The sequence below is a fragment of the Pyrus communis genome, chromosome 12, assembly GCF_041283825.1.
Source record: "Pyrus communis isolate YQ-2024b chromosome 12, ASM4128382v1, whole genome shotgun sequence".
Classification (NCBI taxonomy): Eukaryota; Viridiplantae; Streptophyta; class Magnoliopsida; order Rosales; family Rosaceae; genus Pyrus; species Pyrus communis.
Window position 1 is genome coordinate 1,873,264 of NC_142576.1, and position 70,174 is coordinate 1,943,437.

General features: G+C 37.3%; 5 protein-coding genes, 3 long non-coding RNA genes and 1 pseudogene across 10 annotated transcripts; 8 read left to right on the forward strand and 1 right to left on the reverse strand.

Moving 5' to 3' along the window:
• The first annotated feature begins 12,171 nt into the window (after positions 1-12,171).
• Positions 12,172-18,309, forward strand: LOC137744886 (phytyl ester synthase 1, chloroplastic). Of its 2 annotated transcripts, XM_068484697.2 has the most exons (13): positions 12,172-13,123; positions 13,329-13,380; positions 13,621-13,676; positions 13,786-13,944; positions 14,057-14,161; positions 15,318-15,424; positions 15,527-15,648; positions 15,747-15,855; positions 16,452-16,585; positions 16,799-17,156; positions 17,353-17,466; positions 17,713-17,798; positions 17,898-18,309. In XM_068484697.2, the coding sequence occupies exons 1-13, from the start codon at positions 12,700-12,702 to the stop codon at positions 18,196-18,198; spliced, it is 2,127 nt and encodes a 708-aa protein (XP_068340798.2). In that variant the 5' UTR covers positions 12,172-12,699; the 3' UTR covers positions 18,199-18,309. The 2 variants fall into 2 exon arrangements, with proteins under 2 accessions (XP_068340798.2, XP_088537189.1); XM_088681063.1 differs by lacking the exon at positions 14,057-14,161 and having other exon boundaries at positions 12,308-13,123.
• Positions 18,310-25,973: 7,664 nt separating this feature from the next.
• Positions 25,974-27,684, forward strand: LOC148692137 (uncharacterized; annotated as a pseudogene). The gene has a single exon (XR_015954307.1). The product of XR_015954307.1 is annotated as an uncharacterized LOC148692137 (transcript).
• Positions 27,685-29,671: 1,987 nt separating this feature from the next.
• Positions 29,672-33,842, forward strand: LOC137745743 (double-stranded RNA-binding protein 6). Its single transcript, XM_068485746.2, has 4 exons — positions 29,672-30,048; positions 31,009-31,259; positions 31,974-32,193; positions 32,400-33,842. The coding sequence occupies exons 2-4, from the start codon at positions 31,011-31,013 to the stop codon at positions 33,581-33,583; spliced, it is 1,653 nt and encodes a 550-aa protein (XP_068341847.2). The 5' UTR covers positions 29,672-30,048; positions 31,009-31,010; the 3' UTR covers positions 33,584-33,842.
• Positions 33,843-34,961: 1,119 nt separating this feature from the next.
• On the forward strand, positions 34,962-38,827 carry LOC137744894 (putative nucleolar protein 5-2). Its single transcript, XM_068484707.2, has 9 exons — positions 34,962-35,091; positions 35,427-35,527; positions 35,716-35,757; positions 35,970-36,149; positions 36,264-36,428; positions 37,005-37,205; positions 37,468-37,965; positions 38,037-38,171; positions 38,245-38,827. The coding sequence occupies exons 2-9, from the start codon at positions 35,450-35,452 to the stop codon at positions 38,602-38,604; spliced, it is 1,659 nt and encodes a 552-aa protein (XP_068340808.2). The 5' UTR covers positions 34,962-35,091; positions 35,427-35,449; the 3' UTR covers positions 38,605-38,827.
• A 688-nt stretch (positions 38,828-39,515) lies between these two features.
• Positions 39,516-44,587, forward strand: LOC137744795 (putative serine/threonine-protein kinase At1g54610). Its single transcript, XM_068484594.2, has 8 exons — positions 39,516-39,717; positions 40,169-40,604; positions 40,969-41,253; positions 41,366-41,683; positions 42,010-42,237; positions 42,700-42,800; positions 43,376-43,493; positions 43,849-44,587. The coding sequence occupies exons 2-8, from the start codon at positions 40,233-40,235 to the stop codon at positions 44,185-44,187; spliced, it is 1,761 nt and encodes a 586-aa protein (XP_068340695.2). The 5' UTR covers positions 39,516-39,717; positions 40,169-40,232; the 3' UTR covers positions 44,188-44,587.
• Positions 44,588-46,739: 2,152 nt separating this feature from the next.
• LOC148692138 (protein HASTY 1-like) lies at positions 46,740-48,723 on the forward strand. The gene is made up of 7 exons (XM_088681607.1): positions 46,740-46,910; positions 47,016-47,078; positions 47,178-47,441; positions 48,071-48,197; positions 48,280-48,332; positions 48,435-48,539; positions 48,706-48,723. The coding sequence occupies exons 1-7, from the start codon at positions 46,740-46,742 to the stop codon at positions 48,721-48,723; spliced, it is 801 nt and encodes a 266-aa protein (XP_088537733.1).
• A 64-nt stretch (positions 48,724-48,787) lies between these two features.
• On the forward strand, positions 48,788-51,553 carry LOC137744625 (uncharacterized). The gene is made up of 2 exons (XR_011069609.2): positions 48,788-49,327; positions 51,257-51,553. It is a non-coding gene; the product is annotated as an uncharacterized LOC137744625 (long non-coding RNA).
• A 1,994-nt stretch (positions 51,554-53,547) lies between these two features.
• LOC137722259 (uncharacterized) lies at positions 53,548-55,605 on the reverse strand. Its single transcript, XR_015954048.1, has 3 exons — positions 55,210-55,605; positions 54,428-54,489; positions 53,548-53,737 (listed from the first exon to the last, which is right to left on the reverse strand). It is a non-coding gene; the product is annotated as an uncharacterized LOC137722259 (long non-coding RNA).
• A 3,429-nt stretch (positions 55,606-59,034) lies between these two features.
• LOC148692139 (uncharacterized) lies at positions 59,035-60,888 on the forward strand. Its single transcript, XR_015954498.1, has 2 exons — positions 59,035-59,175; positions 60,563-60,888. It is a non-coding gene; the product is annotated as an uncharacterized LOC148692139 (long non-coding RNA).
• The last annotated feature ends 9,286 nt before the right edge of the window (positions 60,889-70,174 follow it).

Genomic DNA, 70,174 nt, shown 5'->3' on the forward strand with positions numbered 1-70,174 from the left:
TGTATCCTTGGTGATAACCCAAAAATACACACATCACTGATCTTGGTTGTAATTTGTTACTATTGTATGGTCTGAGACATGGAAATACAGCAGAACCAAAGATCTTAAGGACTTGGATATCTGGTAGCTTCTTATATAATGACAAGTATGGAGAACTAAAACACAAGCTTTTGCAAGGCATGTTATTAATGAGCCTAACTGAATGAGCACAAGCAAGATACCAGAACACAGAAGGCAAGCCAGAAGCACTAAGAAGAGTAATTGTAGTGTCCAAAATATGCCTATGTTTCCTCTCAGCAACTCCATTCTGCTGAGGAGTATAAGGACAGGAAATAAGTTGTATAATTCCTTTGGCAGCAAGAAAGGAAGCAAACCTCTTGCTTGTATATTCACCTCCCCCATCTGTTTGCAAGGACTTAATTGGAATGCGAAACTGAGTCAGGACAAACTGATAGAACTGAACAAAAATTGTAAACACATCAGATTTATTGCTCATGGGGAATATCCAAACAAATCTCGTATATTCATCAACAAATGTTACATAATACCTATAGCCCTCTATAGATCTTACAGGTGCTGGTCCCCAGACATCAGTATGTACTTTCTGAAAAGGAGATGTACACCTATCAGTTCTAACAGGAAATGGAAGCCTAGACATTTTGCCTTGAATACAAGAGATACAAGTATGATGATTATCATCTGTTTGAACTGGAATATTCGATTGTTTCAACATGAAAGTCATTACATCATGAGCTGGATGTCCTAATCTCTGATGCCAGACATTATTCTTCACTGCTTTTCCCAGATAAGCTGCTGGACACCTGGTGATATGCTGAGAACCCTTTGCACTTGTGACCACTGGAATCTGGAACAATTCATCAGGCCTACTCTTTCCCTGGTACACTATCTCCCTTGTCCTCTTGTCCTGCACAAAGAATGCAGACTCATCACATATAAACCAGCTGTTATTATCTGCACATAACTGTTTCACAGAAAGTAAACTCCTAGCAATAGTAGGCACATGTAAAACTTTGTTAAGAATCAGGGAATGAGTAGGAGTCTGAAGCTTAGTAGATCCAATATGTTTAATTGAGAGACCAGTACCATTCACAATTGTTATTTTTTCAGAACCCTCAAAGGGTTTTACTTGAGAAAGAGCACTAATGTCAGAGGTTATATGATGGGACGCACCAGAATCAACAATCCAGGTATCTTGAGGAAAAGAGTGAGGTGACTGCTGTGCATTCATGGCAGACAAAGATGAAGGTGGAGGATGACCTTGATAAGCATAGTTTCCCCTGTGATAGCAATCCAAGGCTGAGTGACCTCTCTTCCCACAGATCTGACACTCAACTGCAACACCTGTAAGAGGCATATTGGTATTCCTTTGAAAACAGTTAACTGCAGTGTGACCTCTCTTGTTACAGATCTGACACTCAATCACCACTGTAGTCCTATTATCAACAATGCCTGACCAGGGAGTAGGATTCCCAGATTGTCTAGATCCCCCCAAGTACCCTGAGGAATTCCCTCTTCCTCTAAAACCATTATTATGCCTGTAATTGTTACCACCCCTGTAGTTGTTATTACCCCTGTAATTATTTCCAAATGATCCAGAGGGTACATTTGAGGACTGTGATATAGAGACAGGTGGACCACTAGAATTTGCAGAAAAACCATAGCCATATGCCTCATTTGGAAACACACCAGGTGGTGGAAAATAAAATGGCTGCTGGAATTGAGATTGTGAAGACAAATATGGCTGGGAACTTAGATGTGGTGGTAAGGATGCCAAAGAATCACATGGTACTGCTGTGACAATACCAGCAGTGACAGCTGGAATATGAGCATGACTGTGAGAATTTGAAGATGAAGCAGACGAATGAGACCCAGTGTTTGAACTAGAAGCAGTAGCTGGACCAGAACTGGACCCTTGCACATACAAAGCAGACATATTCTGAGTAACTATGTTCATATCCCCCTCAATTTCCCTCTCAGTACCGAGTAACAATGCTCGGAACTCCTTCAACGTGAGTGTGGACTCCCTAGCCAATATAACAGTACGAATAACCCCAAATTCCTTTGGTAAACCAGCAAGACCAGCAATCATAACATCATTATCTGAAATAGTCTCACCTGCAGCACTTAGTTGTTCTCTAATATGCTTGAGCCTCAACAAATATTTATCAATTGTATCAGACCCTTTTTGAATCGTGTGTAGTTCAGTTTTCAAATGATTGATTCTAGATTTAGACACAGTGGCATATCGATCAACAAGATTATTCCAAGCCTCATATGCAGTGCGACATCCAATCACATATTCCATAGCCTCATCAGTTAAAGTAGCAAGCAATAAACTCAATAATGCCATATCAACAATTTCCCATGCAGTATATGCACCTGTGACCTCTCTTGTAACCCCATGTTCTGAATCAACAACAAACTTTGATGGACAAGGAGTGGTACCATCAAAATGACCAAACAACTTATACCCCCTTAGCACCGACTGAAACTGAAATGCCCATTTAGCAAAATTATCATCCCTAAGCTTAATAGTAAGCATTCCCAAAACACCTTCAACCTTAAATGAAGACACATCCATGACAGAAAGATTGATAGTTCCACAGATCAAGACAACTATACGATCAAACCAAAACTAGCTCCAGAGAATGACACTCTAAAGAAATCAAGAAAGACAAACACTTGCTTGTAACAAAGCAACCAAATTATAGTACTGCAGTCAACTAACAGACAATTTCACAATTCATACACCAGAATCCATTCATCAAATCAGGAGAAAACATGACAGAATCCCCAATTCACCAATTCACCAATTCAGCAATACAGGAGAAAACATAATAGAATCCCCAATTCACGAGAAACATGACAGAATCTCAAACGCCATTGTTTTTGTACAGAACGCAATCAACATTCAAGAAAACCCAGATAAAGAAACATGAACAATCTCACCAGATCAGCGACAGAAAACCCTTGCAAGAACCACCAAGAATCTGCATCAGAGTAGCGGAAGAAACCCCAGGGATCAAACACGGCCGTCAACCTTCACCGGCTCTGATACTATATTAACCCCTGAATGTATAATGCCCTAAGTGTATTGAACAGAGATATGTAACCAGAAAATGAAGAAAGAGAAGAAGTCGAGAGATTTTGTATTTCACAGAGTAGAGAAAGTAGAGTTTTTCAGAATACCAAACATCCCTACAATATCAGCTATTTATACTAGCTAAATATCACATTACACAATGACTCTATTACCCTTTTCTAACAACTCCATTCTAACTAACTCAAACTAAGTAACTAACCAATGACACACTGCCATATGTCAACATGACTATGGTTATTAGGATGCCCATAGAAACCAAAAGAAAGAAAGAGATCCTGATCAAGGACAAAGAAAAGGTGAAAGAATTGTACTTGCAGATACAATCCGACCTTGAAAACAGTTTAGCATACTTAATTAAGCAGGAGGATGATCCTTGTAGGAATGTTTTTGACAGAATAGTGCAGCGGATGACATATTCCGCTATGTCATCCGCTATACATGAAGTTCCAACATTTAAGCCTTGAAAATATGGTTTTGTTGGACGATCACTCCAAGATCAATCCACGTTGGAAGGTGTGTAGAGTTTTGGCTAAGGTGCTTGCACCGCCTCCTACCATGTGTTTGTCTCTGTTGGTTCTATTAGTTGTAGTTTGGTCATTCCCACCGGTTTCCCCTGATTTGTGGTTGCAGTATCGTTGGTGCGATTTTGGAATTGATAAGTGTGAAGTGGCCCGTCGACCTCTTTGGAGGATTTTGGTTTTCCTCTTTTTTTGCAATTTTAGGGTTTTGTTCTGGTTGATTTGAAGCTTTTGCACGAGGTGTTGTGTTGGTTGTTTTGTTTGCCCTTTTTTCTTGTGGATTCCTGCTGCTGTTATACGCTCTTTGCTTGGATTTTGGTGATGGCGGCTACGGCGTTCTCGAGTGCTTCGAGCTGACAGCTAGTGTTTCTTGTTTTTCAGTTTTGGTTCATGTTCCAAGTTTGTTGGACCTTACTATGTTTCTCTTCCTATGTACATTGTCTTTTGTTCATATTGAATGAAACTTGTGTTGCAAGAAAACTTGAAATTTGGGGTCTGAGACTTGGAGAAGAAACCTAAGGAAATTTATCATTCTCTGTTTTCCGTCGGAAATCATAATTTGCTTGGCTAACAAGATCGGTCATATTAGGTTTCGTTATAATGAAATAACATATTTGATTCCTTCTGTGTGAAAAACCAGACCCATAATTGAAGATTTTTTGAGAAATTTTCGATGGATTTTGGCATATGGAATGAGATCGAAAATATGGACTTGATGCAACCGAGTCATCAAGTTAACCCGTATCTCAAGTTCATCACGCATTATCATATGTTTTATCTTGCCTACATTATATTGCATGATTGTTTTGTGATACTATCACCTTGGCATCCTGCTTACATGATATTACACTTACTTTAACTATTACTGAGGAAGGATTTTTTCTGAGTATCCAATATTCAAGCTGATATTTTAATTGTATTATGACACTTAAAGTACTGACTTGAATGCCAGGTACTTCAAAAAGTTTCTCGTTATTAAGCATTAGATAGTAGTTATTGGCAAGGTGTCCATAATTCATTTATTATTACGTTTGCAATAAAAATAACAGGGTAGTGCTATTAATACACTCATTTTTACCTTTTACACGCTCCTCTTAATTTTTGGTTGTCAACTACTGAGACGGAGTTCAAAGCTTTTTGTGTGATTGATATGTGCAGGTGATATCTTTTTTTCTTTTTTGTTTCTAATCAAACGACATATTTACGATAACGGAATAGGGAATAAAATTGGTTGCAAACTCGTTATTCCCGATTTTGATTTCTAAGATCATTCACTTACAAGTGATCGTGTTCAAGATAATGGGAAACATTGATTCTTCTAGGGTTCCTCGTGGTAATCAGAAATACACTCGTGAAGTTCGAAAAACCAATTGATTACTGAATCCATTGGAGAGGCATCCCCCGAAACTTGCCGAGAAGGCTCTGGTTAGCCTGGTCCTTGTTGGGCAGGTGCCTTTTTGCTTATATGGAAGCTTTGCTGGACGCTGTAGATTTGTCAATTGGTCTTCTGCATGGCGGTAGATAGAGTTTTCGACGGTGGATGAGAAATTAACTGCAATTTTCTTTGAACTTCTGAACGGCCGGATTAATTTAGGCGCATGATGATGAAAGATTTGTAGATTTGCATTCTCGTTTAGAGGAATAAAGTAGCATCCGAATCCGTTATCCATGAGATTCAAACCAAATACCTCTCACTTACAAGCGAAGAAAAATATCACAAGATTGTAGTATTCAATTTATTAACACTATGAATTAAGCTTTACAAATCTATGAAGAATCATAAAACCTAAAAGTAGAAGCTTGAGGCAGAAGAAGGAAGAGAAAAGCTTTGTGTATTTGATAACTGTTTTCTTACAATACAACTGACTTTTTCTAAAAAATACAATGACAGGGAAAACTACTTTTATACTACATCTCAATTACACTGACTTAGATCTTAAGCAACTATTGCCTAGGTGGCACTGCTGACATGGCCAATACCCCCCTCTCAATCTTAACTTGGGTAATCGAGCTTAAGATTGAAGCAATGTCGTAGAAAATCGGGTCCATGAAGTTCTTTGGTTAAGACATCAACAACTTGATCCATAGTGCAGATGTATTGAACTGACAATTTACCAATTTGCACTCATTCACGGACAAACGGAAATCAGTCTCCAAGTGTTTGATGCGAGAATGATGAACATGATTCAAACTGAGAGCAATAGTAGACTGATTATCACAGAATATAACAGGTGGAAAAGGCAAGCATTCATGTAAATCCTTGAGAAGAAGTCTGATCCAAGCAATATCTGCAGTGGTATGAGCTAATGCACGATATTCAGCTTCTGTAGAACTACGTGAAACATGATTGTTTCTTCGACTGCAAGGAAATTGGATTTTCTCCCAAAAACACTACATAACCAGTAATAGACCGCCTAGTGTTCAAATCAGCAGCCTAATCAGAATCACTATAAGCATTTAGCTGCAAGGAACCTCCTGAAATGTAAGTTAAACCACATTGCATAGTCCCTTTGAGAAAACGCAAAATCATCTTAACCATTCCCAAATGAAGATATGTAGGAGCATGCATATACTGACACACGGTGTTCATAGCAAATGCTATGTCAAGCCGTGTGAAAGTTAGATGCTGAAGAGCCCCGACAAGACTCATATATAAAGTAAGATCATGCAGCAACGTTCCTTCTGATGTCAAAATCTGGTTATGAGGTTTACATGGTGTAAAACAGGACTTACAATCATCCATGCCTGCCTTGTGAAGAAGATCCTTCACATATTTAGCCTAATTGATAAACAAATCACCATTAGACTTATAGGTAACTTGAAGACCAAGAAAATAGGCCAATTTCCCCATGTCTTTAAGATCAAATACTTCACTAAGAGTATTAATCACAGATTGTATTAATTGAGAACTAGACCCAGTGATGATAATATCATCCACATATAGAAGAAGAATAACAACCTGAGTGTCAAACACCTTGACAAAGAGACTTGAATCAGAAACAGAGACTTGGAAACCAATGGCTTGTAAATAACTAGTGAATTTAGCATTCCAAGCCCGAGGAGCTTGCTTCAAACCATACAAGGACTTCACTAGTTTACATACATGAGTATGAAACAAAGGATTGATAAACCCTTGAGGTTGCTTTATATAAACCTCTTCTTGCAACTCACCATGCAAGAAAGCATTCTTAACATCCAATTGTCGAAGATCCCACTTATGTGTTGCAGCTAAGGACAAGATTAGTCTCACGGTCGTATGTCGAACAACGGGATTAAATGTTTCGGTATAATCAAGCCCTTGTTCTTGACTAAAAGCTTGTGCTACTAATCGAGCTTTATATCTTGAAACCGAACCATCATTGTTTCTCTTTATTTTATACACCCATTTACTTCCTATAACATTCTTAGCACCAGAATAAGGGACAAGAACCCAAGTACCTTGAATTTGAAGAGCATCACATTCTTCCTGCATTGCCATTTGCCATTGAGGTATTTTAGATGCTTGTCTAAAAGTTGATGGTTCTAAAGCATCAACAATATCTGCAAGAAAAGTGAAGCCTCATGAGAAATGATCATCATCATCAAAAGTTAATGACTAAACTTCAGGAAACAGTGCATTGAGAGCTGAATAATCTTGTCTAGTGATTGTTCTTGTGCACAATCTTGTCTGAATGCCTGAATGAGGAATAACTCTTTCTGAACTTGAAGAAGATAAGGAACTGAGACTTGGCAAAACAACCTGAAGTTGAGGAGGCTGGAGCATAGGCAATAGGGGCATTAGCATCGGAAAGAGTAGCATTAGAACTGGATTCCTGTGCATTACTAGCAGAAGTGTCAACATCACGGTGACCAGATTGTACCAAAGGGCTAAGAGATTGACTAGAAGACACTCGAGAATTCACAGGCTAAACTACCTCGGTAGAAGACTAAACAGAAGAATCAGAAAACCTAAAAGCAGAAGCTTGAGGAAAAAGAAGGAAGAGAAAAACTTTGTGTATTTGATAACTGTTTTCTTACAATACTACCGACTTTTTCTAAAATATACAATGAGAGGGAAAACTACTTTTATACCGAATCTCAATTATATCGACTTAGATCTTAAACAACTATTGCCTAGGTGGCACTGCTGACATGGCCAATACAATTAACCTCTGTTTTGTATCCATAAGCTGGTGGCCCAGTAGTAAATGGCGGATTGTGAGACTTCCTTCAAACAAAAAACTGGAGATCTCCGGTTCAGAACTCGCTGCTGGTGTGGAAGTTAGACTTGTGGCCAGGGAAGGATGAAATGCCTCTGTGAGATTTCCAGGCTCCCAGAAGGCCCCCGAAAGGGGTGAATAACCGTGACAAGCCACCAGTTGTCCCTTTAAAAATAAAATTAAAAAACCTCTGTTTTGTTGCTGGGACAATGTAATTGTTTGCCAAAAAAACCGAAACTTCTCATATACTTCCAACTCGTGTCGATTCCTTGGCCGGTGATGTGGGGACTTGGAAAGTTGGAAGTGGTCCCATTAGGTCTGGCTTATGGTCATTTTCTCATTGAAGAGGGTAATAGTTGTAGTGGACGAAAACACCTTTTGGTTTTCTTTGATCCGTCTACTTCATGAATGAGTGATTGGATTGGGACACTCATAATTGGGAAACTATATGCATGAATCGAGTTTATCGTTATGTAATGTTCTAGCCAAATAATACAATATCATATTGAAAAAGATGTACGTATGAGATTGTATTATTTAACGGAAGCATCATAATGATGATGAACGCATTCTATTTAAACCTTCTCTAAGTTTTTATTGAGGAATACTCACATCCAAATAACATTTTAGAGGTAAAGAAAAGGAAGGAAATCTTTATATTTGACCATATTTATTCTTGAAAGTTCAAAAAAGAATTGTTATTAACAATTATGTAATCTTTTTCTCATATTTTGATAACCACTCTAAAATTGTTATTCAATATTGTTCTGGTTTATTTTAATCAGAAAGAAGTGCAAGATGACTATTATCATTGAGAAAATGTATAATAAGGTAGACTCGAACATCACTAAAAAATGCTATGGCAAAGTGACAAGTTACGAGGATAGGAAGACATAATTTTTTTGGTGTGATAGCTAAACTACCACGTAATGGTTTCAATCTACTGATGTAATAATGCATATTTATATGAAAAATCAAAATTATTGAGGTTGATAATTTTAGGGATCACTTATATCAATTTTAAATATCAAAGTGAGGTATGCTAATTGACCATTTTGGCTAAAAAGGCTATCCTAAATTCATGAAAAATTTAGACTTAATTGGATTAATAGTCTCTGTGGTAATAGGGTAATTGGAAGATAGCTTATGTGATAAAAAAAAATTAGGATTTAAGCTCTGTTAGGATTTAGCCTAAAATTGAAAATTCCGTCAATTTTATGTTAATTATTAGCACGTGAACCAGCCCCACGCCTTAATAATTAACGGAAAGGTCGGTTTTAGCCTAATATGTGTATGGAGAGTTCTGTTTCAACCTAATATGTACGGCTCATGTGCTAATATTAACATAAAATTGACAAAATTTTCAGTTTTAGGCATAAATCCTAACAGATTTTACCACCGGAGCTTAAATCCTATTTTTTCACAACATAAGCTATCTTCTAACTATCATATTATCACATGAACTAATAATCTAATTAGGCGAAAGGTTAATACTTCTGTGCTCATTAATAATCTTTAATATTAGAAAACCAGAATGAGAGTCTGCTGTCTCAAAGCTTCACCAAAAAAAAGAAAAGTAAAAGACTATAAAGCCCCTCAAACAAAAAAATCCACAACTATCTGAATATAATAGAAACAAAATAGCAGAGATACTTTTGTGAAAAACAAAAAAGAAAAATATGTTAAACAAAAAAAAAAAAAAAAAAAAAAATTAGAAAAAAGAAAAAGAAAAAGAAAAGAGAAGATAGAAACCCAGGACCCCCTTCTTCTCCGTTTTCCTTAATACAACTGCTCCATTTACTTCAATTTTTTTTTTGTTTTTTTATTTTTTATTTTTATCACGGACAGTTTCATTAAAACCAGCCATATATAAACAAATTAAGAGGGAAAAACAGGATTGAAAAAAAGAAGATAAAATAAGTGAAGCGACCAAATAGTTCATTTGAATCTTCCGCAGAAACGACGAAGAAAAAGAGAAAGAAAAAAAAATCAATAATTCCTCTTCTTCATTCTGTTCAGTGCTCTTTGGGACTAGGGTATTCCGATCATCGGATAAATGGCTCCGGTGGCCGGACCTTTTGCAGAAAAACCCACAAATTCTCTTTAATTTATGCGATATACCAAGCTTAGTGGATTCTGAGGAGGCCTCTACGAAGGGCAACGTGGCCAATTTAATACTCCGGTGGTCTCTGGGTCTCCATCTCCCTATCCTTGCTTTCTTTTCACTATCGTTTTTGCTACTTTATTTATAAGAGTGCGTGCATGAAAGCTAGTTTGTCATTTAGGTTTGCTCTATCTTCAACTCTGCGGAGCTTTGTCGAAAAAATCATCCTGACAAGTACACATACTTATAAGATAATTATTGATTTATTTTAAGAGAATTATCAACAGCAAAGTTCAAGCACACACCTATAAGAGAATTATCAACAAGCCCTGAATTGGCTTCAATCTTCTTACGGCCTGTGATGTTGGTGCAATGCAACTAATCAGGTATGACTCTTTAATTATTTTGGGTTGTCAATTTATTGCTATATTTTAGTTCCGTTTGTTCTTCATGGAGTTTGGAAATATATTCTTACTATTGGATGGTCTAAGTATTGGTTTGGTATTGAGGTGTTTTTATAAATGGTATAAAAAAAAGTTAAGCTCAAAAAAGTGTTTGGTAAACACTTAAAAACAGTTTATTTTCACAGTTTTAGGAGAAAAAAAAGCTGAAAACGTGAAGTAGAAAAAATGAGCTTATTCTCACAGCATAGCAGAAACAGTTTTTTTTTTCAAAGCACAGCAATACCAAACTAGCACTAAGGCGTGTGTGCAAATCCGATGCTCTTGAGAATGGAATCTATAAGAAACAAAGGAACAATAGCTTTTTGGAGTATCCCCTAACTTTTGAATACATGTTTTACGTTTATATGCCACGAAGATCTTGATTGTGAATCACTCAATGATTCGACTTCTGGTTGCATAAATTTAAGATTTCTAATATGATTTTCTGTCATCCTCCTCCTTACGCTAGAGTGTCTCAACCAACTGGATGGATTTGAGGCAACAAACACAATAAAATTACTTTAGAAAATGTGGATTCATTGATATCGAAACACTGACTTCTAAACATTTCGTTTAATTGACAGCCACCCTCTTCAAATGCACCTTATATAGGTTTTAATGCCCACAAATCGTGTTGATACACCAAGATTAATATTACTGGGATTAGATAATAAAAGCAAAATATGAGAACACACAAAAACGATAAGGAAGATGTTGTGGGTAAAAGTAAGATTAAAATTCATGGTATATCAGGTAATGTTGTGGGTAAAAGGTAAGAATAAAATTCATCGTATTTGAAAATTAGCATTTTTTATAAAGATATCATTATTTGGTAATGACACCATCACATTACAAGTAAACTTTATGTTTTTGTACTTAGATATTGTTAATCTTTTGTTTTAGATAAATGTATCAAAACATATCATCATTATTTGATCATGACAACTTGAAAAAATGTGACCTGTGCCCTGTAACTAAAAGTTAAAACAATTTTTGTTTATACATTATCAAACACATTTAAAAAAACATTAGAGGCACGTAGCGTCTATGATAAATAAAAAACGTTTTGCACGTACCAATGCGCATACAGAAAAACTAATATATATTTATGCCATCTGTATTATAATATGTGAATGCGATGTCTCACGGGTCTCGCCCTCATATCCTGTCACACAAGAAAAGTTCTTGATAAAAGTAGGCCACACTCAAGGGCCAAATTTTTCGGTAATCATTTTGTTTTTTTGTAACAATTTTGCAATAATCATTCCGTCTTTGATTACCTATGAAAAGTTATTTTATTTCTGCATTTTTGACAAGAAAACATCCTCCCTTCTCTCTTTGTCTCCAAAGATTTCCCAGTATAACAATTATTCAAGATAGTATATAACGTATCGTTATATAAATGGTGATATATATGTGTTAAAAAATTAATAACATAAAAAATAAAAATTTCTCACTACTTATATGAAAACACGTAATGTATTATTCGTGTTCTAATCACAATTAAAAATATCTCCTTGGTCTCAATAAAGTAAAGATCTTTTCCTGCCAATTCTTCTCATCACAGTACCTTTTCGTATTGTCTGCATTTGGCAATAACAGCGACACTCAGACTCACTGGTAAGAGCCGTAAGACCTTAGATCACCACATTCCCAAAGTTACACTTCCATTTTTGCCCGCCAATTACTTGTAATTCTCCTTTTTCTTCTTCTGGTCACGCACCGTTAACTGTGCAAAGTTACTGGTTTTGTCACTGACAGAGCTTCCCCTTCTTCCAAAACTGCGAACGTCACAGCGTCAGATGACCCATGTGGCCTGATAACAACCATAGCAATAAAGCAATGGACAAAACTCAGCTATTTGGGTCTGCCACTCAGACCCACATCGGGTACAATCTAGATTATCACCCAATAATTTCATTTCCGTATTTTTCTGCACCATAAAAATTTGCTGGAATTTGTTCACATTGCCTTTTGAGCATTTTTTTTTACCATATTTTGTTGCCAGTTATTGTTAAATTAGAGGAAAGTTCAGGACTTTAGGTGTTTTAGAGGCTATGTCTTCCCGTAAGCTATCTGGCTCGGCTTCAAATCTCAATTTTGTGCCCATTTTTTAGTGTGCCGGAAGGTTTGTGTTGTGCTAAATGCATGGTTGTTTCTGCTGGAGTGGTTTATGGGAATGTCCTGAATTCGGCGGTTTTTGTTCATTCTGTTAAGGACCTAAGGTGTTCCCCAAGTGCTGGTTTTTGTTGTGAGTTCCAAAGTTTCTGAATTCTGTGAGTTTTTGGGAAAAGGGTTTATAATCTTTTGCATGTTGCTTGAAGCCATGACATCAGTTATAGGCTTTCCGGGTCCGCATTTTTGTGTGTTGAGTTCGGAGAACAAGCTTCGGTTTCGAGTGCAGGTTAGGAGTTTAGATAGTAAGGATTCACCAGTGTTGTCATCAGAATCATTTGTTTCTAATGGTGCTTCCGTAATCGAGGAGAGGGAGGATAGTAGAGGGAATGGGAGTTTGAGGTTTAAAGTTAAGGAGGAGGAGAAGAGGGTGGAGGATGGTGGTGGTCTTGAAAGTTTGAAACCTTTGTACGATGATGGGTATGGGACTGTCACTGTAAAAGATTATTTTCATGCAAACAAGGAGACGATTAAGCCTGACGGCGGACCTCCCCGGTGGTTTTCTCCCATTGCGTGCGGGCGCCCATTAAACGATTCTCCAATTCTTTTGTTTTTGCCTGGTAATTGTTGGCGTGCCGCAGATGATAAATCATAAGTTGGTCTCTAATGTTGGCACTGTGATTTGCATTCAAAGGATATATCTCTATATGTAGAATAGCTAAACAACATAAATCTGCGTAAAACGTGGTTGTTTTGTCTTTCTTAATGGTTGAAGTTTTATAGTACAGACTGCTGCATAATCCTTTCGGTATTGTGCATATACAGGGCTGGATGGTACTGGCTGGGGCCTCATTTTGCACCACAAAGCTCTTGGGAAGTAAGTTTTTCGATTTATTTATTCGTTTTAGTTTACAAAATTTTGTTAGGATCTTGGGAAGGAAGATAACCATTATCTTCAATTTTAATAAACTGCGTTTTTCTTGGCGAAATGCCACTCAAATAAATGGTTGTTCTTGATAGAGAAATATGGTAGCGCTAAAAATCAGGTTCTTAGCTCTGAAATTGGAGGTAAACTATTTCTAGCAGCTTCTGATATATAATTCGTTGAAAAACGCAGGGCTTTTGAAGTTCGATGCCTGCATATTCCTGTTAATGATCGAACACCATTTGAAGGTCTTAATCTTGAAAATCTTTATATATGTATGAAGTATCATTTTTGTTTTTCTTTGCTTGATAAAATGTTGCTCTCAATCAATAATTTAGTTTGGTTTCATCTGTTAAGGGCTGGTGAAATTTGTCGTAGAAACTATCAGGCTTGAGCATGCTTCATGTCCAAACAAGCCAATTTACTTGGTAGGAGATTCCCTTGGAGGATGCCTGTCACTTGCCGTTGCTGCACATAATCCTACCATTGATTTAGTATTGATACTAGTCAATCCAGGTTGATTATAAATTGCACGGTTCAATTTTCTTCAACATGTATTTTTATTATGCTAACGGCGTGTATTCAACACACCAACTCAGTCTGACATTTTTGGTGTTTTTTATTTTAGCAACATCGGTTGAAAGGTCTCAGCTGCAACCTCTGTTCCCAATCTTGGAGGTTATGCCTGATGAATTACATTTTGTAGTTCCCTATCTACTTGGCTTTGTTATGGGTACGTGATTTGTTGCTCTGGAATCTAATGAACAAAAACGTTTATGGTGAAGTGAGATAAGTCATTTCTAATTTGGCCCTTGACTTTGCTTTCAATCCTGTCTCAATTAACTGTGTTACTTTGACATGTGGAATGCTTATTCTCTTGGGGTGCTGCCAATCCAGGATTACAACCTCCATTATCTCCCTTGACTAAAAAGAATCGTAGTAATGCTTTATTGTTGTCTTCTTGCAAGTCTGGTTCTGAAACTTGACTAGTTTGAGCCCGGCGTCGTAGCCAATGAGTTTTTTGTCTCAATTTTCTTACAGTCTGAAATGCTAATGTGAGTATTTAGACTATAGCTTATCACGGGAACAAATCTGGTCAATACGATCAGGAATTTCTAATTAGGAGCCCAGTAACGAAAATTGAATTTTACTATCAAATTGTTAATCTAGGAATGAAAAAGAATATGATACTTTATATTCGGAATTTGGTGAGGTCAATAAGATTATGTTTTTCAGTTCACAAGAAAAAACTCATTTTTGTTGGTTTCCTAGAGAATTGGGTTATTAGCTATGTCACATCCCGACCCGGGCTCCACCACATCCCGGGCTCAACTTCACCGTAGCACGATATTGTCCGCTTTGGGCCTCGGCCATGCCCTCACGGTTTTGTTTTTGGGAACTCACACGAGAATTTGTCCGCTTTGGGCCTCGGCCATGCCCTCACGGTTTTGTTTCTGGGAACTTACACGAGAACTTCCTAGTGGGTCATCCATCATTGGATTGCTTTCGCGCGAACTCGCTTAACTTCGGAGTTCTGATGAACTCCGAAGCCAGTAAGCTTCCAAAAGGCCTTGTGCTATATGGAGCTGGGCATGTACATATAAGGCATAGGGGATCCACTCCCCTGGACGATGTGGAATCTAACAAGCTATTAGGATCATGTATTAATAGGTTTTATGGTTTGAAATATAAGCTTCTGGATTTTTGAACTAAATAATTGTTTTAGAAGGTTTGGAAGCAGTTGTAAAAAACTTTTGGATCTTAGTTTTCCTGGAAAGTTCCGTGAGCGTGTCATGGTCAGAAACAACTGTTTGCAGTTTCAAGTCCGTATGTTTTCCAATGCCAAATACAAGAACTCTGATGTCACTACGTAAACTTCATTCCACCAGGTGATCCAACAAAAATGGCGATGGTTAACATTAAAAATAGGCTTCCTCCCAGTTTAAAGTTAACACAATTGTCTCGCAACCTGACTGATTTGCTACCATATCTCTCTGTAAGAAGTGCTTTCAATTCCTTTTCTTGAGCTTCATTGAAATGTCTACAGGTGTGGATTCTATCTTATTTTCAATATTTACTTATATCATTTCCATCTCAGTCTTTGGCTGATATTGTACCGAGGGACACTCTTCTTTGGAAGCTGAAGCTGCTCAAATCAGCTGCTGCTTATGCAAATTCCCGTCTCCATGCTGTTAAAGCTGAAGTGCTAGTGTTGGCTAGGTTAATATTCACTATACCTATTGTGGTTCTCTCTCACTCGCAATAAAAAATGATTATTGTAAAGTTGTGTATATATTTTATTTTTATTCTTTTTTCAGTGGCAAAGATTATATGGTTCCAAGTCGAAATGAAGCAGAACGACTAGCACGTTCGTTACAGAATTGTACAGTACGACACTTCAATGACAATGGACATACTCTATTACTAGTAAGTTAAAATATGTCTGTATATTACTAGTCTGGTGCGATGCTACTGAATTTTCTGTAAGCTGTCATCGTTGATAACAAGTTTAACGACGTGTTTAGCATACATTGTGGAATCGATGCCCTTAATGATTTTGTTTAAACTGCATGGACGTAAGTATGCAACACGTTGGACTGATCATGGTGAATTCTATCTTTTAAGTTAGCTTCAATTCGTCTGTTGGATAATAACATTAACTTTAAATTAATAACCAAGGTGCATTTCTAGATATGATTTTAGTAAACAGTTTTATTTCATTTCTTGAATATTGTTGAATCTGTTCTTTGAACTCAACATCCTTGTATTAATTCCCAAGTCGGATAAAATCTCTGGTTAAAGAATAAAGATTTGAGTTTTGGCTTGAAGAACTCTCTCGGGATATCAATTGCACATTTGACAATGGACACTAGACACTATTTCTGTGACAACAATTTTGTTTGCTTTGATGCAAATTTCGCTATACTTTGCTGTTCCTGTGTAATATAAGCTTTACTTTTCGGGTGCCATTGACTTGTGAAGACGCTAATGTGATTGAATGTGCTCTACTGTCATGTTAAAAGGAAGATGGCGTTAATTTGATGTCAGTTATAAAAGGCACTTACAAATACCGTCGTTCAAGGAAGCATGATTATGTCTCAGATTTTCTTCCTCCTAGTATGTGGGAATTTAAAAATGCATCTGATAAACAATTCAGGTAAGTCAGTTCAACACTTCCACTTTTCTTTTATTTGTTAGTTTCGTCTTCTGTGATGCAGATTTCCAGGCATGTTAGTTCCAAAATGTACTTGTAGTATAGATACATCATGTTGGGTTTCACTTGCACCTAACCTGAACCCCGCTAAGTTGCATCCATTAACATATTTATTGGTTTGGGGCCAGAGCTGATACTGAAATACATGAATGTCAGATTATTAAGCCTAGCTACTGCTTCCGTAATGCTCTCAACGTTGGAAGATGGGAAAATAGTGAGAGGTCTTGCTGGAGTTCCTAATGAAGGACCTGTCTTACTTGTTGGTTATCACAATTTATTGGGATTGGAACTGAATTCTTTAGTTGAAGAATTTTTAAGAGAGAAGAGCATAATCGTTAGGGGAGTAGCACATCCAGAGCTGTTTTGGGGGAAGAACGGGACCTCGGCCCAACTTGACTTTCTCAAACTATTCGGTGCAGTACCTGTCACAGCAAAAAACCTTTTCAAATTGCTTAAAACAAAATCACATGTTCTGCTTTATCCTGGTGGTGCACGTGAGGCTCTCCATAAGAAGGTGCGCGCCAGGTTCCTCATTTCATCTTAAACCAATTTTCCATTGGCTTAAGAATGTTAATTTTTGTTTTGATCCGGCATTTTGCATGTTTTAAATGTGTGTGCAATGGATTTTACACACACACTTCATCTTGTTGGTAATTCATCTGTTATGGTTTTGGTTTCCCATGCCTATATGGTGTTTCTATATTTGGCAGGGTGAAGAATACAAGTTATTCTGGCCTGACCAACCGGAATTTGTGAGAATGGCTGCATGCTTTGGGGCCACAATTGTACCATTTGCGGCTGTAGGAGAAGATGACATACTAGAAGTAAGCTTGTGTTACTGTTCTTCCCAAAAGTTTTCTTAGCAAGATATGGGCCTCTTTCTCATAGCGTACAATAAGTTTATGAAATCTTGATCATCTATAGTTTTTAATACGTACGTTATTTTCCCCCGATACCACTCTTTATTCTTTTCGGAAAACAGATAACGTTACAATACCATGCCTTCTTTTTACTTCTGAGCTAAATCTTCGGTTAAAATTATATTTTGGTTCTTATATTGGATCCGGCAGTTGGTTCTTGACTACAATGACCTAATGAATATACCAGTGGTGAGTGACTATCTCAAAGACGCTAATCGCGATGCTATAAAACTAAGGTAATTATTCTCCGTGTTATTGTTTGTGTGTTCTCCCAACTCTAATCTTTAATGGTCGCACATGGTTAAACAGAATTTGAATGTTCTCTGGTTTTGTAGGGATGAGTCAAGTGGGGAGGTTGCCAACACACAACTCTTTTTTCCAGGGGTTGTACCGAAGATACCAGGACGGTATTACTATTTGTTTGGGAAGCCCATAGAAACAAAGGGAAAGAAAGAGATCCTGAAAGACAAAGAAAACGCGAACGAATTGTACTTGCAGATACAATCTGACATTGAAAACAGTTTAGCATACTTAATTAAGAAGCGGGAGGAGGATCCTTATAGGAATATTTTTGACAGAACAGCATATCGGGTAGCGTATTCCTCTGTAGAGGAAGTTCCAACGTTTGAGCCTTGAAAATTTGATTTTGTTGGATATGTTCTTGTTTGTGGTGTATAATTATTTTTCCATGGAAGAGGTTTGTGTACTCCACTAGTTAATACAAGGTTCACATTCGTCCAAAGAAAACCATCTTTCTGTCTTTCTGCTCTTGATCTTGCGCCGCAAGTAAACTTGAAATCCGAGTCTGAAACTCCAACAAGAAACCTGAGGAATTTGATGAGTGATGTTACCGGCGGAGTTCATAAATCGTGTGACCTACAAGTTCGTACAGGTTTAGTGACCAACAAGTTCTGCCGAGGTGAAAAATCAGTCCCATAATCGAAGATTGTTTGAGAAATTTGGGATGGAATTTTGGCATATGGAATTTGCAGTACCATGCTAGGCTTCTGTGTGAGATCGAAGATAGGGATTTACATACAACCGGAACACTAAAATAGCACCATTCTAAGGCTATCAAACGCCACCATGTGCGCTACCTTGCCCACATCCACACGACATTGTGTGATTGGCTTCAGATTTTGTCATTTTAACGTTTGGATTGCATGTAAGTTCTTGTCCGTACGGAAACATTGGCTATTTTTCTTTTTTGAGTGTCATTGTCATATTTGTATTCCCAACATGAAATGAAAGTGCTGAATAATATCTTTAAAGGATGTAAAGTAGTTGTCTCTTTTTCCATGTTCTCCTAACAAAAACTTTATCGTAGACTTAAAAATGAGGGAAGAAAGTTGGTTGCCTTTGGAACTCAGAACATGATTCTTCAGATATTTTGATAACGCAGAGAATCTGCATTTGGGCAAAAGCGGTAAGCTTTGATCTTGATGTTTCTCTTCAGGAGAAGAGTTTTAAGGTCAAAAGTTCCAACTTTCGAGTGTGATGATATCGAGAGAAACTTACATGTAACTAAGACGCAAATGTGTCAACATTTCAAGTCTGACGCGTGTTACCATGTGTTTTCAACTTGTCTAAATCGTGTTGTGTGATTAGTTTGAATTTGTCACATTGGTGTCCCCGAAACGTGTAAGTTCTTATTGGTGATATGGATTGCCAACTAAGTGTTTCTATACCCCTCTCTCAAGGGAAGTTAATGGGGATAACAACTTGGGGATCCACAGAATATGGATTCTTGGAAGTGTTTGTTCAATAGATATGTATACATACATGTATCTACACACACACACACACACACAGACGCTTCAACAATCCAATATGTATCTATATATATACACATGTTTCAACAATCCAATATGTATCTATATATATATAATATTCAACAATCCAAGTAATCAGAAAAAAAATGTCATACCGCTACTTCCATACTTGGAGCAATGACCAGCTACGGTTAGGGAGCAGGCTACATCAGAGGAAGCAGTGGGCTAGGTGTTGAGAATGAATCTCACATTGATAAGAGACTTGCATGTGCTTACAAATAGATAGGCCACTTTCTATATTGCCAATTGGTTTTATGGTGGAACTTTGACTTTTTTCATAGTATCAGAGCAAGTTGTCTCACATATTAAGCTCAATTGCCACACGTGCTCCACTCACCCGAGTTGTGTTCTCAACATGTTACGAACAAACACTTCTCCCGTTACAATTTTGTAAGGGAACCTCAACTTTTTTTACTAAAACCGTACGCCAACTAGTGGGGCCAAACAAGGTATGTTGTCGACGCGGATGAGTTTCGACCTATCATCGTTGATGCTGACAGAACTTGAAGAACAATCATTGCTGGCGCACAACCTGGGAGGTACTTTATAAAACATGAGACGATCATTACTGACACGCCCCGACCCCGATATTCCCCGAATACCAGGATAGACACGTGCTGGCCGACACCCGAGGGTGACAAAAGCCATTTATTGAGTGCAAATGCTGAAAACAAGAGATATATAAGGCTTATAAATATAAAAGAATAATTAATATTTAAATAAGGACCGTGTTCAGAGCACACCTCTAATCTATAACACTAACATAAAATAATATAAAATTGAATGAAACGAAGGAGTGGGTCCTACACCGAGAGGACTCGAAGATGCCGATGCTGAAGTGCCTGGACGTCGGGATTGTATGCCTCGATTCTAAGTCCTGAAAGGGGGCGCAAAACAAACATGAGTGGACCAAGTTGATATATATAAAATAAAACAGTTAACAACATACTAAACCCTAGGTTTTATGAAAACACATATATAATTATAAACATAGGTTTTCCGAAACCTAGCATGTCGTGCAATATCTGAAATCATAACTTGTATATATAATAATCACTAGTGACTGTCCGATATAACTTTCCAGGCCCCATGCCGGCTCCTCGTCTCTGAGCAGACAATCAGAGGAAAACACACTCCAGGCCCTATGCCAACACCAAACCGTCGCCTGGGACGGACCAGATCTATCCCTACGTCCCGTAGCGGAAAGGACCACTAGGTAAGTACAAAACTAGTGAACATACATATATTGAAAATCAACTTCATAGTATAAAATCATGCATCATCTATACTATAAAGAGGTGTTCTAAACATGTTCTAAATATCATATCGTCATCCATCAGATATTCTATAAGAACATGGGTTATAGGAAAAATAGTAGTAATTCAAACTAGCCTCAGTAAGCATGTTATCTCGTAAAACGTTTCATAAAACATAATCATCAAATCATGCTTTTCATGTATGCATTTATACTATCAAAACATGCATTTTTAGAAGGGGTCCACTCACAGTACTTCGCCGTCGAAAAGCCACGCCATCTAGCGAAGAAGGAAACGCCACAAATAAACGCCCCTAAGCACATAAATGGTACATTCAGTCAAACTCTACTCAAACGACTGAATTTGGGAAAACGGACATTGGAAACGGGTTCAGGACGCCGAAATTAGCCTATGAGGGGTCCCGCACGAAAACCCAAAAAGTCAATGGTCAAAGTCAAATTTGACCGTTGACGTCAAAGTCAACGCTGACCGTTGACCGGGTCCGGATCAACAGGTCAAACGGGTCTGGGCCTGGATCCGGATTGGGTTAAAGGGTTTGGACTTGGGTTGGATCCGGGTTTGGGCTTAAGGGTTTGAGTCTAATGGGTTTAGGGTTAATGGGCCGAAGGCCCTAAAGGAAACGGCCAAAGGCCATTAAATTAACAAAACAAAATAAAATAAATAAAAAGGTTGGGTTGGGCTGCCCAGGGTTTTGGGCTTGGCAGGAAAGGCCCAAAGGCCTTGGGTTTGGTGGTTCACCGGATTCCAAGGAGGGAGAAGGCCGAATTTCGGCCGGAGAATTCCCAAGCTCCGATGGAGCTCAAAACTCAACCAAAACATGTCATTCAATATACCAAATTGAAGCCCCGAAGGTAAGGAATCGAAATATACCCTTGGTTCCCGTCATCGTGGCTGGAGTTGGCCGGAAAACAGCCTGGAAGCCACGGGTGTCTGCCGGAAACTGGGTAAGATTCAAATGAGTATAACTTCTTCAATAATCAATGAAATTGGCTGAAACAAAAAGGAAAGTTGTAGTACTCAGCGAGACGAAGAGATTAATACCTTGCATGCCGGCCAAATCACCGTGGTTCGGCCGGAAATTTCCTCGAAAAGGGCGGTGCTCGTCGGAAAACTGGGGAAGTGTCTCCGAGGTGGTTTCTTCATGGTTTGACGTCCAAAACACAACCACAGGGTTAGAAAAGAACTATAGGTGTGGGCATGGGTGTGTGTGTGTGTGTTCTTGTCGGAGAAAAGAGCACCGAGAGGGGGGGAAAGGAGAGAGCACGGGTAGAGAAGAGAGAGTGAGGGAGAAGAGAGACTTTTCAGAAAAAAAAATAAAAGAAAAGGGAAAGGGAAAGGAACCGGGAACAAAACAGGGGGTGGGCCCCTTGGGCTCACCAATTAAGGCTCAAAAACAATTTTAAAAAGGAAAGTATCCCCCAAACTTAGTGAAAATACAAAAATACTCATTTTCTTCCGTAAATTCCGGGACGGATTGTTACAATTACTGAACATGTTAGACCCACCTTTGTTAACTTCATACTGATGAAATATCTTCACTCGAATGTATCTATGAGAAAAGAAGATATTAAATATCCTAATTTTATTCCAACTAATACTGATGTTTTTTGATAAAATTCCACTTCAACTAATACCAATGTTTTTTTGATAAAACTCTATACTTGACGGATTGTGCCACCGACAACAACTGGCGTAATAGGCCGTCAAGCCCTCCATGACAGGACTTGAGCCGGCGAGAACTTATGTCGGCTACCTTAATCAAAGTGATACAATGGGTTGCACGTTTAGAATGACAACTATGATTACTACACGCACAAAGCAAACATAACAGTGGTGCCATGGGAGCCAGCAGTTAACGTGATAGCGAATGGTAGTGGCCACGGCACTAAGCCAAATTCGTGGCTCACTAATGGTAGCAGGGACGGAGTTACAAATTTCTTTTAATGGGGGCATCCTAACAATTAACTAAGAAAATTTTATTATAGTGTGGCTTATACTCAATATGATAATAGGAATGCTTTCAAATGATGATGTATCATAATTTTATGTTGCAAAAATTTCAGTATAGTAGTGGAAAGTGGAAAAGTGGTGAGAAAAATATTAATACATGATAGGCGGAAGATGAGTTTTTCAATTTGAATGACAAAGTAAGAGCACTTTTACTTATATAATATTTGATATGGAGTGTAAGTGGTATGAAAGTATGTTGGATATTAGATACATATATTTTCTTCGGAGATAACGTGTGTATATGACATAACTCTAGTCTACAACTTAACAAACGAATTACTTGAGTGGGGGCACTAGAAGTGATTTCTGCACATTATTTTTCTCCTTCTATGCACCCGTTTATTTCTAAAATGCGGAAATCATTTCCCTTATTGAAGATCCTACACACCAACAAATATATGAGTTTGTAACTACACCTCTACTGATGACATATTTCCAAACCAGTCTGCATCAATGCACAACCTTCCTTGTGTACATGCTCACTGCCACCCCGATCAATACGCTTATCTCCCCAAAGAATTTCACTCTCAAAGAGAGCATCACATGGTGGCTGAAATGTCAAGAAACTGAGCTCCTAACCTAACACGAAATCAACCCCAGAACTGAAGATTATTCAAGAAGTGCTCGATGGAATTTGGCATACAGATTTTGCTGGGCCAAGTTGGCACTCCTGTGAGTGAAGGAACGGTTTCTAGACTCAAGTTAGCATTCCTGGATATGAAGTGAAGGAATAAGATTCGACAGAAAGTTTGAGTGCATCTGGAATTCAGAACAGAAGGAATACGATTTGGTTAATGGAGGTCTCAATCCGTTGTATGAGCAGAACACGATTCTTCAACCTTTCTAAAAAGGCGCATAATTCTATACTCGACAGAAAGTTTTGGTAACTGCATATGTTTTTTTGATTTCTCACATTTCAGTTGGAATCACTCACTGCAGCAGTCAATCAAACTATGCTCCCACAATTATTGATATTTCTTCTTTTAATTAATGAAACCGAATGGTCACGCAACTTATCTTGTAACTCAAGTTACCCTAGTCTTAACAGAAGAAAATATTTCGGTCAAGGGAAGGGAAGATGGTGGAGGTCGAAATCCATGGATTGGCAGGAATATGATTCTTTCAACTGTTTTTGCAGTTGAAGAACCTGAAGGGAATCTTAAAATGCATCGGAAAAGAAGAAGCATATGTGATATAAAGGTAAAAAGAATTGTACCTTCTATATAAACAAGGTGAAGCTTCAAATGTTGCAGGTGAGAAAGAAGGCGTAGAGATCCAAGTAAATCATATAGTTTAAAACTTCGGGCTAAACAGGCTAAACAATGGTACGCTTTGAAACGGCATGCCCTAAAGCGGTTTCCTCTGATGGCAAGGGGGGATCACCGCACACCAGTCATGAGCGCCGCATCCCTGCTCGTGATGAAATACAAAGAGTCATTCGTCAAATAAGAAGAGATGATGAGTACCTCTTTAGAGATGATGAGTACCGCCACGTCATCGTTGATCCTGATGGAGGACGAAGAACAGTCATTGGTTACGCTTTCTCGTAAACAGGCTATGAATTATCAACGAGCTGCGGACAAAAATACGAGTTGAATACATCTCACATACAAATTTATAGTGTTGATGAACCCACCCTATTGCCTTATCTTCCCACCCGCTTTTTAATAAATTTGATGTATGGCGTTTCTTTGGCCTTTTTCATCCGTTGGATCGGTATAGCATAGCCATTCCATCTGTCTGTGTTTTCTGCTTCTGTTTGGTTTCATCATGAAGTGTACTCTTTGTAATTTGTATTGATGGCATGTATGCCTTGTGAAATAAGTAATAAATAAGCTTTGTAGTAATTTCGCGAATTCGTGTTTCCTTTTTTTTTTTTTTTTTCCCCTTCGGGTTAGCTCAAGTAATGAGAGTTATTGGGAAATGGCCTAGGATTAGGGTAGGCAACGGGTTCGCTTCCTCTATTGTAAGAAGGAGAAAAATATTATAGATGTTGAAGGCAAGACAAAAGGAATTTCCTCGTAGTAAAAATACATTTATTGCACTAGAAGTGATTTCCGCACACTATTTTTCTTCTTCTACGCACTGGTTTATTTCTGACATGCGGAAATCTTTTCCCTTATTGCAGATCGTACACAACAACAAATATATGAGTTTGTAACTACACCTCTACTGATGACATCTTTCCAAACCAGTCTGTGTCAATACAAAACCTTGTGTATGTTAAGAGTATGAATCACAAATCGGTGAAATGACGGACCTTGCATGTGCTTATAAGTGATAAGCCAAGCCAGTTTGAATTTTCCCTTCCCGCTCTTCTCCACAAGTGTTCTGCGCAGATAGATAACTACCACAGTTAAACTCTATCTACAACTCCTCCACAGTTGATTAACTTTTGTGTATGTTTGAATTATTGATAATTAGAGATAATTTTCTTCTGTAACAACCTGATCACTTGTAATTCTATATATACAAAGTGTAGCCTCAATCATTAATTCATTGATTTTGAGTTTATTAATTCAAGCATTCTTACTATACTGAGTATTGATATTTTTCAATAAGTAGTTGGGCTACTCCTCTCAAACTTTCTTCATGGTCAGAGTAGGTTGTCCCGCTTGTGAAGTCAACGGCCATACGTGCTCCACGTCACCTGATTTGTGTTGTCCATGTGCTAAGCTTGAAAATTCGCCACACGTAAAGAGTTGTGTTGAGAGTATGAATCCTACGTTTGGGAAAGGAGGGACCTTATATGTGCTTATAAGTAGTTGGGCCACTTCCTAACCTCACATGAAATCAACCCCAGAATCGAAGATTATTTGAGAAGTGCTCGATGGAATATGGCATACGGATTTTGCTGGAAGGAATAAGATTTTGTTAATGGAGGTCTCAATCCCTTGAATGAGCAGAACACGATTCTTCAACCTTTCTAAAAAGGTTCACAATCTTATATTAGACAGAAAGTTTTGGTAACTGCATGTTTTTTTGATTTCTCACATTTCATTGCAGCAGTCACTGAAACTATGCTCCCACAATTACTGATTTTTCTGCATTTACTGAAACCGAATGGTCCCGCAACTCATCTTGTAGTTCAAGTTACCCTAGTCTTAACGGAAGAAAATGTTTCAATCAATGGAAGGGAAGATGATGGAGGTCGAAATCCATGGATTCGCGGGAATATGATTCTTTCAACTGTTTTCTCAATGAAAGAACCTGAAGGGAATCTTGGAATGCATCAGAAAGAGAGAAGCATATGTGATATAAAGGTAAAAATAATTGTACCTTCTATATAAACAAAAAGAAGCTTCAAATGTTGCAGGTGAGAAAGAAATCCTAGAGATCCAAGTAAATCATATAGTTTAAAACTTTGGGCTGAATAATGGCCGGTTATGATCACAACTATAGATCTGGTTACTCTAATGGCACGGGAGGAGGACCGCACACCAATAAATGGAACAAGACAAGCTATGCAGATGATGAGTGCCGCACAATCATTGTTGGTGCCGATGGAACACGAAGAACAATCATTGGTTGCGCCCCCTTCCAGCAACAAGGGAGCTATGTTATGAAAACTGAGACAATTATTAGTGAACGTATTCTCTCACCTGCAAAAGAATACGGGTATGCCGATGACTGGAGTAGGCCTTCTAGCCCTGTGAAAGGTTATGGTTATGCAGCTGATGATCACAAGCTTCATAGGCCTTCAAGCCCTGCGAAAGGGTATGGTTATGCTGTTGCTGATCCCAAGCTGCATAGGCCTTCAAGCCCCCCAAAAAATTATGGTTACGCTATTGGTGATCAATACTCACGTAGGCCTCCAAGCCCCCCAAAAAATTATGGTTACACTGTTGGTGATCAATATCCGCGGAGGCCTTCAAGCCCCCCAAAAAGTTATGCTGTTGGTAGGCCTTCAAGCCCCCCCAAAAGCTATGCTGTTGGTAGGCGTTCAAGCCCCCCAAAAAGTTATGCTGTTGGTAGGCCTTCAAGCCCCCCCAAAAGTTATGCTGTTGGTAGGCCTTCAAGCCCTCCCAAAAGCTATGCTGTTGGTAGGCGTTCAAGCCCCCCCAAAAGTTATGCTGTTGGTAGGCCTTCAAGCCCCGCAAAAAGTTATGCTGTTGGTAGGCCTTCAAGCCCCCCAAAAACTTATGCTGTTGGTGATCGCTACCCACGTAAGCCTTCAAGTCCCGTGAAAGGTTATGGCTTCTCAGCTGATCATCAACAGCTGCATAGACCTTCCAGCCCTGAAGATGATTATCCGCAAGAAGTTGGTGATTTCCTGACCAAAGTTCAGACTGAAGCAAGCCATGACCAGCGTGCAAATAGGCATCAACCAGCCCCGAAAGCTGCACATAATGATACTTATGGTGACTATAGTAACTACAACAACAAAACATCCTACAAGCCAAACGGAAACACCATTCGCAATGACAACCATGATGGCTACCCCCCCCAAATATTACAGTGACAAGGGACCAAACACGGTGACAAATGGTGGCCACCAGCCTAGGCCAAGCCGTCCAGCATGGACTCCACCACCAAGCGGTCCAGCATGGACTCCGCCAAGCCGTGAGGGCAGACTCAGCAGTGCAACAGATGACATAGAGACAGCCCTACGGTTCTTGAAGGAAAGTGCAATGTCTTCATCTGCCGCAGCTACTATGCCTCAATACTCTCAATACTCGACAGTGCCAAAACATGGCGAGTATCCCACAGATGCTGCTAAAAGAAATGCCACATTCAATGCGCCACCTTGGCCACGAACAACATAACACATTCACGCAACTATGTGATGCTGCAAAAGGGCTTTATGCTTTCTTCAACTTCCTCTATAGATTTTCTCGGGTTGTTTTCATCTGTTTGTTTGCTCTAATTTAGCTCTTCTACCTGTGTTGTCCGCTTATGTTCGACTACACGATCATAAAAAAAAGCTTTTGTATCGACAAAGCCTGGAATAACTATGTGTGCTTGTTACTTTAGCCATTAATATGTGGATTCTGGTTTCCAAAGCTATGATCTTATAAAGTAATTAAAAGCTAATTTCCATTAAATTACAAGAGAATTCTCTCTTAGTAAAATACATTAACTGCAAATCTAACAGAACAATAGATATACAAGGTCATAAGTAGTAGTACGTCTACTAATTAATCACATACTTCCAAACCAAAAGAAAGCAAAAAAAAAAAAAAAAAAAAGGCTTCAATATTAAGTCTGCAACAATGCCCTACTAGCCTTCCTTGTGTACATTTTCACCGCCACCTTTCCCATCGGAACCTGTTGTTTCAGCATCAAGCTCGCCCCGATGATTCAGTTCTCTTCCCGAAAAATATAACTCTAGAACAAGGGCATCGCATATGGGAGGAGAGATCAAGAAAACGAGTACTTAATCTCATGTCCATGAGGTCAGCTGAGGGTGCCCCTAATGGAATACAGCCTTACATTTCCCGTGCTCTTAGAAATTACAATGCGTCACAAACGTTATCGGCTCAAGACAGTATAAACCTTACTTAATGGTGGATTCCGGCGCTGATGAGACACAGGTTCAATGCGCCAGATGCACCAACTGCCTCCTCGACATTCCATTTTTTACCTTGCAGCCACATTCTTTGTGTTCCGAAAATGTGTAGTAGCAATAAATTGTGTCTCCACAGTTCACCGGAGGCAGCACCACAGGTTGGTTTTAAACTGACATCTTCGGTTTCCCAAGCTCTATTAAAACCAGTCTGAAGTACCCAGTAGCATTTGGTTGTGGCTATGATAACCGGAACATAACTTTCGGTCTAAATGATGGACCTAAAATTTTGATAGCTGGCCATTTTGGCTTGTGGGCAGGGCCGAGGTCTGTCCTAACGCAACAAGCTAATTAGACCAACATGCGCTTCTCTTACTGCCTACCGTCATGTGCTACACGAAAGGGAACGTATACATTTCTTCGATTTGGTAGTGATGCAGTAAGAAGTGGAAGAGTTCAGACAACAAGTACGGCTAGTGCCTGCAGCCAGATACCATGTCAATGTGTTGGTCTAGCCGGAAAGCGCCGTAAAATAAATCATGCATTGTTCAGAATGAGGATTGACAGGAGCGACGGTTTTGTCATTGACACATGTAGTCCTTACAGCTACCGTTCGGGAACAAGAAGGATTCATAAAGACATTTCAGCATCCCCAGCATTTCACCCTTACGTTTACACTTTTCAATCTATGTAATATGATTGTAGACTTTACTGATAAGAAAATGCCAAAGTACTAATAAATAATAAAATTAGCATAAGCAATCTGGTTTAGTTTGGAGCTATTTTTTCAATAGGTCAAATTGAACCAAACATAATTAATTGCAGTTTGGTTCGATTTGGTTCAAGATTTTATGTTTTTTAGTATGAAAACCAACCAAAGTGCTTTAATTGATTTGGTTTGGTCGGCTTGAATGGTTCGGCCGTTTCTTTCCACCACTAATTAACAAAATAATGTACTTAAGTAGATGAAATTTTTTTGTACCTAAAACACTCGTCACGTGATATATTTCTTTATATGTTATGATAGTAGAGATGAAATGATTGATACATCTCTCCTTTATATGACTAGAAAATCTAACTTCTAAATATATTACCGTTTGATATCTATTTCATTTTATGTTTTTATTTTCCCTTTTTTTATAATTAAAATCTTGTTTACTACTACTTTTTTTGTTTTTTTTGGTTGAGCGAAACGATAGTGGAGTAGTTAAATATTAAATGTTAGATTAGTCACTGACGGATTTTGAACCCATACTATCATGCAAGAGCACAACACATTTTCACCATTGTGATAAAGGACCACCTGCTACTACTACGTTTTTTAAATTTGGCCTTGAATGGTTATTTTTTGTATAAAAACTAAAAATAATTACCGGATGTGATTCCAATTTTCAGATTTCATAAAAAACTGATTGAAAATGAAATAATTATCAAACTACTTCTTGAATACACGTTATATTTTGAAAGAAACTGTAACACATGTCGGTTACACCCAAAAATTGCTTATCCAAGTAGGCAGAGCTAGACACCGTAACCAACAAAACGGCGACGCGTCGGATGTCGTCCTTCTCCGGCGTTAAAAATGACAGAGCTCAAAACTGTAGAAGCGTCGCTGTTCGCTCTCTCTCTCTCTCTCTCTACAGCGCCTCTGTAGCTCCTTCCGTCAGCAGATGATGAGAGAGAAAGTAGAGAGAGAAAATCACATAACGTAGTGAGAAAAAAAATAAAAATCCAAAACAAAAGTCCCTCACTTTACCATACCGCCAGTGTTGTATTGCATTGTATCTCACTTTCTTGCTCACCCTTTTATTCCGTCACCTTCTCGGGGAAAACTCTGGGAAAATTGGATTCGGCCGCGAAGGTGAGTGGTTTTCTTCCTCTTTTGGCTCTTACCCTGATCAATTTTCGCATTTGTTTCGATATATTTCGAGTTTTCCGAGCTGGTTATTGTTTATTTTTGAGCTCATTTGATTTTCAATTGGAGTTATTGTGATTATTTTCTGATTACTTGGGTATTAATTGGGTTTGGGATTGATGTGGGATTTGGATATCGTTATTGGGTTAGCTCCGTTTGGTTGCTGAAAAAAATTTGAAAACAGGGATGGAAAAAATACTCCTCTCTGTGTTCCGAATTTTTAATTTCTGAGCTAATTTAGCTCAATGTATATTTCGTCATTTGGATATAATTGTCTGCTGAGAAAGCTTTAGAAGGGAAAGACCTAATTTTTGTGAAAAAAGGGTTTCTTGGGATACTTTTAAGTTAATTTTTTGGTAAAAATTGAGAATTTCCATTAATTTGACGATCAATGAAAAATGGAAAGTGGTTAGCTGCTTGGTTCATTTTGTATTTTGAAGATGCAAAATGCAAGCTGAAAGTGGAATTCAGAATTGACTTCTTATAGTGTTTGGAAAGAGGAAGCTTATAGAGAAACCGGACGAGTTCTTTTCCGGACGCTGGTCTAACTATGAATGCCTACAAACAACTGCTTGTTTGGCTTTAGTTTGCGTGAAAGGCGTGTGTTCGTTCGTGAATTTGCGTTTTTCCATGGTCTTGCTGTGCCACGAGGTTACAGCTCTAAGCCTTTGCATAAAATAGTTAAAATCACAAACTATGGCTATGGAATATGGTTTTAAGAAAGACATGAATTCCGCATTATTCCGTGGTATTTTTAATTGGGATGTTTTTGTTTTTGGGTATGGCTTGCTTTTCCTGGTATGTGGACAGTTTTTGTATAGTTTGAAATTTGAAATCTCTATCTGTCAGTCGTTGAAATCAGAACACATTTATAATTGTTGCCTAAAATGTTACATGTATACACAGGTATGTATAAGAACCAATTGCAGGAGTTGGCACAGAGAAGTTGCTTCAATTTGCCATCTTATTCATGCATTCGGGAAGGACCAGATCATGCTCCTCGATTCAAAGTAACTGTCAACTTCAACGGAGATACTTTTGAAAGTCCTACATTCTGCCCTACTCTTAGACAGGCCGAGCATGCTGCGGCGGAGGTAGCATTGAACACACTCGCAACAACAAGAGGCCCTTCCAGAGCACTGGCTGCAAGAGTATTGGTTAGTAGCATATTATAATGCTTTACTTCTTTTACTTTGGTAACAACAGTTTCTTTATGTGCTCAAAATTTGTTAGTTTCAGGTGGATATGTTTGTGATTCTCTTTTGTTTGTTGGAGTAACGATTAATTTTTTAATACTAATTACCATATGTCTGTTGTGGTTTATACGTGTGATCCAATAGTCAATGAGTGCAGATTCCTCCACTGCCAGAGACAAAACTAAAATCATAACATTGAACTGTTAAGGGAAAAATGTTCCAAGACTTTACTGTATTCTTTTTTCCTGGTAACTACCCTGAGAATTGATGAGGGTGCATCTTGGCATAACAGTACAGTTTGCCTTGTGCTACCAGATGGTAACAAATTCGAATTGCAGAAAAATCCTCTCCCGAAAGAGGGGTATGGCTGTGCGTGTTGAATCATCCTTAGACCTTGCATTAGCGGGAGTTTATTTGTGACAGATGGATTAAGGTTTCTAAGAATTTAGTTTTACAGAAAACCAGGAAGGAAAATAAGAAAACCGGTTAAAACTAACTAGCATTTGCTTCCTCCTCTTGATGGACTCTATATTTAAATGGAATGACTCTTTGATACCTTCTTAATATATTGTTTACTTTTACTGTCCAGAATTTTCCTTTTTTCATCCCTAACTTAATGCAAACTGCCACAGAAAATAGTTGTTGAATAATTATATTGTGTGTTGTGCTGCACAGGATGAAACGGGGGTTTACAAGAACTTGCTTCAAGAGACTGCTCACAGAGCTGGGTTGAACCTTCCTGTTTATACAACTGTTCGATCTGGACCAGGCCATGTGCCTGTGTTCTCATGTACAGTTGAGCTAGCAGGAATGAGCTTTACGGGGCAACCGGCTAGGACAAAGAAACAAGCTCAGAAAAATGCTGCAATGGCTGCTTGGGCAGCCCTGAAAAGATGTATGCATTTTCCCGTTATCTTCCTTTTTTTCTCTTTCTTCTAAATGCACGCTAGCAAAAAAGCATTTTGTGGTTTCCCTTGAAAGATTGCATGCATTTTTATTTCCTTCTTTTGGCTGCTTACCAACTCAATCAATGAAATTTCCCAAATATGTATTCCATCGAAGACAAGTCCTATACATGTAAATTGTATGTTGTCCATGCAGTGGCTCAACGTGACTCATCTTCTTCCTCGGTGGAGCCTAGAGGCAATGAAGAACAGGAACAAGTCATTATTGGTCGTATTCTTGGAAGTTTGCGGCCATCTGAGTCTATTAATACTCAAAATGATCGCCGACATGGACAGCAAACATACATTCCCATCTTCCAGAAATCCACTCTGCCACCACCAAGCTTATATCCTTTGCAATTCCATAACTGGGGTTATTCTAATTATTCCCCTGAAATAGCAATGTACGAATTATGGCAGCAAGAGCAATTATTACAGCAACAAAATCACCTGCTGGCACTTCCTGTTTCACCAGTTACTCCATCTATTCCTCAGATATATCCATTTATGCAATCTGTGCTTCGCCCAAATCACTGTCTATACTTTCCAGCAAGAGAGCAAGAGCCGACCTCAGCAGGACCCAGAATTACAATTGCTACCTCAGGCCCATCATTTTGCTTCTCAAACCATTTGGTTCCTAACCCGCCAATCAGGGGCAAGTCCACGGTGACTATTCGAGAGATACAGGAAGAAAAGCCAGAAGAATCACCCGGGTACTCTCTTTCCGTAGTTTCAGATCCCTTTAGTCCTGGAAACAGCGGCGCTGAAGTAAGAGTCCAGGAACAAGTTCAGCTTGAGAAACAGAACCTAGGAGAGTTAGAAAGCAAAATTGGAAACCTTCAGCTGGAATGCAACAACCCAACTGGGCAATCTGGACATGCTCACCCTAGAATCATGGATCCAAGTTTTAGGCCAGTTGACTTTAGGTTACAGAATCCTCGTGGTTTCGACACTTGTAGGCCCAATTTGAGACCCCAAAATCCTCCGAGAGTAAGTAGTGCTAGAATTCTAAGACCGCCATCTGCTGCAAAACCTGTAATAATCAGAACTGTAAGGCCCTCTTCTTCTCCGGGGTCTAGACCACAAAATTTTCCAAGCAGGAATCCCGCTCCACCAAGAATGAGAACCGGGATCCCTTCATCTTCAGCTGCACAATTGCCTGAAAGAATGCAACTGGGAGGACTGCGACCTAGCTTCATGGCACCGGCTGTGCGAATTAGATCAGTTGTGCCAGTTTGTTCAGCTCCACCAGCAAGAAAAATGGCAAGTCCCGGCCAGGAGAGGGTGTTACCCGAGATGAAGAAGGATGCTAATAGAGACGACATGCCAAAAGAACGTTGAGAGCTAGGTAAGCTTCATATATTCCAAATATACATAATACAGAAGTTCTAATAGATTTGAATAGTTTACCTTGTGGGGAATGCAGCAGTTTATGAAACCCAGAAGCCGTTGATGCTTCTGCAAAGATTAGAATAAACGAGTCGTATTTTTTTTAGGATTTCTGGATGTGTAAGTTTGATTCCCTATTCTTTGAGCTTAATCAGGGTTGAGACATTGATTCTGATTTTTCAAATATATGAACGCGATATATTTACTGGCAGAAGTTGTTAGACAACTAGCTTGATATAATCCCATGAATGCATGGAAACGGTGGTATCCTCTCAAGTCACCGGTGTCATACTCCCGTGCCGTGTCGTATTTCTCTTGTGGTCAAACACCAATTCTTCTTGTTAATTTGACGTATTTCCGGATCTGTGTCCATGCATCGTAGATATAATCTAAAGGGAATGTTGCAGTTTATTTGTTTACATGTCTGGATAGTATCATAGTAATGTGTTCTCATCCTAATTCAACGAAACTGCAGTATACAAATACTCAATGCAAATGGAAGAACAAACAACATTAGTCATGCTCCACGCCCACTTTTTCTCAAATGAATTATAGCCCGTTTGATAACCATTTTCATTTATGTGAGAGATCAAAAAGAGGAAAAACGAAGTGGATACATAGGATGAGATGCAAAACTAAAACTAAAAACCAACATGGGCGCCACTTATAGTCTATATATATTTCTCATCACTTGTGAGTAAGAGGTAATAAGTTCGAAACTCGTAGATGATGAGTTTGATAACAATTTATTCTCTGACCCCTTAAGTGTAAATATATTATGGTATTAAGGGAAAAAACATGTAGCCCAAAAGTTCCGATCATAAGATAAATTCTCCAGTTAGATGAACAAACCATGTGTTTGTCTAGTTGAAAGCACAACATATGTGTGAGTACAACTAAAAAAACAGTAAAGAGACTTACATAGAATGAGTTTATTACTTTGTCGAGGTATGAAGCCACTAATTTAATGTAATATGTACATGTAACTTTGTGTTATTCAGAATGCTACAATAACGCGCGATACGCTCTGCGGCCTTCAGATATTAGAATTTCTCCTTTCAAAAGGCCGGCCCAAAATTTTCAATCCAATTTCAACCCCACAAGAAGGAGCACCGGTGTAAAAACCCCTTAAAACCCTAATGTATCAAGTGTTATGTAACTACGGGAAACAGTTCTGCACCTGCCTTGTATGCTTGCCACGTGACCAAGTGCCGCACTTCTTTTCAAATATTTGGACAAAAATGCCCACAAAAGATACTGGAAACCCCAAAGTACCCCTGTCGGCGACAGGTGTCTCTCACAAACACCTCGCGCATCTTTGTCAGTCATCAGATAGAAACCACTGTATAAATATACAACTTTTCTCTACACAACTCGTCTCCTTTAAACCCTAGACCCTCACTTCTCTGCTTCCTCCCTCCCCTGCTTCCTCTCTCCGACGCAGCTCAACACAGGAAAAGGTATGACTTTACGATTTTACTCTCTCTCTCTCTCTCTCTCTCTCTCTCTCTCTGTCTCTCTCCTCCCTCTATCTACACACGCACAACAAACACATATATGCATGTAGATATTGGTGGGTGGTTGGTTTGTTCTTGTGAAAAGTATGGATTTTGAAGTTTGAAAATTTATCAGTGATGTGGGTTTTGTATAAGGATTTTGGGGTTGTTGCATTTTTGGGTGTATTGATAGGAAATTTTTGTGGGTTTTTCTTTTTCACTGCTATTGGAGTTGGTGTGAGATTATAAGAAGTGATTGATCTGACGGATGATTTTGGTTTTTGTATATTTCGGTGTAGGTGTGTTTTGAGGAGTCGGAAAAATGCTCGTGCTGTTCGAAACTCCAGCGGGTTTCGCCTTGTTTAAAGTGTTGGATGAAGGGAAGCTCTCCAAAGTTGAGGTAATTGCGGGCGTAAATGTGTGTTTATGTATGTGTTATCTGTCTTGTTTTTGAGAAGAATGAAGCAAAATGCAAAAAAAAAAAAAAAAAAAAAATCTAATTTTTGAGTTCGGGTTTACATCGGTGCTTCTGTTATTTATTTTTAGTGTTGGGTCTGATTGCATTTCCCATATTAATTGGTATTGCAGGATTTATGGAAGGATTTTGCAAGTGCAGATAAAGCTAGACAGGTATCTATGAGTCTGTCTATCTAATATGTATATGCATTTTAATTTATACCGAAATCACATCCTTGTTGATTGCTGTTACACATGATATGGCACCGTGCATTTTTTATTTCCAGATTGATTTTCTTCTTGTTTAAAATGATTTTTCTCATTTATCTGCTTGATTTGAGCATTTTGTTTGTTATGTATTTAATCCATATATGGTGGTGGTTTAGGTTGTGAAACTGAAAGCTTTCTCCAAGTTTGAGAATACGTCAGAAGCTTTGGAAGCGGCAACCCTGCTGATTGACAGTAAACCCAGCAAAGGTCTGCGCAAATTTTTGAAAGCGCACTGCAGTGGTGAGACGCTGGCTGTTTCCGATTCTAAGCTTGGAAATATCATTAAGGAAAAACTGGTATGCTCCTGTTCTGTTTTGATGAAAGTTGGAATTTTTTGTAGTCTTGGGTCTGTAGTAATCTGATGCTTTGATGCTTCATATTATTTAAGTTGAGCATTTAATTTCTTGCAGAAAATAGACTGTGTTCACAACAATGCTGTGATGGAGTTGATGAGAGGTGTAAGAGCTCAGTTGACTGAGCTCATAGCCGGTCTACAAGTTCAAGATTTGGCACCAATGAGCTTGGGTTTATCTCACAGCTTATCTCGATTCAAGCTCAAGTTCAGTGCTGATAAGGTGTGTGGCTATGATTACATTTTTTTTCTCTTCAGAAAGGAATAACGGTACTGGGTGGTGCATTGTTTTGTCGTAATACCGTTATATTACATAATTTAAGTTCTTTCAGTCTAATGTATTCCTTCCTTGCAAGGAAAGGATTATTTGGTCATTCAAATATGTACCACCAATGCGTTGTAATGCATGTGGCTCTGTGTTTCCATTACCTGCTTTCATTTTCTACTAGAAAAAAAAAAGAAAAGGCCGAAAGAGAACGCATTTAGTTCTGCTTCCCTTTGTTGCCTGCAATGTTTATTTTACTCTTCTGCATGCTTCTTGTAGATCAGCAAGAAAACATATGATCAGTTTGTTGGTTTTTCTTACTTGGTGTTGGTAAAGGACTGATACTGAACTCAGTAAAATGAAAGTTAAGTTACCGGAAATGATGTTCGGTCAGTTTTCTATACTGTAAATGAATGTTTCTGGTCTCCAAGCTGACTGAAAGTACAATAGGTTTGCTAGCTGTGATTATTGTTTCAGGACTCCATATTGTGGTTCATCAATGTACCGTAGCCCTAATATAAGTTACTGTTTCAGGTTGATACAATGGTGATTCAAGCCATTGGTTTGCTTGATGATCTTGATAAAGAGTTAAATACATATGCAATGAGGGTTCGAGAATGGTATGGTTGGCATTTTCCAGAGCTTGCTAAGATTGTACAGGACAACATCCATTATGCCAAGGTAGTGAAGCTGATGGGCTACCGTTCTAATGCTGCAAAGCTTGATTTCTCCGAGGTAAGATTTGGTGATTTATGCATTTCCATTATATGGACCTTATATGTATGATTGAATATTCTTTATGATCCAGTTACTATAGATGACTGCTCATTATGCCTGAAGGGTGCCTTATTTTATCATCATACTATTTCTTGGTAGTAAACCCATTATATTCATTATAATAACATATTTAACGGTAGTAATCTTATTATATCTGATATAAGGCAACAAATGGTGATGCTGATAATGGATCTCATTGTTCTTGGTCCAAATATAACAGATATTGCCAGAGGAGGTTGAAACTGAATTGAAGGATGCGGCAATGATATCCATGGGAACAGAAGTTAGCGAGCTTGATTTGATGAATATCAAAGAACTCTGTGACCAAGTCCTTTCTCTCTCTGAGTACAGAGCTCAGCTATATGACTATTTGAAAAATAGGATGAACACCATTGCACCAAATTTGACTGCTCTTGTAGGAGAGATCGTCGGTGCTCGCCTCATTTCCCATGGTGGTAGCTTGTTGAACCTTGCAAAGCAGCCTGGGAGCACAGTTCAGATTCTTGGAGCTGAAAAGGCCCTTTTCAGAGCACTGAAGACTAAGCATGCAACACCAAAATATGGACTTATCTACCATGCATCCTTGATTGGTAAAGCAGCGCCAAAGCTGAAGGGTAAAATTTCTCGGTCACTTGCTAGTAAAGCTGCATTGGCAATTCGAGTTGATGCTCTTGGAGACAGTCAAGATAACTCAATGGGAGTGGAAAATTATCAAAAGGTATCTCTTGCTTCTCATTATTTCCTTTTAACATTTTGAACGCTCCAGCTTATAAAGAAACATCTGTGCAGCTTGAAGCACGGTTAAGGAATCTTGAAGGCAGAGAATTGGGTCACTCTGCTGGGTCGGCTAAAGGCAAACCAAAGATTGAAGTCTATGACAAGGATCGCAAGAAGGGAGCCGCAGGATTGATAACTGCTGCCAAGGTCTGATATTTTTCTTGTGGATGTTTATTTCAGTGTCAGTTGATTATTATAAACCCTTTTTTGTTTATTGTAGGCATATAATCCTGCAGCAGATGCGGTTCTTGGGAAAATGACACCTAATACCGAGAAACCAGCTGCCGAGGTTCCCGTTACTGAAGATAAGAAAGAGAAGAAGAAAAAGAAGAAGAAGGCTGATGACGTGGACATGCCTGACGGAAATGCCAATGTGGAACCAGAAGTTGAGGAGCCTGCAAAGAAGGAAAAGAAGAAGAAGAAGAAGCATTCGGCTGAGGATGCTGAAGTAGTTGCTGTGGTTGAAAATAAAGATGCGGGAGAGAAGAAGAAGAGGAAAAGAAAGCATGCTGAGGAAGAAGAAACGGAGGTGCCAAGCGAGAAGAAAGAGAAGAAGAAGAAGAAGAAGAGCAAGGATTGATGAGTTTGGGAAAAATTGTAGCGAACGACTCGGCAAATTTTGTTCAACTTTTAGGCAGTCAGTGACAGCTTTTCTATATGTAAAATCTGGGTATGTTGTTTTTATTTATCTGTGCTCATTTGAAGCTGCTTCTGCAGTTCTGTAACCTCTAATTTCTTATGGACAAAAATGTTGCATGAAGTTGGTCAATGAGAATTGTTGCAATGTCAATTTGCAATTTTGATTTGTTCTTTGTTTGTAAAACACGAAGTCTCAACTTTTTTTTTCACTTTGCATTTGCATAAGAAGTCTTTTTTCTTTTCGACTTTTTTCAGACTTAAGGGTACAGTGTAATTTACTCAAATTACGTCGCCTTTTAGAAAACTTGGGATACTTTGCATTTTGCAGAGTCCAGATGTACCATTGGTTTTTGAGAAGGGTCTTCTAAATACGTGTAATATGCAAATTAATATGTTGACCTTGCCTATATGAAAATAAGTAAAAAATGAAAATGAAATCTCCTTCAAAATTGTTTGGGAGAGTAATCAATCTCAAGAACTTAATGTATCTTAAGAAAAGTAAACATTTTTTTTTACATTGAAAACGATCAATGTTTTAACTTAATTTCGATGTATTTTCTCATCGTTTGAGCTAACTTTAAAGACTTTGTAAAATAACTGATCAATTAAGTTAAACATCAAAATTCGTAAAAGATAAGATATTATGTTTTAAAAAAAAAAAAAAAAAATTAGACTCCCCTTATGTTTTCTTTTTCGAAATTTGTACTCAATTTAATCAGTTTTTTTTTTTTTTTTTTTTTTTTTTTAAATAAAAAAAAAATTAAACTCTACACGCAAAACATATAAATATAAAATAATAATAATCTATTTGCCCAGAAAATTAGTAATATAAATCGATTCCTTGCTTTATTTGTTTGGAGAGAGAGAGTGGGGGGTTGTAGATTAGAAAGGGAGTTGTCGGCTTTGACTTGAACGAAAAATAGTGAGATCTGCTGCTGCTGCTCCTTTTATTCGTCCTCTTGTCCGAGCCACGCAGAAAGGACGCCATACTCCATTCCAAAACAAAACCTCACCTTAACCAATCTTACCAATCACAGATTCAACTCAATTCACAGTAAGTTTTTTTTAACTCTCTCTCTCTCTCTCTCTCTCTCTCTCTATATATATATATATATACACACACACACACATATATACACACATAAATATATATACAGCACTTCCTTTTATCCAATCTCACTTTCTTTCTTTAGGACAAATCTGTCACTTTCTCGGGAAAATCTCTTTCTTTTACTTGCTCTCTCAATACCCAGATCAATATTTTTTGAGTTATTAGTGTATCTTGAAGAAACCTAGTTCCAAAATTGTGAATTTTAGCTGCCCTTTTGTTGGTTTCTTTTGTTTTTATGGTGATTCGATTACTGGGTTATGTTAATCGTATGTGTTTTAGTGGAAAATTTTGATATTTGGTAGTTGTTTGTGGTTGTTGAGTGTTTATGTTGTAGATTTTTGGTGGGTAGTTTTTAATTTGACCATGTGTGCTGGCAAATTGGTTGATTTTGTAGTGATTAAATTGTAAAGGAAGAGCATTTTTCATTGACCATGTTGAGATGAAGCTTAGATTCAAGAATGGGTTGTGTGTTTAGCAGAGAAGGGTCTTCGGGAGTCGATTCTCAGCCAAAGGGGCAGAGGAGAGATTTGAGTGTAGAATCTGCTAGGAAGGTAGATGATGTTGTGGTGCAGAAGGTAGATGGTGAAAACGCCGAGGTTCATGTTGGTGGGGGTGAGGGTAAGAAGGAGGAAAATGGACATGGAGGTGAGAAACCGCCGAGGGGGGAGAGAAGGCGATCGAAGCCCAACCCGAGGTCAGGTAGTGTACCAAAGCAATCGCGTGGCGCCCAGGTGGCTGCAGGCTGGCCACCCTGGCTCACTGAGGCGTGTGGGGAGGCGATCAATGGGTGGACTCCACGGAAAGCAGACACGTTTGAGAAAATTGATAAGGTAAGTTTTCATTCTTCTTTTTATGGAGAAGTTGATGTTGTGATTCTTGCTTCCTTTCCTAAAATGATGTGATAAAGATGGTTTTGCCGAATTTAGCATAATTATGGTCGTTGTTATGAACTGAAGGGAAAATGTGATAAGTCAGATCATTTGAGATGCATTCTTCATAATATTCCTATTGGGAATGCCTATCACAAATTAGGTGGCCGTAAGCAAGTTTGCAATTAATTGAACAATGCCTATCACATAATTTTGGGTCACGTCTTTTTTCGTGTATATTTTTACCGTAATGTTAAACTCTTAGTTTATGTACTCTTTTTGTGCATAATATTGATCCCTTTCATTTTCTTTTCCCTAATGTTAGATTGGGTCCGGAACGTATAGTAATGTGTACAAGGCTAAAGATATGTTGACGGGGAAAATTGTTGCCCTAAAGAAAGTTAGATTTGACAATTTGGAACCTGAGAGTGTGAGATTTATGGCTAGAGAAATTCTTATTTTGCGGAGACTGGATCATACCAATGTTGTAAAGTTGGAGGGTCTGGTTACGTCGAGGATGTCATGTAGTTTGTACCTGGTGTTTGAATACATGGAGCATGATCTAGCTGGACTTGCCGCAAGCCCAGAAATTAAATTCACAGAATCTCAGGTTAGCCAATATTTCGCTAAACTTTGAAATCCTTTGACCACTTATTTAAACATGTAGATGGTTTATAGTAAATTCTCCAATGTTTCGAAATTTGATGCATCTCATGGTTCAGGTAAAATGTTACATGCATCAACTACTATCTGGACTCGAGCACTGTCACAACCGTGGTGTGCTTCACCGTGACATTAAAGGATCAAATCTTTTGATTGACAATGGAGGAGTTCTTAAAATTGCCGACTTTGGATTGGCTTCTTTTTTTGATCCAAACCGCAAGCATCCCATGACTAGTCGGGTGGTTACTCTATGGTATCGACCTCCCGAGCTTCTTCTTGGGGCTACTGATTATGGTGTGGGTGTGGACCTCTGGAGTGCAGGTTGCATTTTAGCAGAGTTACTAGCTGGGAAGCCTATCATGCCTGGTCGTACTGAGGTAACTTGTTGACTCTCATTTTGATTTCCTTAGGTCCTTTCTTAGTAACAGGCTAAAATGAGCGGGAAGGCATTTAAAAGTTAATTTTAAATTGGAAAACATCGCCCGGTAATAATAGTTATTGCGCCGGAATGTTCAATGCGCACATCTTTCTAGTTACTTTCATAAGATTGAGTTTCTGTTGGTTAAAGTATATGTTTGAAGTTTCAACCTTTTCCATCCCCTTTTCATTGTTTTTTAATTTAAAATTCTGAGATGATAACGTATTTGAGGATGTTTTTGGGTTTCTCGCAACTGTAAATCTCACATTTTTACTGCTCACGTAGGTGGAGCAACTACATAAGATATACAAACTATGTGGTTCACCTTCGGATGAATACTGGAGGAAAGCAAAGTTGCCTAATGCAACTCTATTTAGGCCTCGGGAGCCTTACAGAAGATGCATAAGAGAGACATTCAAAGATTTTCCCCCATCATCATTGCCCCTTATTGAAACTCTTCTTGCAATCGATCCAGCAGAACGTCAGACAGCCACAGCTGCATTGTGCAGTGGGGTGAGTTCTTACACTATGACCTTGTTTTCTAATTTCAAGATCTTGATACTGTATGGTTACTTTCTATGTATTCTACTTCTCTCTACCAACATAATCAATCAGGACACATCTTGGTTTCTTGACGGTAGACTTGTCGGATTTTAGATTCAACAAACTGATGGTTTACTTTCTGCATCCCTTCCCTTTATTTTATTTTTGGATTTTGGAGTGTGGAGTGGTTAATGAGACTAATCAGACTGTCGCCTGTCTAGAACTGGTGTGCAAGTGATATCTCATAGTGTGGACCCTAACCATCACCTTAGTGTTTAGACTATAGTTATGCTAATTGGGCCTATATGTGGATCCATGATCGCATCGATGACAATCATGTGTGTACTAGTTGATGGATATCTGCAGTTCTTATAATTCCTTTCGATAAATGGCTTACATCCTCTGTTTTGCTCTTTCTTTCCTCATTTGCAGTTTTTTCTATCAGAGCCTTATGCTTGTGAACCTTCTAGCCTCCCAAAGTATCCCCCAACCAAAGAAATTGACGCCAAACGCCGGGATGATGAAGCTCGTAGGTATGGTCTCGTTGACATTTTGTTCTATCAACTTCTGATATCTTGCTGTTAATGAACTGCTTTTCTAGAATAAATCATGCATGTTGTTAGAGCCTTAGGCCCTTGACCTTTGAGGATACGAGTATAATAAAGTCGTGCGATCATATGCATACTCCGTAAGGGTTTTATTAGTTTATCTGTTTATTAAATAGAGCTTTGGACAAAATTGTAAATATGTCAGTAAGACACCTCTTTTGTTTAAAGTTATTCATTTTCTGGTTTTCCTTTCAATTTCTATGTAAAATTTCCCTGGGACCTCTCTCGCTTCCCTGCACTCTCTCTCTCTGTTGCAACTCGAGCGCAAACATGCATTCCTGCTACCTCGAAATGTTCGTAGCTAATTGTTAGTGCTGTTCGTCTTGGTATGTTATTTTGGCAAAAGACTTGTTTTTGGTATATTCCTGGTCCTGATGACATATTTCTGAGATAGTGCTATGTTTGGATACTCAACCACAATAAGTGAAAATTTCATAAATGCTCCTATCTTTATTAATGTGTGAAGTCTGCTGACAAGCATAATATTGGTGGTTGTGCAGACTACGAGCTGCTGGGAGAGCCCAGGCTGATGGTCCAAAGAAAACACGCACACGGGAACGGGGTCCTAGGGGTATGCCAGCTCCAGAAGCCAATGCCGAGCTTCAGTCCAATATTGATGTATGTCTAATAAGTTGCGTCTATCAATTATTGTGTCCTCTTTAACTTTGACAGTTCCATTTACGTAAACATCCTTCTTTTCGCTAGCCAATCACATGCGTATGCTTGTAGATTACATATCCATTACAAAATGATAAATGAAAAAGAAGCGGTCTAGCTTTATCTAAAGATTACTGCTGAGATGTGAATGAGATTAACCTGTGTGGTTTTGCAGACGTAAATGAGTTTCGATTTAGTGCACTTGACGTCCATATGCATACACATGAAATGACCATTTGGCCGACTTTGGCATTAGTTATTTGATTCAGGTTTCGATTTATAAGTATGTTAACACGTCAGTTTTCTTCTGAAACAGAGAAGGCGCCTAATTACGCATGCAAATGCAAAGAGCAAAAGCGAAAAGTTTCCTCCACCGCACCAGGATGGGGCAGTTGGCTACCCTTTGGGATCTTCACATCATTTTGATCCCTCCCTTGTTCCTCCTGACGTTCCTTTCAGCACAACCTCATTCAGTTACCCTAAAGAGTCACTGCAAGCTTGGTCAGGTCCGTTGGTCGACCCTGCTTCTGCCGGTGGTCCAAGACGGAAGAAACATACTGGACACGATGGGCGAGAAACTTCAAAATCCTATACAGGAAACCATAGAGAGAAACATCACGATGCTCGTGTTCGAGGAAAGAGAAGTGTGGCTTGAACGCGAGTTCATACGATGGGAACGTAATTACGAACTCCCGAGGTTCGGGAACGTAATCACGAAATGTTGGATGCCTCTTTACAATCCTGAGTTTCGGAGTTTGGATTTGGTGCCGGAGTGAGTTTATCAGCCCCAGCTTCTTCTAGCACAGTGTAATTGTTTCATTAGAAATGCAGGGGTAAATACAATTTTTTTTTTAAAAAAAAAAAAAATTTATAATCCCAATTACCTTCTTTTTCTTTCCCAATATTTACGAGATATCGTTTTGTTTTTGTTTGTTTGTTCATTTTTCAATTTGTTGGATGGTGGATTGGTGAGAGAAATTGCCTCTATTATGTATATCTTCATCTTGATTATTATTTTTTTCTCCAATTTTATATACATCAAACTTCTTCGTCAAGTTTTGTTCATCAAATGAGGTGTCGGTAAGCATTCGCTTGTCAACTCGAGTTTTATCTAACCAATCCAAGAGTTGATTCAGAAGGTCAAATGAAATTTTGAAATTGAGTGGTGTTATGCACAACTCTTTTTATTCTTCACTTATCCCTTTTAATTTTGATCGTTAAATAAAAAAAAAATATCAAATATAAAAAAATTAACAAGTGCGTAAAAAGTAAAATACGTATGAAGAAATTGCAATTCTCGAAATCACCCCTCCATTAATGCAACCACAGAAAGGCAAAGTAGAAATAAAGAAAGAACAAATTCTTTGCCCTAAAAATTTAAAAAGAATGTTGACCCTAAATAATAATTTTTTAATTAACAAAGGCTGAAAGAAAAAGAGAGAAATGGTACAATTTATGGACAATTATGGTATAAAATCTGGCTAATTATCTTTCCAACGAAGACGTTGTATTTATTTATTTTCTTAGATGACACGTCCTAAGAAACCCCAAACCCAAAAAGAAAAAATAAATAAACAAAATGGAATGTCTCGCTTCCATTTTTCTTAACCAATCACATTTTAAGATTCTCTAATTTATAAAAATAGGGTTCGAACTTAATTTAAGAGGATGGACAAATTGGCATAACTCGTCTAACCTAACTCACTACGGTTGCATTCATTGCGGAAAATGGAATACAAACAAAAATATAAAAGAACTGAGACTCAAATTGTTTGTCAACTGACTTAATCCGCAACTGCAAAACTTAGTAAAGAAGGGGAAAATAAAAAAAGAATTAAAAATAAAAAAGATTGTTATTAGCACTCCAAAAATCTCATTCTACACTCCAAACTCTCTATATTATGAAAAAAAAATATACTCATGAAGAGGGTAAAATGAAATTTTTAAAGTGCCAATAACATTTCCCTTAAAAAAAAATTGAGAGAAAACAAAACCGCCACAAAACACATCACTGAGCACTCTCTAAAACTGCCACTAAAAAATTTCATAGCTCTCTCTCTCTCTCCCCCCTCCAGACACAGACAGTTGGTTCTTTCTTTCCGTTGCAGAAAACCCTCGATCATCATCTCACTCTCTCCGCCCTCCAGACACAGACAGTGGGTTCGTTCTTTCTTTCCACTGCATTTCTCTTGACTATTTAAACTGTCAAGGGTTAGTTTTCCATTGTAACACTCACTTACTGTTCACTTTAACGAAAAACCACATTTTTACACTAAAAAGTCAATCATGGTACTGTTTATTTTACCATTTATTTTATCCTTATCGTTAAAACTTCAAGCCTCATTCGTTAGTTTTCTTCTAAATCTATGGCAATAACTGTTTCCAACTCTGGTTTCATTATCCTACGATGGTCCTATTCAAGTAAATATTTTTCCTCCTTGCATGTTCTCTCTGTATTTCATTTAAAACATGGTTTTGGTAATCACCTACTCCTTTTTAATATTAGGCTGAGTAGTCTCCATGACGATAAGGTGGCGTCCTGAAGATAGTACTGTTCACAATGAAGATTTGGAAGATTTAACCATAATTGTGTCTTGTGCACTCTTTTCCTCTTGCCTGTGAATTGAGTGGACTGTGTGTGTGTGTGTGTGCATGCAATGCTTGTTCTCTAGATTTAGATTGCTGCATGCGGCCTTACCCTGATTCTTAACTGTTAGTACAGGAGATTGGAGAAGGCTATTGCTGCGTGAGCTGACCCAATGTTTACCTGATATTTTGCCTTTATTATACACTGTATGTCTTGCTTATTAAATTTTAAAAGAAGTTGCATACAATGGTTTGTCCTAACGAATTAAAATGTGCAGTTACTAGAGAGGCAAGCAGGATAACAACAATTCGACCTTGCAAAGCAACATGCAGCAACAGTAACAGCTACTTTAAATGCTGTTAATGCATATTCTGAATGGGCTTCATTGCCTGATCTTGCTAAATCTGGTATAGTTCATGGGTATGGTATCCTACTTTGATGTTTTTGTGAATGTTGATTTGAAGCTGTTCTTACTCAGTCTCTCTCTGTCTGCGAGCATCTAGTAGTGGCACACTCGCACCCACCAATTTCATGTTGGAGTAAATTCCCGGCATGCTCGCGAGGCCCATGGCGAATTTAGGGAGCAAACAGATACCTCTGCTCCTGAATTTGATTCTGCAATGAGTAACATCTTCCAAATATTGATGAATGTCTCCAAAGAATTTTTGTACAGATCTAGCCCCGGTACTGGGATTATTGATGAAAGCGATATTGAGTTTGCAGAATACATATGTGAAAGTATGGTGTCTTTGGGTTCCACAAACTTGCATTGTATTGCTGGTGATAGCGCTGTGCTACCTCTTTATTTACAACTCTTTTCTGCTTGTTCATTTGGTTCTGTCAACAAGTGATTAGTTATTGAAATAGAATGACTCATTTTATTCTTTTTTTCTCAGATGCTGGGGTTTTTCCAACATTTTAAGCCAGCTCTTCATTTTCAATCTCTCACCTTTTGGCTGGTATGAAGATAATTTCCCAATTATTGTTGTAATGTACGGATAATTGAGACTATGTCATACGCTGCATACCACGTTTAATCGTCTTCCATGCATGTTTAGGCACTAATGAGAGACTTGATGTCAATGCCAAAGGCTGTTGCTCACTCAGCTGGAGATGGTTCTGATCCGATCGATATTGAAAAGAGAAAAATCTTAATTTTTTTGAATGATGATATATGTAGTGCGATTCTGGATGTATCTTTCCAACACATGCTCAATAGGCAAAAAGTAATTCACGGAACAGCATTTTCTTTAGGGCAATTGGAATTATGGAGTGACGAGGATGAGGACAAGGGGACTTTTGGCCAGTATCGTTCAAAGTTGGTAAGTAGTTCTTAGAACTTGGATATTTTTGTTTCTGTATATTAGCTCATGCTTCTTCAGTTCAGTTAGTATAAAATTTCGTACGACATGTATAGTTTCTCTGAGATAGGATTGCGTTAAATAATTAAATCCATGTACAGAGACATGGATGGATGGGTACATTCCTCGACTTTGTTAGTAATTGTGATTTAGAGTAGAGGGTCCATTAAAGTAACCTTGAAATCTATCTCATTTCTTTTCATGTTGACCATTTATGCTGTCTTGCATCTTAAGCTATCTTGCATCTCATAGAAGTTTCTCTTTGTTCTGGTTTACACTAGAAGTTTTGAGAATAGTTCACCTGGCCTTCCATGGCCTGCGTTTTTCGAAGGTTTCTTTCCCTGATGAATGATCTTAATGCCGTTAGAACTGATCAAGTTGGTCGCTTTATACAAGCCTCTTATAGCTGGATCTTAAGTTTCTGAAAGAATTGATACAATCATCAAAAGCCTCTTGCTTTCTCCAATGCCTGCTCAGGTTTGGTCACAAGCACTTTTCAGAGTTCAATTTGCTATCTTTTGAGTTTCAAGCATTCCAGTATTGCTTGCTTTGGTGATTCTTATAAATCTCCATCCTCTGTGCAATTCCAGGACGTAGTTGTGATGGAAAGCATGCAGTCGGCTTTAGAAAACGTTGTAAGCACTATTTTCGATGGATCAAATGAAATTGCCGGGGGTCATTCTGAAGCTCAACTTGAACTATGCAGGATATTTGAAGGTTTATTTTGAAACATTTCTTTATGAGCTTTAGAATTTTTATATTTTGAGTTTCTTAACATGACTTGTTTCTTAACTTGAAGGTTTGCTTCAGCAGCTGCTTTCGTTAAAGTGGACTGAGCCAGCCCTTGTGAAAGTACTTGGGCACTACTTGGATGCAATGGGTTCATTTTTGAAGTATTTTCCAGATGCAGTGGGCAGTGTCATTAATAATCTTTGAAATCATATTATTTTTCAGCAGGATCCATCTACAAGTAGTGCACGGTGTGCAAGGTTGCAAATTTGCACATCGTTTATTCGTATAGCCAAAACTGCTGACACAAGTGTTCTGCCTCACATGAAGGTGACTCTATTTTCTTTGATACGTCCTTGATTTTCTGGTGCTTCTTGTGTATGCACAACTTTCATGCATTCAGTAGTACCAGTCATATGGAATTAAATTAAATCACTAAGTGTAATTTTTATTAGAAATTGCAGCTGTAGAATCTCTTATATTTTGAATGGCATAGGTTGGCGACAGCACCTAACCTTTGCAAGAATTGACAGATCCACATCATTCATTTGCTTGTAGTCTTCGCAAGCATTGACAGATCAAAATATGAAAAAAGAAGGTTCTTTACTTCGTGGTGAACACTCTTCTAGGTGAAGCGTTTCTTGTCATGGCTTCTGCTGCTGGGTAATGCTTCTTGAGCATGTGATTCCGTTTCGACCACCTTTTTGGTTACTTTGTGTGGAAATTATTCATGCATGTCGTGTATAATACATTTAGCACCTGCAGTGAAGCATGAGCACATTTTCCAGTTAATTCTAAGGGTATATTTGTCCTTAAGAATAAATTCTCGATGAAAACTCAGTAAACCTTAGGGACCTGATCTTGAAACCTTGGGTCAGGACCGGTTGGCTCCGCTATATATAGCTAATACAATCTCAACAGCATTTCAGAAAAGGAAGCTGTAGAATATATATCCACCACGGTGCTTCTTTGATTAAGATAGAGAGATCACATCATCAGAAAGGAATGAAAAAAACAGAGGGACGGCCGGAAGGAGGAAAACGGCGGGGCGGCATTTGTTGCTTATGTGAACTCTGCTGCGCAGCGCTACCATGCTGTGGCGCAGTGCTGACATGGTGGTGAGTTGGCAAAATTCAAAATTCGCTAGGCTTGTTTGGTATCTTATTTGAAATTTTTTATAATTTTTCAAAACATTTCTTAAGAATTTTTCTTGAAAATAATTTTCTTTAAGACTAAAAAATTTGTTTGGTATTTTTTTAAATTTTACAACTTAAACTGGACAAAGAGATCTAAAATGAGGGGGTCGAGAAAGAAAGAGGAGAGAAGAGGAAAGAAAGTAAGAGATGATTGGAGGAAAGAAAAAGAAGTGTGGATCAGAGAAGATAGGGAGGAAGAGGAGTGAGAGAAAGAACAAAGAGAATGAAGTGAGCGGATTGGAGGAGAGACAAAAGAGGTAAAAAAAGAAGAAGGGGGGGGGGAGAGAGAGAGAGAATAAACTATATTTTTGAGTTAGTCTTGAATTCAATTTTTTAAAATAGTCCTACCAAACAAGTTTTTAAGGCCTAAAACTTAAAAATTGTTTTTGAGTTTAAAAAGTTGGATTCAAGAATAGTACCAAACAGGCTCTTATTTATGAGTAAAATTATGTTTGACGCAAAATTAGGATACGAGTGGTTTATGTCTGTGTGCTTATATTATTATTGTTTTAAGGGTAAATTATATTTTACCACCTCAGGTTTGAAATCTATTGCAACCTCATACAACATCTTCAAAACATTTCATTTTGCATACCTCAAGTACTATTTTATTTCAATATAATGCATCCATTATATTTTTTTTTATCCATTAGTCCGTTAAGAGTTAACATGGCTACCACATTTATGCTGATGTACCTGTCATGTGTCACGTGACAAAAAAATAATTTTTTATGCATTTAAAATATTATAATAATTTGTGTCACGTGGCAAAAAAAGAGTCACGTGTCAAAGGAGAGAATGTAGAGAAAATAAATGAGTAAGTTTAAGTGTAAAAACTTAAGGTTTGTTTGGTATCCTATTTGAAAATTTTTATCATTTCTCAAAACATTTCTTAAGAACATTTCTTGAAAACAATTTTCTTTAAGACTAAAAAACTTGATTGGTTTGCGATTTAAAAATTTTAAATTTTACGACTTAAACTAAACAAAGAGATCTAAAAATAGGGGATTGCAGGAGAAGGAGAAAGAGTAGAAAAGAGGAAAGAAAGTAAGAGATAATTGAAGGAAATAGAAAGAAGAGAGAGGAAGAGGAGTGAGAGAAAGAACTAAGAGAATGAAGGGAGCAGATTGGAGAAGAGATGAAAAAGATAAAAAAATGAGTGAGAAAGAATCGAGAGAATGAAAAGAGCCGATTGAAAAAAAAAAAAAAAAAAAAAAAAAAAAAAAAAAAAAGAAGAGGTGAGAAAAAGAATAAAAGAGAGATAAATTTGGAGTGAGAGGGGAGGAGGGAAAGAAAAGAAAGAAAAAAAAAAAAAAAAAGAAGAGGTGAGAAAAAGAATAAAAGAGAGATAAATTTGGAGTGAGAGGGGAGGAGGGAAAGAGAAGAAAGGAGTGAGTTTAAGTTTAAAAACTTATTTTTTATGTTTTTTGATAATAGACTATACTTTTAAGTTAGTCTCGAGTTCGGTTTTTAAAAATTGTCATACCAAACAAGTTTTTAAGGCCTAAAACTTGAATATTGTTTTTTAGTTTAAAAATTTGAATTCAAATAAAGTACCAAACATACCCTTACTTTTTGTGTTTTTAGATAATCGACTATATTTTTTACTTAGTCTTGAATTCAGTTTTTGAAAATAGTCATACCAAATAAGTTTTTAAGGTCTAAAACTTAAAAATTGTTTTTGAGTTTAAAAAGTTGGATCCAAGAAGATAACCAAACATGCTCTTATTTACAAGTAAAATTATGTCCGACGCAAAATTAGAATAAGAGTGGTTTTATGACAGTGTGCTTATATTATTATTGTTTTAAAGTTTTTTCTAAGTTATTATCATCTTGGTGTTACTGCTCCAGGTCTAATGTTGTGACCTGCTGGGGCTTGTTTCAGAGCTGCTATGAGTGCTGTGGGTGCGAACCTCAGGCTCAGGGACCTGATAATGCCGGTTATTGAACAATCGTGATGTTCCAGGCTTGTTGATCACAATGTCGTGTCTGTAATGTTTTCTGTTTGAGTGTGACTAAGTGTTATATCATTTAATAAACCAGGGAGATATGTTAGCATGTTGCAAACCGCAGTGTTGCAACTGGCCTATCAGTGTTTTCCCTTTGATATCTACCCAAATTCGGTGTGTAATTTAATCAGTTTGCAAATCTCCATGTTTCTTACTTACACTTTTGGGCAGAGATAATTGCCATACCTATTGCTGGGCAGACATTTTGTAAAGAAACTAATGAAAATAACTTGAAAACTTTGAATGTGAATTAAAAATCATAGGCTTAGTAACTTTATTTAATGGTTACAACAAAGCTCAACATTAAATCAGTCTAATCAAAATGGCCCAAACAATGAATTTTCAATTTTGCCCTTACAGCATGCCTTTCTCCGTTTAATGTCTCTCCTTTTCTCGATCTTCCAACCTTTTGAGAGATTTTTCAGTGTGATCGGTACACAAAGCGGTAAACACGTGTCACCATACAAATAGTGGGATATGTATGCTAAAAAATTAATAACTTAAAAAAATAAAAATTTTCACCACTTCTATCAAAACATGTGATGTACCACTTCTCTTCTCATCACAATAAAAATCTTCTCTGTTATTGCTTTTATTTCCGATTCAATTCCACTTCTTCCATTTTTGCAATCTCTCTCTCTCTCTCTCTCTCTCTCTCTCCACCCAATCTCTTTTTCATTTTCAATTCGAATTCCACCAATTCACAAATCAATTGAATCATCAAATCCGATAAGCAAGGCAAAGCGGCTCAGTATCGAGCCTCTAGAGCTCAGTTTCTCCTATCAAATAGTACGCTCTCTTCTCGTTTCGGTTTCTTGTTTGAAAGATTTGCATATTTCTGATTTCGTTCCTGATTTCAATTCACGGTTTCTTTATTTTGTTATTGAATTTCTCCAATCAAATTAATGATGAAGGTGAAGACTACGGCAGCCGAAAGCTGGAGCTGCTGGGCTTGGACGGCAAATGACACTTGTATCTTTGTGGTATTCTCCTTCCTAATTGGGATATCGAAAGAGTAAGATAGCTTTTCGTAGATAAGGAAGCCATGTTCCGAAGGTATCTTCAGAAATTTGTCACGAAACTGCATGCTTGATATCAAATACATTTTTGGTATATAATGCTTTGGTATTAGTAGTTGTACTTCTTCTATGGATGGAAGGAAATTATCTTAAACTGTATAAGTACGATCTTCCTTGACTAATAGGGAATTCTATTTCCTTACCAAGTTGTGGACTTATTTGGCAATTCTTTGGACGATGTTAAACAAAATCTAACTATTTATATGTAATTCTTTGGACGATGTTAAACAAAATCTAACTATTTATATGTAAATTTGGCAATTCTTTGGCAATTCTTTGGACGATGTTAGACAAAATCTAACTATTTATATGTAAATTTGATTTGTTTGCAGAGTTTCGTACTTTTGAATCTACTAACGCTAGTTTTAGCTCATAAAAGTTGGAAACTTTGTTCAGTTAAAAGAATAGCAATAATAACATTATTCAATTTAAGAAATAGTCAGTGTTCAGTTTAAAAAAACAAATATTAGTATTATCGTAACTGGTGTTACTGATGCTCCAAGAAGTGCTTCAGAGATTGTTTTCAGTGAGATTGTTTTCCCAATTATTGTTGTAATGTACGGATAATTGAGACTATGTCATACGCTGCATACCACGTTTAATCGTCTTCCATGCATGTTTAGGCACTCAGTGGCAAAGCTACGTGAGGGCAAGGAGTGGCCGCCCCTCCCCTCGCCGGAAAACACGCATAGGAGCGTTGGTTCAGCCCCTCTGCTGTCTTGGCTTTGATATTATTGCTTACAACCTCTTTGATGGAGAAATTATTTTCTGCTATGAATATTGACTCAAAACTTTGCACTCTCTAATGTGAAAGCAACCGCTTCGATTGAACTTTGCACTTCAAAAGGAAGCTTGTGGTTCTTGGCAAGTGCACAATCTCAGCAGAAAAAATCAACAGTTTTCTTGCCTTGCAATGCAAGATTATTGGTAGATATTGACACGCCCCGACCCCGATATTCCCCGAATACCAAGGTAGGCACGTGCTGGCCGACACTCGAGGGTGACGAAAGCCATTTATTGAGTGCAAATGCTGAAAACAAGGGATAAGTAAGGTTTATAAATATAAAAGAATAATGAATATGCAAATAAGGACCGTGTTCAGAGCACACCCCTAATCTAGAACACTAAAAGAAAATAATAATAAAATTGAATGAAACAAAGGAGTGGGTCCTACACCGAGAGGACTCGAAGATGCCGATGCGGAAGTGCCTGGACATCGGGATTGTATGCCTCGATTCTAAGTCCTGAAGGGGGCGCAAAACAAACATGAGTGGACCAAGTTGATATATATATATATAATAAAACAGTTATCAACGTACTAACCCCCAGGTTTTATGAAAACACATATATAATGAGAAATATAGATTTTTCCTTAATCTAGCATGTCGTGCAATGTCTCAAATCATCATTCTCATAAACAATAATAATCACTAGTGAATGTCCAATATAACACTTCAGGCCCCATGCCGGCTCCCCGTCTCTGAGCACACAGTCAGAGGAAAATGCACTTCAGGCCCCTTGCCGGCTCCCCGTCTCTGAGCAGACAGTCAGAGGAAAACACACTCCAGGCCCTATGCCAACACCAAACCGTCGCCCGGGACGGACCGGATCTATCCCTACGTCCCGTAGCGGAAAGGACCACTAGGTAAGTACAAAACCAGTGAACATACATATATTGAAAATCAACTTCATAGTATAAAGTCATCCATCATCTATACTATAAAGAAGTGTTCTAAACATGTTCTAAATATCATATCGTCATCCATCAGATATGCTATAAGAACATGGGTTATAGGAAAAATAGTAATAATTCAAACTAGCCTTAGTAAGCATGTTATCTCGTAAAACGTTCATAAAACATAATCATCAAATCATGCTTTTCATGTATGCATTTCTACTATCAAAACATGCATTTTTAGAAGGGGTCCACTCACAGTACTTCGCTGTCGAAAAGCCACGCCACTAGCGAAGACGGAAACGCCACAATTAAACGCCCCTAAGCACATAAAGGGTACATTTAGTCAAACTCTACTCAAACGATTGAATTTGGGAAAACGGACATCGGAAACGGGTTCAGAACGTCGAAATTAGCCTAGGAGGGGTCCCGCACGAAAACCCAAAAAGTCAACGGTCAAAGTCAACGTTGACCGTTGACCGGTCAAAGTCAAAGTCAACGCTGACCGTTGACCGGGTCAACGGTCAGACCGGGTCCGGGTTCGGGTCAACGGGTCAAACGGGTCAGGGTCACGGGTCAACGGGTCAGGGTCACGGGTCACGGGTCAATGGGTTTTTGGGTTTGGATCCGGATTGGGTTAAAGGGTTTGGACTTGGGTTGGATCCGGGTTTGGGCCTAAAGGGTTTGGGTTAGGATAATTGGGTTTAGGTTTTAGGTGGGTTGGGTTTGGGCTTACAGAAAATGGGTTTGGGTTAAAAAGGGGAAATGGGTTTGGGCTGCAACCAAGGCCCTAAGGCCTTTTGGGTTTTAAAATAAAATAACTAAAAATAAAAAAGGAAAGGGTAAGGGTATTGGGCCAAAGACCCAAGTCAGGCCTAAGGCCCGCGGGGAAACAGAATGGCCCGAAGGCCTGGGTGCCCGGAGAAGACCACCGGGGTTCGGCCGGAAAGTTCCCAAGCTCCGTTGGAGCTCACAACTCAACCAAAACATGTCATTCAATATACCAAATTGAAGCCCCGAAGGTAAGGAATCGAAATATACCCTTGGTTCCCGTCATTGTGCTCGGAGTTGGCCGGAAAACAGCCTGGAAGCCACGGGTGTCCGCCGGAAACTGGGTAAGATTCAAATGAGCATAACTTCTTCAATACTCAATGAAATTAGGTGAAACAAAAAGGAAAGTTGTAGTACTCAGCGAGACGAAGAGATTGATACCTCGCACGCCGGCCAAATCGCCGTCGTTTGGCCGGAAATTGCCTCGAAATGTGCGGTGCTCGCCGGAAAACTGGGAAATGTATCCGGGGTGGTTTCTTCGTGGTTTGACGTCCAAAACACAACCACAGGGTTAGAAAAGAGCTATAGGTGTGGGCATGGGTGTGTGTGTGTGTGTGTTCTTGTCGGAGGAAGAAGCACCGAGAGGGAGAGAAAGACAGAGAGAAAGAAAGAGAGAAGAGAGAAGAGAGACTTTTCAGAAAAAGAAAAGAAAAGAAGGGAAAGGGAAAGAACCGGGGGACAAAACAGGGGTGGGCCCCTTGGGCTCACCAATTAAGGCTAGAAAAACAATTTTAAAAAGGAAGGTATCCCCCAAACTTAGTGAAAATACAAAAATACCTATTTTCCTACGTAAATCCCGGGACGGGTTATTACAGATATGACCCTTCTAAAGATGGAGGAGGAAGGATGTCCTAAGTGCTTGTGCCATACTGTGGCAAGTGCTTTGATGCTGTGAAAAGCTGAAGGTGAAGAAGTATGAGAACTGGTGGAACCTTGTAGAGGGTAGAAACCATCCCTAACAGGTCCTTGCAAAAGCATCTTTCCTAAAATGCGATCCTTGATAGTGGATCCATAAGGGTCAAGAGTCAATGAATATTTATTATCCTTAAGAAATTGATAAGCAGACAAGAGATTATGTTTCATGAAAGGAACATGTAAAACATTTCTCAGCTTAAAGGAAGTATGAGGAGTGTGCAGAGATGATGAACCAATATTATGGATAGATAAGCCTTTACCATCTCCAATGTACACTTTGTCCTCTCCAGTATAGGGAGTAGGAGAAGAGATATTGGCTACATCATTGGTGATGTGAGAAGTGGCGCCAAAATCAATTAACCAAGGTTGAGAGGGTTTGGCTGAATGATGCACACACATAGCAGCAAGTTTGGCAGGAGGAATTCGACCACAAATGTCCGGATTCATACGATCAAAGCAGTCAATTGCCTCACGACTGGTAGAACCACAGATTTGACAAGGAACTTTGAAAGTAGAAGAACCTTGATAATTGCGAGAGCCTTGATAATTTCGATTTCCATGATTGTTGGTGAAAGTACCACGATTATAATGAGAATTGCAATTGTTGCGATTTGAGGAGAAATTACCTTGAGATGTCTTACCACGATTTGAGTTAAACCGAGAAGCAGAGTGAAGTTGGTTCTAAACAACAAAAGCAGATAAAGTAGGAAGCAGGGGAGGCTGAGATTGCACTGAGAAGGCTTGAAGGGGCTCAGTTGCAGAGGATGAAATAACATTCTTGCGGCGAGCCACAGACAACTCTTTGGTGAGTAAGAGACCATGAAGGTCATCAAGGGATGTAGAAGATAAGCGAAGCATGATGGAATCAATAAAGGACTCAAATTCATAAGGCAATCCATGTAGTGTGGCAGCAATTAGGTCACGATCAGACACCGAAGCACCATCAGCTTGCAAGGAATCAACAATTTCCTTGATTTGTTGAAGATACTCAGAGATAAACTGAGATCCTTTCTGAATTGATTGAAGTCGCAATCATAATTGGTGAATGTGAGCCTCCGAAACTCCACCAAAATGATGTTCAAGCTTCACCCAGAGCTCGCGAGAAGAGGAAACCCCAACCGTGAACGGAATGATCTCTTTTGATAGGTTAGAATTAAGCCAGATCAAGAGATTTTGATCCTTTTCATACCAATCCTCGAAGGCAAGGTTCATCGAGCAATCATGCAAGAATGGCAAAGGACAAATCGCAGTGCCATCAATGATACTAAGAAGTTTGTATCGCCTGAAAATTGGAGCAAACAGTGATCGCCATGGTAGATAGTTGGATCTTTTCAGCTTCATCGGCACCATACTACCGATGTTGTGAATCGTAAGAGAGGTATACGAATTCAGAGGACTTGGATTAGAAAAGGAATTAGGGTTTTGGACAGAAGGGGAGATGATTGGACAAGATGATCCAGTTGGTGGCAATTCAAATTGAGCAGCCATATCTTATAGAGATTAAGATTCAAGTGAGATCGAAGACAAAGAATCAAAGAATTAGGGAGAAGAAAGCAAGGATCAATCAAGAACCGATCGATTTGACAAGCGGAAGAAAAGGTCAGTGCTGTGAAGTAGAATGGCAAGATGCCATATAGAAACAGAAAACTTCCTCTGTAAGTTTTCCAATTGTATTGAATGAATAAATCAGTTACACAGATGTGAATATATATAGCCTTAGTTGCCTTAGGCTAGTTACAAGAATACCCTCAACTACCTTAACTAATTACAGTTACTAATAGAACTAATTACATTTAGCCTTAACAAACTATTAACAGTAACGGTATTGGATTACTTGTCATTCTCCCTAATAGTTAGAACTGATCAAGTTGGTCGCTTTATACAAGCTTCTTATAGCTGGATCTAAAGTTTATCAGAGAATTGATACAATCATCAAAAGCCTATTGCTTTCTCCAATACCTGCTCAGGTTGGGTCACAAGCACTTTTCAGAGTTCAATTTGCTATCTTTTGAGTTTCCAGCATTCCAGTATTGCTTGCATTGATGATTCTTATAAATCTCCATCCTCTGCGCAATTCCAGGACGTAGTTGTGATGGAAAGCATGCAGTCGGCTTTAGAAAACATTATAAGCACTATTTTCGATGGATCAAATGACATTGCTGGGGGTCATTCTGAAGCTCAACTTGAACGATGCAGAATATTTGAAGGTTTATTTTGAAACATTTCTTTATGAGCTTTAGAATTTTTATATTTTGAGTTTCTTAACATGAATTGTTTCTTAACTTGAAGGTTTGTTTCATATGGAATTAAATTAAATCACTGAGTGTAATTTTTATTAGAAATTACAGCTGTAGAATCTCTTATATTTTGAATAGCATATGTTGGCGGGGTATGATTCTCTTCTCTCCTATTCCCATCCCTTTCCCTCCCCTCCTCTCGCATATTGCTTAACCGTAACTGTTCAAATAGGAGGGGAGGGAAGGGGAGAGAGATTAGGAGGGAAGAGAATCCTCCTATGTTGGCGACAGCACCTAACCTTTGCAAGAATTGACAGATCGGCATATCTGTCCTATCCACATCATTCATTTGTTTGTGGTCTTGCTTCCTAGAAGAATAATGTAGGTCATTGTGAATTACGGGGGTTACGTCACTTGACAAATTACTGGTAACAACAAAATGATATTTCAAATGCTCCCCAAATTGAAGGTGCGAATTGTAAATATTCTAAGGTTCTCTATGAGGGAAACTGCATGGCGTATATGGAAAGAGAAGGTTCTTTAATTCGTGGTCAACACTCTTCTAGGTGAAGCGTTTCTTGTCATGGCTTCTGCTGCTGGGTAATGCTTCTTGAGGATGTGATTCCATTTCGACCATCTTTTTGGTTACTTTGTGTGGAAATTATTCATGCATGTCTTGTATAATACATTTGGCACATGCAGTACAGCACGAGCACATTTTCCAGTTAATTATAAGGGTCAATTTGTCCTGAAGAATAAATTCTAGATGAAAACTCAATAAACCGTAGGGACCCGATCTTGAAACCTTGGGTCAGGACCGGTTGGCTCCGCTATATATAGCTGATACAATCGCAACATCATTTCAGAAAAGGAAGCTGTAGAATATATATCCACCACATCATCAGAAAGGAATGACAAAAACAGAGGGACGGCCGGAAGGAGGAAAACGGCGGGGCGGCATTTGTTGCTTATGTGAACTTTGTTGCGCAGCGCTATCATGCTGTGGCGCAGCGATGTCATGGTGGTGAGTTGGTAAAATTCAGAAATTGATGGGCTTGTTTGGTATCCGATTTGATATTTTTTTTTTATAATTTTTCAAAACATTTCTTAAGAGTTTCTTGAAAACAATTTTTTTTAAGACTCAAAAACTTGTTTGGTATGCGATTTAAAAATTTTAAATCTTACAATTAAACTGGACAAAGAGATCCAAAAAGAGGGGGTCAAGAAAGAAAGAGGATAAAGGAGGAAAGAAAGTAAGAGATGATTGAAGGAAAGAAAAAGAAGTGAGGATCGGAGAAGATAGAGAGGAAGAGGAGTGAGAGAAAGAACCAAGAGAATGAAGTGAGCGGATTGGAGGAGAGACAAAAGAGGTAAAAAAAAAAAAGAGAAAGGGGAGAGAGAAAGAAGAAGAGAGAGAGATTTGCAGTGAAATGAGATGAGGTAGAGAAAAGAAATGAGTGAGTTTAAGTTTAAAAACTTAGGGTCTGTTTGGTATCTTATTTGAAAATTTTCATCATTTCTTGAAATATTTCTTAAAAACATTTCTTGAAAATAATTTTCCTTAAGACTCAAAAACTTGATTGATTTACGATTTAAAAATGTTAAATTTTACAACTTAAACTAGACAAAAAATCTAAAAATAAGGGGTTGCATGAGAAATGAGGAAAGAAAGTAAGAGATAATTGAAGGAAAGAGAAAGAAGAGAGAGGAAGAGGAGTGAGAGAAAAAACTGAGAGAATGAAGAGAACGGATTGGAAGAAAGACGAAAAAGGTGAAAAAATGAGTGAAAGAAAGAACCTAGATAATGAAAATAGGAAAGACGAAAAAGGGCCAAAAAAAAATAAAAAAATAAAAAAATAAAATAAAAAAGAAAATGAGAGAAAAAGAATAAAAGAAAGATAGATTTGGAGTGAGAAGGGAGGAGGGAGAGAAAAGAAATGAGTAAGTTTAAGTTTAAAAACTCTAAAAACTCATTTTTTATGTTTTTAGAGAATAGACTATATTTTTAAGTTAGTCTTGAGTTCAGTTTTTTAAAATAGTCCTACTAAACAAGTTTTTAAGGTCTAAAACTTGAATATTGTTTTTTAGTTTAAAAAGTTTGATTCAAATAGATTACCAAACATGCCCTTACTTTTTGTGTTTTTAGATAATAAACTATATTTTTTAATTAGTCTTGAATTCAATTTTTGAAAACAATTATATCAAACAAGTTTTTAATGCCTAAAACTTGAAAATTGTTTTTGAGTTTAAAAATTTGGATTCAAGAAAAGTACCAAACATACTCTTATTTACGAGTAAAATTATGTCTGACGCAAAATTAGGATAAGAATAGTTTTATGTCCATGTGCTTATATTATTATTGTTTGAAAAGTTTTTTTCTAAATTATTATCATCTTGGTGTACTGCTGCAGGTCTAATGCTTTGACCTGTTGGGGCTTGTTTCAGAGTTGCTGTGGGTGCTGTGGGTGTGAACCTTGCTGTGGGTGCTGTGGTTGCGAACCTTAGGGACCTGATAATGCTGGCTATTGAACAATCGTGATGTTCCAGGCTTGTTGATCACAATGTCGTGTCTGTAATGTTTTCTGTTTGAGTGTAATATCATTTAATAAACCAGCGAGATATGTTAGCATGTTGCAAACGCAGTGTTGCCGCTGGCCTATCAGCGTTTGCCCTTTGATATCTACTCGAATTTGGTGTGTAATTTATTCAGTTTGCAAATCTCCATGTTTCTTACTTACACGTTTGGGCAAAGATAATTGCCATACGTACTGCTGGGCAAAGATCTTTATAATGAAACTAATGAAAATAACTTGAAAATTTTGAATGTTAATTAAAATTATATAATAACTTTATTTAATGATTACAACAAAACTCAACATTAAATCAGTCCAATCAAAATGGGCCAAACAATGAATTTTCAATTTTGCCCTTACTGCATGCCCTTCCCCATTTAATGTCTCTCTCCCTTTCCCGATCTTCCATCTTTTCGAGAGATCTTTCAGTGTGATCGGTACACGGGGTGGTACAACAAGTGTCACTGTACAAGAGATATGTGTGCTAAAAAGTTAATAACTTAAAAAATAAAATTTCCCACCATTTCTTTCAAAACACGTGATGTATCACCTGTGTTCCCGTCACAATGAAAATCTTTTCTCTGTTATTGCTTTTATTTCCGATTCAATTTCACTTATTTCATTCTTGCAACATTAAATCAGTCCAATCAAAATGGGCCAAACAATGAATTTTCAATTTTGCCCTTACGGCTTGCCCTTCCCCGTTTAATGTCTCTCTCCCTTTCTCGATCTTTCATCTTTTCGAGAGATTTTTTAGTGTGACCGATACACAAGGTGGTACAACACGTATCACTGTACAAGGGATATGTGTGCTAAAAAGTTAATAACTTAAAAAATAAAATTTCTACCACTTCTATCAAAACACGTAATGTACCACTTTTATCAAAAGTAAGAGATGATTGGAGGAAAGAAAAAAAGTGAGTATCGGAGAAGATAGAAAGGAAGAAGAGAGAGAAAGAACCAAGAGAATGAAGTGAGCAAATTGGAGAAGAGACGAAATAGGTAAAAAAAAAAAAAGAGAAGGGGGAGAGAGAAAGAAGAAAAGAGAGAGAGAGAGATTTGGAGTGAAATGAGAGAAGGAAGAGAAAATAAAGAAGTGAGTTTAAGTTTAAAAACTTAATTTTTTGTGTTTTTAGAGAATAGATTATACTTTTGAGTTAGTCTTGAATTCAGTTTTTTAAAACAGTCCTACCAAACAAGTTTTTAAGGCTTAAAATTTGAAAATTGTTTTTTTAGTTTAAAAAGTTAGATTCCAGAAGAGTACCAAACAAACTCTTATTTACAAGTAAAATTATGTCCGAATCAAAATTAGGATAAGAGTGGTTATATGTCTGTGTGCTTATATTATTATTGTTTAAAGTTTTTTCTAAGATATTATCATCTTGGTGTTACTGTCAAGGACATAGCTAATGTAGGCCTAGGGGGCGGATGCCCTTACTCATTTAAAAAAATTGTTTGGTTACGTTCCAATTCTCAATAACCAGCCATAATTAAACTACAATTAAAAAAATTGGTAGGCAACTAAACTAGTCTACCATTTTGGATCCCAAATGCCCTACCTGATGACAATTTAATTAACAATTAATTTAATTGTGTATCCCCGTTTTTCTAACCCTAGGTCGTTAATCCACACAAAACTCATCTCACCACGTACAACAAAGCAATTCTAGTCCTCAACTTCACCAGATTTTTCCTCTTTTTCTATTCAACCAAAACTCAATTGAATTTGGAGTGTTGTAGACAGTTGGAGTTAAAGTAATCAATTAAGAAAATTCAACACAAGAATTTTACTCCACAAGGTATTTTATACGACTTTACTTCATTAATTTGTTTTTGGCATTTCAATTTAGAATTTAGCTTTCTAATTTAGACATCAATTGATGAATGATAACATGATTATTTTTATATAAAGAGATATTTAATGGTATTGGTAATGATATTGTTATACAACGCTTTCAAAACATGAAAACGATTCAAGGAATAATGTTATGTTGTATGAAAAACTTTATGGATTAATATATTAGTGTTTTGTTCAATAAATTCTTGAGATTTTTAATTGTGACTTTGTTGTTTGAGGATGCTCTCGCTCATATAAATCTCTAACTTCGTCCCTGGTTACTATTGCAAGTCTAATGTTTTGACCTGCTGGGGCTTGTTTCAGAGCTGCTGTGGGTGTTGTGGGTGCAAACCTTACTGTGGGTGCGAACCTCAGGGACCTGATAATGTCGATTGATGAACAATCGTGATGCTCCAGGCTTGTTGATCACAATGTCGTGTCTGTAATGTTTTCTGTTTGAGTGTGACTAAATGTAATATAATTTAATAAACCAGCGAGATATGATAGCATATTGCAAACGCAGTGTTGCAATTGGCCTATCAGTGTTTGCCCTTTGATATCTACTCAAATTTGGTGTGTAATTTAATCAGTTTGCAAATCTCCATGTTTCTTACTTACACTTTTGGGCAGAGATAATTGTCATACGTACTGCTGGGCAGAGATAATTACAAGGAAATTAATGAAAATGACTTGAAAACTTTAAATGTTAATTAAAAATAATATAGTAACTTTATTTAATGGTTAGGATAAAGCTCAACATTAAATCAGTCCAATCAAAATGGCCCAAACAATGAATTTTCAATTTTGCCCTTACGGCATGCCCTTCCCTGTTTAATGTCTCTCTCCCTTTCTCGATCTTCCATCTTTTCGAGAGATTTTTCAATGTGATCGGTACACAGGATGATACAGCACATGTCACTATACAAATAATGGGATATGTGTGCTAAAAAGTGTATGATCGGTACACGAGATGGTACAACACGTGTCACTATACAAATAGTAGGATATGTATGCTAAAAAATTATTAACTTAAAAAATAAAATTTTCCACCACTTCTATCAAAACAAATGATGTAGCACTTGTAGGAGTTTGAGACCCTCTTATCCCATATTGGTCAACAGTACTTTTTCACTAGCCTTTATATAGGCTTATTCCTTCTTCTTAGTAATTAGAACTTGGACCATTTGGAAATGGATTGAAGGCTTGGACAAGTATTTGAAAGGGTGTGAAACAGCCTATATATTTGCAATCACAGTATCCAAGTGAGAATCATCTTTTCTTCCTCCTTGTCTTCCGTACAAAATTTCCAGAGAGCAAACACACAAAGCAATTCGCTAGAGTTTTATAATCCAGTGCGGGTTGTAGAGTTAGATAGTTGTATCATGGTCGAGCAGACGTTGTAGAACCATAAGCACACGAGTAGGACAGAAATACTGTTCGAAGGACATAGCGTTTGCACTAGCCTCTACCTTCAATTCATTCAAGTTAGTATCATTATAATTTTTTGTAATTATTGTGTTATTGCATTCTATATTGCAAGTATTTTTGAATAATAGAGTATAAGTATTTCAGTTCTGTATTTCTGTTATTTTATAGTTTCTAAATTGTTCTCCAACAGCACTTGTGTTCTTATCACAATGAAAATCTTTTCTCTGTTATTGCTTTTATTTCCAATTCAATTTCACTTCTTCCATTTTTGCAATCTCTCTCTCTCTCTCTCTCTATATCTCTCTCTCTCTCTCTCTCTCTCTCTCTCTCTCTCTCTCTCTCTCTATCTCTTTTTCATTTTCAATTCGAATTCCACCGGTTCACATTTTCAATTCGAATTCCACCGGTTCACAAATCAATTAAATCATCGAATTCGATAAGCAAGGGAAAACGGCTCAATATCGAGTCTCTGGAGCTCAGTTTCTCCTATCAAATAGTACACCCTCTTCTCGTTTCGGTTTCTTATTTGAAATATGTGCATATTTCTGATTTCGTTCCTGATTTCAATTCACGGTTTCTTTATTTTGTTATTGAATTTCTCCAATCGAGTTAAAGGGAACTTTAACGAAAAGCTCCCGGTACTGTTCACTTTAACGAAAAACCACATTTTTATACTAAAAAGTCAATCATGATACTATTTATTTTACCCTTTATTTTGTTTTTATCGTTATAACTCAAATTTTTCAAATTTTTTTCATTAGTTTTTGGCAGCCGAAAGCTGGAGCTGCCGGGCTTGGACGGCAAATGACACTTGACGGCATTTTTCTTCGACTTACGCTTTGGTGTACCACATGTAGGTTTTAATGGTGGGCTTACTATCATTGAGGAATTCTTCCATGAGAAGATAACTGGAGGACATAATGAGTATCTTTGTGGTATTCTCCTTCCTAATTGGGATATCGAAAGATTAAGATAGTTTTTCGTAGATAAGGAAGCCATGTTCCGAAGGTATCTTCAGAAATTTGTCACGAAACTGCATGCTTGATATCAAATACATTTTTGGTATATAATGCTTTGGTATTATTAGTTGTACTTCTTCTATGGATGGAAGGAAATTATCTTAAACTGTATAACTACTATCTTCCTTGACTAATAGGGACTTCTATTTCCTTACCAAGTTGTGGAATTATTTGATGTTAGATCTGTTGGTCAGCATATTTTTTGGCATTTCTTTGGACGATGTTAAACAAAATATAACTATTTATATGTAAATTTGATTTGTTTGCAGAGTTTCGTACTTTTGAATCTACTAATGCTAATTTTAGCTCATAAAAGTTGGAAAACTTTGTTCAGTTTAAAAAAATAGTGATAATAACATTATTCAATTTAAGAAATAGTCAGTGTTCAGTTTAAAAAAGCAAATATTAGTATTATCGTAACTGGTGTTACTGATGCTCCAAGAAGTGCTTCAGAGATTGTTTTCACTGAAGCAGAATTGAAAAAACAAATATTGGTTTTGTCACAACTTATGCTACTATTGCCCCAAGAAGTGCTTCAGATATGTTCTCACTAGAACTATAGTAAAATAATTCACACTATTTCTGAAATTGAACCAAAATAACCCATACTATTTTTGGAAATGAACGAAACTGTTTTTGGAATAACAATAAAATAACCCACACTATTTCTGAAACAAAACCAAAATAACCCATATTATTTCTAGAACTACAGCAAAATAACCCACATTATTAATGGAAAGGAACAAAATAAACAATGTTTTTGAAACTTTAGCAAAATAACAAACATTATTTTTAAAACTGAACTAAAATAACTTACACTATTTCTGAATTTACAGCAAGATGACCCATACTATTTTTGAAAATTGAACCAAAATAACACATTATTTCTGGAATGAAACAACATAAACATTATTTTTTAAATTACAATAAAATAACATACACTATTTCTGAAAATGAACTAAATAAACTCATACTATTTATGAAAATGAACAAAATAAAAAGTATGTTTGAAACTACAGCAAAATAACGAACATTATTTTTGAAACTAAACCAAAATAACTTATAATGTCACATTCCGGCCCCGGGCGGATCACTTCCCGAGCCCACTCCACCACCGTAGCACGATATTGTCCGCTTTGGGCTTACCATTCCCTCACGGTTTTGTTTTTGGGAACTCACGAGCAACTTCCCAGTGGGTCACCCATCATGGGATTGCTCTAGCCCCCTTCTCGCTTAACTTCGAAGTTCCTACGGAACCCGAAGCCAGTGAGCTCCCAAAAGGCCTCGTGCTAGGTAGGGATGAGAATATACATTTAAGGATCACTCCCCTGGGCGATGTGGGATGTCACATATAATATTTATGAAATTATAGCAAAATTACTCCCTATTTTTTGAAGTGAACAAAATAAACATTATTTCTGAAACTACAACAAAATAAACATTATTTACAAAACTAAAGTAAAATAACCCACACTATTTATGAAACTAAAGCAAAATAACTCACACTATTTCTAGAACTGAACCAAAATAACTCATACTATTTTTGAAACTACAGCAAAATTACACACTATTTCTAAAATTCAACCAAAATAACTCAATAATCCACATTAATTTTGAAAGTGAACAAAAAAAAATCCACACTATTTCTGAAAGTGAATAAAATAAACATTATTGATAGAAATACGACAAAAAAATGCACACTATTTAAGAAATAGTTATGGTACCCGTGTTCAGTTCTAGAAATAGTAATTGTTCAATTTACAAAATAATGCTAGTACCTTTGTCCAGTTCTAGAAATAGTTAGTATTCGATTCCAAAAATAATGTGAATGGGAAGCCAAGGAACCTTGGAACCATAGCAAAGAGATTTGCGGAGTCGACCATGACATATAAGGGAGAAGTGAAAGCTACTATCACATCTGTCATTGGAAGTTGTAGACCTTAAATGGTAAATTTATTTTTAGGTAAATTATATTTTCATACCTTAGGTTTATGGCCTATTTCAATTCCTTACAACTAGGCCTGGCAATTTCTGACACGACCCGATAACCCGACACGACACGAAATTAACAGGTGTTTGGGTCGACACGATAACGAATCGGGTCTTATCGGGTAACCCGATAAGCACCTGTTAAGATAACGGGTTGGGTCGGGTATACACGTGGGTAAACACGATACACGATAAGCAGAATATTATTTTTATAATTTTATAACCCTAAAAAAATACTGTAATAATTATATACATTAATTTTACAATTTTATACCCCTAAAAATTATAATAAATATATATATATATATATATATATTAAATTAACTATAAAATTTATAATAATTATAATAATTATATATACTATAATAATTATACTCCCAAAATATTAAGTCTATCTATACTAATTATATATATATATATATATATATTAAATTTTATAAAAACTATAATAATTATTAATTAATAATTTAATATGCATGATCATGCATTGCATATTTGCATGATTTTGCATCCATTGAAATTTGATGCGTCAGGACTCAGATGTGATTTGTTTCCATTCTCAAATTTCAATAATCAATTTCTTGCCATTGCCATTTGCCAACTTGCCGCCCTTTTTGAAAAAAAAAAATGGAGGGAAAATGAAAATGTTAAGAAAAGTTGAAAATAAAACAAAAAAGTGAGGGAATTAGGGAAAGATGTTGGAGGGAAAAGTGAAAATGATAAGAAAAATTGAAAATGAAACAAAAAAGAGAGGGAAAAATGAAAATTAATAGAAGTGGTGAGAAATTTTTTTTTTTTTTTTAAGTTATTAACTTTTTATCACACACATGACTGTCATGACATATCTCACTATTTTTATAATGACACACGTGACACGTGATGTATGTACTATTCCGTGTACCAGTCAATTATAATTTATACGTACAAAATAAATAGATTTAAATCTACTTAATAAATATATATATATACACACACACACACACGGAACTTGATTGATGGCATACGAATTCTCCAAAACTAATTTCAACAATCCCAACCGTCAAACTTGTTTGTATATGCTTTGAGATCACATCAACAAAAAATCATAAAAAATAAACATTCAGAGATCAAGTAACGGGACAAAGCTTTTCAACGGTTATAAACGAAAAATCACGATTTAACGGTTATTTTAACTCTGATTTTGATGATTTTTTATAACTACACTCCCTGACTCTATATGAATACAATGAATGAATTCGATCTTCAATTTAAAATATTTACACAAGTGGATACCACAAAATCTTTTGTTATACTTAATGAAAGTATAAATGAACTCTAAGTGTTAGTCAATCTATCGTTTTACGAATTCTCCAAAACTAATTTCAACGATCCAAACCGTCAAAATTGTTTGTATATGCTTGGAGATCACATCAGCAAAAAATCACAAAAAAAAAACATTCAGAGATCAAGTAACGGGACAAAGCTTTTCAACGATTATAAACGAAAAATCACGATTTAACGGTTATTTTAACTCCGATTTTGATGATTTTTTATAACTACACTCCTTGACCCTATATGAATACAATGAATGAATTCGATCTTCAATTTAAAATATTTACATAAGTGGATACCACAAAATCTTATGTTATACTTAATAAAAGTATAAATAAACTCTAAATGTTAGTCAATCTATCGTTTTACGAATTCTCCAAAACTAATTTTAACGATCCAAACCGTCAAAATTGTTTGTATATGCTTGGAGATCACATCAGCAAAAAATCACAAAAAAAAAAACATTCAGAGATCAAGTAACGGGACAAAGCTTTTCAACGGTTATAAACGAAAAATCATGATTTAACGGTTATTTTAACTCCGATTTTGATGATTTTTTATAACTACACTCCTTGACCCTATATGAATACAATGAATGAATTCGATCTTCAATTTAAAATATTTACACAAGTGGATACCACAAAATCTTATGTTATACTTAATAAAAGTATAAATAAACTCTAAGTGTTAGTCAATCTATCGTTTTACGAATTCTCCAAAACTAATTTCAACGATCCAAACCGTCAAAATTGTTTGTATATGCTTGGAGATCACATCAGCAAAAAATCACAAAAAAAAAAACATTCAGAGATCAAGTAACGGGACAAAGCTTTTCAACGGTTATAAACGAAAAATCATGATTTAACGGTTATTTTAACTCCGATTTTGATGATTTTTTATAACTACACTCCTTGACCCTATATGAATACAATGAATGAATTCGATCTTCAATTTAAAATATTTACACAAGTGGATACCACAAAATCTTATGTTATACTTAATAAAAGTATAAATAAACTCTAAGTGTTAGTCAATCTATCGTTTTACAAATTCTCCAAAACTAATTTCAACGATCTAGACCGTCAAAATTGTTTTTATATGCTTGGAGATCACATCAGCAAAAAATCACAAAAAAAAAACATTCAAAGATCAAGTAACGGGACAAAGCTTTTCAACGGTTATAAACGAAAAATCATGATTTAACGGTTATTTTAACTCCGATTTTGATGATTTTTTATAACTACACTCCTTGACCCTATATGAATACAATGAATGAATTCGATCTTCAATTTAAAATATTTACACAAGTGGATACCACAAAATCTTATGTTATACTTAATGAAAGTATAAAGAAACTCTAAGTGTTAGTCAATCTATCGTTTTACGAATTCTCCAAAACTAATTTCAACGATCCAAACCGTCAAAATTGTTTGTATATGCTTGGAGATCACATCAGCAAAAAATCACAAAAAAAAAACATTCAGAGATCAAGTAACGGGACAATCTTAAAAACAAAAACTTTTTATCCTTGCACATTTAATATTTGTAATAGATTAGTAGTGTATGTATTATTTTTTTTATTAGGCTTTCATTTTCGAGTGTAGATATAGTACTTGAACGAGAAATGTTTTAATGTTTTCAAGTAATATTTATGTCGCAATGTGTGGTATGTGCAAATTTTAAAAAAAATATATTTGTTTCTTAACGGGTCATAACGGGTCGGGTCACTTTACCCGTTGGGTAAAGTGACACGACCTGTTAAGGACCCGTTAAGATAACGGGTGTGACACGACACGACCCGTTAAGATAACAGGTGTTACACGAAAACGACACGAACACGACAGACACGACCCGTTTGCCAGGCCT

What these genes read in the sequence shown, in the direction of transcription:
- LOC137744894 (XM_068484707.2), top strand. Translation starts at nt 35,450, where the DNA reads ATGCTCGTGCTGTTCGAAACTCCAGCGGGTTTCGCCTTGTTTAAAGTG. An exon ending in CAAAGCTTGATTTCTCCGAG is followed by an intron (nt 37,206 to 37,467) that starts GTAAGATTTGGT and finishes CAAATATAACAG; the next exon opens with ATATTGCCAGAGGAGGTTGA. An exon ending in GAGTGGAAAATTATCAAAAG is followed by an intron (nt 37,966 to 38,036) that starts GTATCTCTTGCT and finishes ACATCTGTGCAG; the next exon opens with CTTGAAGCACGGTTAAGGAA.
- LOC137745743 (XM_068485746.2), top strand. Translation starts at nt 31,011, where the DNA reads ATGTATAAGAACCAATTGCAGGAGTTGGCACAGAGAAGTTGCTTCAAT. An exon ending in CACTGGCTGCAAGAGTATTG is followed by an intron (nt 31,260 to 31,973) that starts GTTAGTAGCATA and finishes TGTGCTGCACAG; the next exon opens with GATGAAACGGGGGTTTACAA. An exon ending in TTGGGCAGCCCTGAAAAGAT is followed by an intron (nt 32,194 to 32,399) that starts GTATGCATTTTC and finishes TTGTCCATGCAG; the next exon opens with TGGCTCAACGTGACTCATCT.
- LOC148692138 (XM_088681607.1), top strand. Translation starts at nt 46,740, where the DNA reads ATGAGTAACATCTTCCAAATATTGATGAATGTCTCCAAAGAATTTTTG. An exon ending in GTATTGCTGGTGATAGCGCT is followed by an intron (nt 46,911 to 47,015) that starts GTGCTACCTCTT and finishes TTTTTTTCTCAG; the next exon opens with ATGCTGGGGTTTTTCCAACA. An exon ending in ACTATGCAGGATATTTGAAG is followed by an intron (nt 48,198 to 48,279) that starts GTTTATTTTGAA and finishes CTTAACTTGAAG; the next exon opens with GTTTGCTTCAGCAGCTGCTT.
- LOC137744795 (XM_068484594.2), top strand. Translation starts at nt 40,233, where the DNA reads ATGGGTTGTGTGTTTAGCAGAGAAGGGTCTTCGGGAGTCGATTCTCAG. An exon ending in CGTTTGAGAAAATTGATAAG is followed by an intron (nt 40,605 to 40,968) that starts GTAAGTTTTCAT and finishes CCCTAATGTTAG; the next exon opens with ATTGGGTCCGGAACGTATAG. An exon ending in CGGGATGATGAAGCTCGTAG is followed by an intron (nt 42,801 to 43,375) that starts GTATGGTCTCGT and finishes GTGGTTGTGCAG; the next exon opens with ACTACGAGCTGCTGGGAGAG.
- LOC137744886 (XM_068484697.2), top strand. Translation starts at nt 12,700, where the DNA reads ATGTTGCTTGAAGCCATGACATCAGTTATAGGCTTTCCGGGTCCGCAT. An exon ending in AATTCTTTTGTTTTTGCCTG is followed by an intron (nt 13,124 to 13,328) that starts GTAATTGTTGGC and finishes GTGCATATACAG; the next exon opens with GGCTGGATGGTACTGGCTGG. An exon ending in TGATCGAACACCATTTGAAG is followed by an intron (nt 13,677 to 13,785) that starts GTCTTAATCTTG and finishes TCATCTGTTAAG; the next exon opens with GGCTGGTGAAATTTGTCGTA.